Below are 72089 nucleotides of genomic sequence, written 5' to 3'. Positions count from 1 at the left end.
AGTAGCAGCTTTAACTATAGAATGCAAAGAAGTTTTGCATCAATTAATGGCGTAACATCGTGTTTGCAGTTAATATTCAACTTGATCATATTCTGGTTAGCAGTGTTTGGAATAACGGCGTTTAAAATAACGCCGTTAGGTAACGGCGTTTGTTTTTCAGTAACGGGGTAATCTAACTAATTACTTCTTATGCCGTTACAACGCCGTTATCATTACTGAACGTTAAATGCGGTGCGTTACATGTATTGATTGAATAAACTGTTATCCGAAAGCACCCCTGGCTTCTTACTCAGCTGTAGTGAGGAGGCGGCTTAAAAACAAGGTAAGCGATTATGATTGGCTAAGGCGGCGTCATATTCCATGGTAGCCAATCTAGTGTTTTTACTCATATGCCAGCACATGCGCCACACACACACACACGCACACACACACACAAACAACCACTAGAGATTTGATGAAGCAGCAGAGATGGTGAGCGTGGAGCAGTCCGATGAAAAGTTGTCATTTTTAAGGTGACGATACAAACACTACTTTAAATTAATTGCAGTCAAAGGCAAGAGCGTGCATGTGAAGTGTTCATTATATCAAGGAGTGAAGACTTTGTCGACATCTGTTATAAGCAACTCGAATTTAATGAAGCACCTCAAAACGACACGCATCTAGAAAATCTGAATTCTTTGACATATAGCAACTTTTTTTTTAACAGTAACGCAAATAGTTACTTTCCTTGGTAATGAGTTACTTTTATTATAGAGTAATTCAGTTACTAACGCAGTTACTTTTTGGATCAAGTAGTGAGTAACTATAACTAATTACTTTTTTAAAGAAACGTTCCCAACACTGCTGGTTAGCTATTAGAGGTAAGGTGAAAACTGTTTTAATCAAACTTGACCAGTGGCAAAACGTGTCCACTCACTACAAGCTGTTAAAGATCCTAATCGTCTGCCTTTGGGTTTTCCTCCTGTCGTCTGTGGGGGTTTAACAGTGCAAGCCTCCCTTGAATTGAGTTATCAGCTGTTTGGATGTTTTGGTGTTAAAGAGAACGGCTGTGCAGGCTGGAACACGTTTCCCTGTTGGGATCATCTGATCCCTGTAGCTGGACTCCCACTTTGCCTAATATCCCTTGTCAACAACTGCTTTGGGTTCAGTTCACGCCACTGGTATTCTAATCAGTCACTATTATGAGCTGAACAGCTACTGTGGCCAGCTGCTAGGCATGTTTGGATAGGTGCCATACATTACAGTGGTCTACCAGCATGAGGGTGGCACAGTTGAAATTACACATATATTTACAGACAGGACTGAGAGGAAAAAGGCCAGGAAGGAACGATTGAAAACGATCGAACTGATGAGTGATGACCAAAAAGAGTTTAGCTTTGGTCTTTGGTTACTCAAACAATCTTATGTTTGACTGAAAATCTCTGAGTCAGTGCCATGTGCAGTAGTCCTGATCCTGAATGTAAGAATTTGATCTCTTGAGTACTTTTGTGTATTTAAGTCTTGTTCAGGGTGAGTGATATTTCAACTCATTGTCGTTGTCAGCTCGTCTGGGCTTAGATCAGGTGTACTATTCGTCTGGCCGCCTTCCACTCGTTGGACTCTCGTCTGGAGAGAATCAGTGGCTGTGACTCTCATTCTTTCCAGGTGGTCTGCCCCATCGTCTTCACTTTAGGTATTAAGCAGTCTCATATCACTCTCCTCATTTGCCCCCTACAGCTAAATAAACCTCTGCCTGGCTCGGATCTGTTCTAAGGTGAGCTGTTTTGTATCATGCCAAAGCATGACACCCCCCCCCCCCCCCCCCCTTCCCCTCCTCTACTTTCCACTGGCCCACACTTTCCTCTGGCTGATCTAAACCCGACACACACGTCATCACGTTGACATACTGTATAATATATTCATGATGCAAGATCATCGTTAAGCAGATTTGCTGAAAACTTTCTAATTTTTATGTGTCTTGACCAGTTGTTGCAGGATACTGTTCTCTGTCCTAATGTGTAACAATTAACAATTTTCATCAGGTCAATGTGAACCTTTCAACGCTTCCATCGCTTTTGTTGTTGTGGAGTGATAATCCCACTGTGTTGATTTCATCACTCACTTTGGTTTTAGGACTACTATTTTACCACACATTTTTCTCAGGTTACACTAATACACTGCATAATAATAATAATACTTTATATTATTAATGCACATTACATTGAAAGAAATCTCAAAACAAAACAAAACCTCAACCTGAACTAAACTAAACTAAATCAAATTAAATAATGAAATTAAAAAGTAGAAGCCATTGAAGGAGAAAACACTAGGAAACTTTTCAGTCCTCTTATTATGACCTATGAGAGGCAGATAAAATGTCATAAACGTTGATCATGGAATCTCAAATGCGTCATTTTAAGATTTAAAAAAAAAGAAAAAGACAAGCATGTGGATTCTAGTGTTTTGAAAAGGTTTATACTATGATGGCTAAATGACTTCAGCTCCAGAACTTTAGCCCTTGTGAGGACTTTCAGTGAGCAGTCAACTTTTCCACTGAGTTTTTCCTTCTTTTTTGAGCTACTAGTACTAGTACTAACCTCTATGATCTGATCATCTGAACAAGACGTTGGTAGAATTACCAGTGGGAAAGATACTTTGTGGCGTAGATGAGCTGCATGAAGACAGTACGCTAAATGGGCGGGGCGTGTTACCAGGGCTCCTCCCGCTGGAGGAATTTGCAAGATGGCAGCCCCCCTAAGCACTGTATTTTGGCTTCAAGAAAGTTGAGTGGGAACAGCTACCGTTCACCCCCACTGGTATGAATTTGGACTTGACTTGGTTCAGATCCTAAACCAGTTGAGCATCTGTGCTGGACAGTCAGAATGATGGAGTATACTGCAGGTGGAGTCCAACTTTAATTTTTTACCCCCTCTTTCCTTTCTCTGCTCTATGTGATATTCTATATATATATATTATAAATATGTATATACTAATAATAATAATAATGAAATAACAAATAATCCATTATTTGGTACAAGTTTCTTTTCTTATTGAAAATGAAAACAGTTTAAGGCCAGATAAAAGTTACAAACACAAACCCATGCATCTTTTGGCCTTAGAAATAATAGCAAATAGAGTTTGATGGGTTGCAGGGAGTGTGCCTACCTCGGTGATAAGAGCTCCACTGCACAGCTACAAGTGTGGAGAATCCTGATAGTGGAATGGCACCACTCAGCATGTTAGAGGTGAGTGGCAAAGGAAAGGAGAGCAGAACATTGAGAACAGCAAAACCTCTAAGTGGACAACTTAAGGCTATTAACGCAAGACACTGTGTTGCCAGGTATGAACACATTAAGCTGACGTGCAGTACAAAACAGCAATAATGGAGTTCTCTGAATGCACATTTTATTTATTTTTAATTTTTTCTTCTGCTAAATGTTCATCAGGGCCTAATTCTCAAGCCTAAATGTAAATCTAATCTGAATATAACAGTTAAAAAAATGGAGAGAATTGTGGGATCTTTGTTGTGAGTGCAGCAGTAAGTCTGTACTTTCACGCCCCCATTCCTTGAAGACACTGATACTGCAGCGGGGTAATTAGAGCTATTGATCCAACTAAATGATAGCCTACGCCGAGTGCTGAAGGGGCATGTGCTCAGCAAGCCCTGTTGTTATCTGATGACCCATAAAATCAATGGCCTGGCTGCAATCATCTCCCAGGTGATTCAGCTCCTTCCATCTCCCATCCTAATGCTGAATGTTTACCATTAGCACACTGTTCCCCCACGGTATACACAAGAGCAAGCACCTGATCACGCCCGCGGCCTTGAGACTCTATAAATGCAGGGGCTTCTTGTTCCCTAGGAAACCACATTTGGCTCCATAATGAACCCGGTGCTTCGACAACTTGCTGCGCAGAAACTGATGTATAAAGATTATTACAAGGAACAGACATTTGAAATGTCACAATATGTCAGGCTGTCCTCCATACTTTGTTCACTTTCAGTGCATCGTTAATAGCAAAAACCTCCTCAGTACAGACATAAACTAATGAGGAACATTTTTCAATTTGCACAAGTAGAAATTAGTCTCATGTTTTTGTCAAAGATTAAAATCCATTTTAATACCAAACTCCTGCATTGTGGGGCATCACTACTGCACAGCAAGGAGGTTGTGGGTTCAAGTCTCAGTGTTGCTGGCAGAGGTGTATAAATGACCTGAAAAAAATAACAAACAGTGAATCAAGTGTCTGCCTGAGATATTGATATTGGCTGTAAAGAACAACTCCTTAGCTTTCAGAATTTGGTGTAATTTCTCCGATAGAGCAAATATTAGCAGTTACGGTTTGTTAGATTAACCTGTTCCCAAAATGCATTCAGTGTCCCTGATAATTTCCCGCCGTGACCTCCAATCCAATCAAATGGAGTCAAATTATGTTTTTTAATGAAAGTGCTGATTTAGTAAAGTACAAATCATCAAAAAAATTACTCAAGTATTGTAACAAAGTACATTTTATGATTATGTTTATGTTTTTTAAGAACCCAATTAGCATCAGTGGCTTACCACTTCGGCTACTCTTCTTGGGATTTTTTTTTTTTTTTTTTTACAACAAACTTTAGTACAAGCAATCGTTATCAATACATTTTGACATGCAAAAAACACAATCAAGCTTTTTGTTTAGTTACGACAGTAATTCAGAGAAAAATGTTTAGAATTCATCTAAATGCTCATGTTCCACTATCATAATATAATTTGACTTGCTTCTTAAAGCTATAACTCATTTTTTGTTCTTTAATATAGTGTGGTAAGTGATTTTATTCCTTCATGGCTTGAAACTTAACTGAACGTTGGCTTAGCTTAGACTTGCATATTGGCAGAGTGAAACACTCTATGTTACTATACACCTCTGGGTGCTGGTTTGCATTCTCTCCCAAGCATTAATGGGTTTTCTCTTGTTACTTAGTCTAAAAACATGAGAGTCGGCTTTTATGAATTGGCTGTAAGAGAGAATCTCTGTGTGTTTTTATCTTCTGTCCAACAAAACTGTACTGCAGAATCAATGGAACAAACCTTGCTTCAACAACAACATTGAGTCAGACTGAATATTGCGAGACATAAAGAAGTCAAAGACATATAAATTAGTATTAATAGAATGTACAAAAGATAATTGATAACATAGTATTTGACTTTTAAGTGATGCAAAATAAAAATAAAAATATGTCAACAACCAAGCATTCATTCAGCACCCAAAATAAATCTTTGGTTGAGAATAGTAGAACAAACCTTAGATGCTGAAAAAATAACATTAAGAATTAGAGATAACTTACGAAAAATTAGTAAATTATATCCTGAAAATAGCCCAAATAGACTACCCAATTATATAAATTCATCAAAAGATGTGTGACAAAAATAGTGGTGTGTGTATTATTTTTATTATTTAGTATATTGTTTTGTTTGTGTGTGTGTGTATTTTCTTTTTAAATTATTGCCTTATTTAATTAATATATTTAAATCATTTTATACTTTTTAAATGCAGTGTACTCTTGATGACAGAATTTTTTGTTAACTATTGCAATAACATATTTAATAAGGGTTAAGATAGATTGTAATTGTTAGTTTTGCATGGCAAAAATGACTAAATTAACATCCAATATGGTGGAATGTACTCTTTAAAGAATTTTGAAGGTGGTGGGGCTCTTCTGATGATAACAGTCATTGTAATAACTGATCAATCCTCACTACACTGGCAGCATTGTTACATTGTTATCTGATCTACCCACTGAACAAATATGAGGACCTATCCTGCTTTTCATGCCAAACACAGAGACGAGATGATTCAACCACCTGATTATGGTCCTTTTACTCGTAAATGCAAACAAACTGGTCGACCTCTTGGTCATTACGAGCATCTCATTCCCTCTTCAGCTGCTGGATGGGATAAGGTCACTTTGTTGACCTGTGTTTCACAGCAGCCACTTGGATGGTAATGACAAACAATAACATCAACCCACTAAAGAGCCTCACACTCATCTGCCCTGTGGACCTGGGCACAATGAGTGCTAGCTAAATTAGCTTATTAATAACACGGTTCAGCCATTCACTGCTAATTCAAGCTTTATATCATCCTGGCAAATGTGTTCAAGCCTGTTTTAGTCAAAAACTTTGAACTCATCAGATTGATATTAAGTGTGGCCTGCCTTCTGATTGCACCTGTTATTACACAAATGGGTTGAAGGCCCACTTAATACAACAGTAAAGCAACCTAGCATTAAAAAAAACTATAGTCTAACTCTGGCATGACATCCCAAACAAGACCCTGATTTGGTTTTATTAATCTCTAAAACGTGGGACAAAGGCACCATGTAAATCACAGGGTTCTCTTTCATAACATTCATTTCGATGTCTCACTATGGGGTATATGCCTCCGCGTCAAATCTCAGAAGCCCTTTCTCATAAAGCCAACCCTGATTGGCTGATGAAATGTATTCATATACGGCAGGTAGTCCCACCTACTATAAGTAGAGTGGGCGGAGAATACATTCAAAAACCTCTTCTCGCTCAAGAAGCTTCTCTCCACAGCAGCTGAACTGTCCACAGGTGGACCCTTCTTGGATTCCTTTCCGGTCACTGCTGTTGGTATCCTTTTTGTGTCGACCACCTCAGGTCAGCCAGTGTTTTTCCCTGCTCCCATGCTAGGAACTACACTGCTTCAACGCCCTCCACGGCTGTCGAAAGCCGACCGCTGACACCCCGTTTTCATCTTGGCTCACAGCTAATGCTCAACGCCACCCCACGGCTGTCGAGCACCGGACCCAACACCCCAGTTGGCGGCTCGGCTATGACACTGCCCTTGCCACCTGTTCTGCTCCGAACCTGCACCTGAGGGTCTCCCACGCACCCGCTTCCCCGCTACTACGGCTCTGCCCGAAGGCTACCGGGAGGAACGGACGTTTTCAAATAAAGTGTGCCCCACTGTCGCACCCAAGTCAAAAGCTGGGGGCGCAGCAAATGAACAAACCCTCGAGCAAGGGACAGTGGGGTCTCCGCAGTCCCGCTGCCCCCCGGGGAGAGCAGATGTAAAAAAAAGAAAAATTCTCCCCTCAGGAACGTTCGCACGATTTGAACCCTGTGCAGTTTGTGGTCACACCAGGGAACCTTGTGCAGGGAACCTTGTGCAGGGAACCTCGTGGGGATGTTGACCGCACCTGAGTACGCTGGGCTCTGGGCCTCTGGCGCGCCCCGCTTTTCCTGGCGCAAGGGGGGCCTATGTGCACCATTGTGTACAGGGTAGTGGTCACAACGGTTGCCAGCCTGATGGGCTGGGGCGTGGTGCACGGGAGGCGATCTGTGATGGGTCGCTGGGATGTGTGAAAAACCTCCAGCACTCCCGCATCAATTACTTGGAGCTCTCAGCAGTGTTTTTTTTGCTGGTGTTTCTTTCCGTTCCTCACTGGCCTCCATGTCCTGGTGAGAATGGACAATACAACCACGATAGCATTCATTAACAGACAGGGCAGATTGCGTCAGTTGCACCAGCTATCACGCAGGCTAATCCTGGGGGGTTGTGGTCGCCTCCGCCCGCTGAGGCGACGCACATCCCAGGGGACCTAAATGTCCACTACCCGAAAAAAATATATATGGTTGTGGATGCTCCCCCCGCAGTGTGCGCTGTTCTTCTCCCTCCACAATTTGGGGGCTCCCTTAGGGGTAGACGCATTAACGCACGCTTTCCCGCACGCACTGATCTATGCTTTCTTTCCGCTGGCCCTGGTTCCCCCCAACTACACCAAGGTGAGGGAGGACGGGCACACTCTGATCCTGGTGGCTCTGCATTGGCCTGACATGCACTGGCTGTCGGAGATTTACCGGCTGCTGTGCGCTCCCCCCTTGGCAACTCCTTTTGCGGAGGGACTTACTGTCACAGGTAAGGAGCTCAATCTTCTATCCTCGACCAGAGCGCCCCTGAGTGTTGCAATCTGTCAGCCATGGGACTCTCACAGCGTGTGATTTCCACCATACAGAGCGCTCGGGCTCCCTCCACTAGGCCTCTGTTTGATTGTAAGTGGAGGGTGTTTGAGGATTGGCGTCACCGGGCGGGACACACCCCCTTTTCAGTGTTCCGTGGGAGTGATCTTGTCATTTCTGCAGGAGCTGATCGACAAGTGGAGCTATCGCTGCCTGTCATGTGTGCTTCAGGGATAAAACTGAAAGTCAGCACTCGCTGATTGTTCGTTTTATGAAAGGAGCACTCAGACTCCTTCCTGTGTCCAGGCTGTTGTTGCCGTCATGGGATTTGGCTGTGGTTCTGGGGGGCTTAAACATCCTCCTTTTGAATCGATGGGGCAAGCAAACTTGAAGTTTGTGTCCCTAAAGGCGGTGTTGCTACTGGCTATTGTGTTGGCTAAGTGACATCTACGCACTCGTCGAGCGCTCAGTTCATTCCGAGCGCCGCTAGGACGGTACTGAAGCCTAACCCAGCGTTTGTGCCAAGGGTGTTGGGCTATTGACGTCACGGCCTTCCCTGTCTCACAGGGTGAGCAGCGGCCTTATTTGTTGTGTCCGGTAAGCGCTGTGCGCGCATACGTGGATTTGAGAGCTTCAGGAAGAGTGATCAGCTCTTTGTTTCTTGGGCTCCGCCCCATATGGGAAAGCCTGTTGCTAAGCAACGCTTGTCACACTGGGTGGTGAAGGCAATTGCTTTGGCTTATACGAGTCAGAGTCTGCAGCTGCCTGTTGGCTTGCGTGCTCATTCAACTCGAGGTCTAGCCACATCCTGGGCCTTGTTCAGGGGTGTGTCTGTTCAGGATATTTGTGCGACGGCGAGTTGATCCTTGCAGTTTCTTCTGTCCTGATCGGTACAGTGCTTGCCCTTCGGGCTGGTGTAGCGTACGATAAACTTGTCTGCAATACGGAAGCTACGATATCCCATAGTGAGACATCAAAACAAATGTTATGAAAGAGTAGACTGTCGTGAGACAGGTTAGTTTTACCCTACTGATGATGTGTTGTTGCAATACTAATCCGGTAATTTACATAACCCCGGTTCTCTGAGTAATATGAGAGAGATGTCTCATCAGACATCCCTTCTTGCTGATTGAGCAAATTTCATCATAGCTTTCGTCTACTACATACTTTGGTTGTGTTCGAAATCGCATGCTAACGTACTATGCAGTACGCACTCAATATATATAATGTCTACTATATACTATTAGTATGATTAGGATGGTGACCTTTCCCAATAAAGTATACTTCCAAATTTTCAAAGATGCATTTCAAACCTACAACGACAAAAACCTGAAGCACACTGAGACTAAATATCTCCATTGATTTGCCACCTTTGAAAGTTTTGAAAGCATGGGGCGGTTGAGTATGAGTAGTGTGCTACTCGTGCGTACTTAGAAAATGTCCCGACATAGTATACATGAGGGTATATCTCACATATTTAATCTTTGCATGCCATCTAATGTGAATGCACTAAATACTCATTTTGACTTCAGACTTAGTATAAGTAGTATGAGTAGTATGCAAGTATGCGATTTCGGACACACAGCCAATTACCAATTCAGAAATTACGTGTGGACAAAAACTATATGAAAATAAATTGATGTTTTCTTTTAACTAATAAAAATGAAACTCAAATGTCTGCATAGAAAGTAAACCAATCTGAACTACGTTTCCATTTTGGAAGGTGTCCAATCAAAAGTACTTTTGTTGCGTGGAAGGTCGGACAAGCCATTAAGTGATCCAATAGGAAGTAAGGTGACTGTGTTGGCAGACGTAAGACCTAATAATAAGCATAAACTCTTAAGGTGGGGACACACTGAGATTTTTTCAATTGTTGTACTCAGCTCCAGCTCTCAATTGCAGAGCCCGGATGTGCGCAACTCACGATTCATGTTCTCACACTATACGGACCGACACTCTGACACAATCTGATTGCTCACACTGTACGTCCATACACGTCACATCAGGGTCTTGTTTCCGGAAATGCAACGTACAAATTAGAAGGACAACTCTGAAACGTAGCAATTAAAACAGAAGAAGAAGAAGAAGAAGAAGAAGAAGAAGAAGAAGAAGAAGAAGAAGAAGAAGAAGAACCCGGAAGTGGAGAGACACTTGCAAATCTCAGAAAAAAGAGCTTTAAAAAAAGAAAAGGCGACAATGCGATGGACCAGGAACTGTGGCTGGACAGATGTGGGCAGTACGGTCCATCAGTTTTACAGTAGTCCTACGGTGTTCGCACAAGCGCAATGTGAGAGTTTCAGGCAAGCCGGTACGTGGCACTGCTTCAACAGTGCAATACCCTCACGAGGAGCAACCAGGATTTCACACGTTTGGTTATCTTACGACCATACGATTTCTGATCGGGAGCTGGTCGTGAGGTGTTAATCGCTTCTCGTGACCCCATATATACAGTACTACACAATGCACAACACATGATTGAGCCGAGACTCGGCCTGATCCCAAAAAATAGATGCACAAGTCAAAAATCACCTCAAAATGGGCCAAATATTGCACAGTGTATGCCTGCCTTTTTGCTTTATATCTATACCGGATTTAGTCGAATAAAATGTTAATGCCATTCAGTTGTTTAAAACAAGACTATTACTGAATTACTCCTGATGTTTACATTTTGATTTAAATCAAGTTGCATTTTAGTCAAAAGACAATGACTAAATCAGTGTTTGCTAGAAAGTAAACACCTGATACACTCGCTGTGACACACATACGTTAATGTACACGTACACACAAACACGTAACCATACTTATGTACGAACTTCAGCCAAGAAAAAGCCCTCCTCTTTGTTCAAGCGCTGCTTCATGTCTGTGTTTGTCCCTTTTGATAAGGCCCTTTCATCTTGTTTTCATTGATTACAGGCTGACGACTCACAGTCAAACTCTTTGGGGGCTCTATTCATGTCTGCAGCCCCCAGGACACACACTGGCTCTATTGTGACCAGGAATGTCTCTTTTCAGGGCCCTGAACTCGCCTTTGAAAGCATGTCACTAATCCTGAGTCAGTGGGTGCTTCATAGTGCTGCTGTGATGGTCCCGGTGTCCACGCTGATGGGGAAGTTGGCTCCAAATTTTGCACTCAAGGAAGAAGCTCTGAGGTGTTTTGAAAAGGAGACGCCTGAAAGGAGTAAGAAAGTAATCTGATGGGCACGGATAACCAAACAGTGAGGCCGCTCTCTGAAAAAGAAAAGCTCCATAAGGGTTTGAATGCTTTCTATTTGTACGAGAACAGCTTCCTTGGTTCACACTTCCACTCCTTGTTTTCACGACTAAACCGAGGTGTGTCCTTTCAGGAAGTATCAGGATTTGAGTGTAAAGCAGAAGCACACACTGAGCTTTGGTTTCCCGTAGACACTGTGGTTTTGTTACTGAGGGTTTGTTTGAGTAGAGAATGTGATCTCACAAGCACGAATGGGATTTGAACCTTTAGTGGCCACGGAAACCATTAAAAATATATATGGTTGTGTTTACTTTATGGCTGGTGTTAGTTGACTCAGAAGGTGGGCACACAGAGAAAAAGTGAAGGAATCCATTGGTGAAGCTTTTACAAAGATGGGAGCGGACGGAGCCAATCAGCGCTCGGTAAAGAATTAAAACCACCTCTGCAAATAGCCTCAGTGTTTGTGTAGCGCCTCAGAGTGGGAGTTTCACAGCGTCTGGGTTTCCAGTGCAAATAAATAGTGCAGAGGTCTACAAGGGTGACGTCCCCCCTCCACATCCCTGAGGTGAAGCCCCGCTCCTTTGTTGATGCTTAATCTAGGCCACTCTCTATTGAGTGGGATGAAAAGTGAAGCTTTGTGGGAGTGTTTCTCTGTGTGTGTGTGTGTGTGTGTGTGTGTGTGTGTGTGTGTGTGTGTGTGTGTGTGTGTGTGTGTGTGTGTGTGTGTGTGTGTGTGCGTGTGTGTGTCCATCAACGACTACGATTACATGATGTTTTTTAAATAATTTAATGAAATCATTCGGAATTAAAGTGTTCTGGTTCTTGTTTACATGGAAATAGTAATTCCGAATTGAGGTTTACATGGAAAGCAGGTTTATTCGGCTTTATTCAATTCCACTTTAGGTCTGGGGGTTGGGAAGTGTTCTGATTGGAAAGGCGGCGAACGTGACGTCACGTCTATCGGGTAAAAACACACAGCAAACCTTTTATTGTCTGCTATAACATAGAAGACCACATGAACTGTTTTCACCTTTATTTTGATTTAAGTTTTGACACGGCAAGTCGCGTATGCGCAAAAACCACGATAAAGTGTTTACGAATAAACCAGCCACCTAATTCAAATTTAAGTTTAATTTGGGATTAAATTTGGACTTGGAATGAAGTGTTTACAAGGTCAGTTTAAAGATGATTTAACTTTCATTCTGCTTTAAAGAGAAATTAAAGCTCCCATGTAAACGTGGCCAACGTGGCATGAGAAGCAGTAGGATCATTTTCGTTTGTATGTGGTTCCTCAATCAGTCTTGGGCCCCGTGGAGGTCACCGCTGTGTTTGCCCGTTCCCAGATAAACCACATCCTTACACTGGGTCCACACATTGCGCTCCCTGGACAGATTGGAGCAGAACATAGTGAAACAGATCTACACAGCTGACCAACAGTGCACTCTAAAAACCATATTTCAACAGTTGTTGAAGTAACTCAAAGTTCTGAGTGAGTTTCATTCACATTTCTGCTTCAGCGAAGGCAGTCTCCAACAAGCTGTTCTCAACTTAGTGAACCTGCATCAATCAGGTTTATCGTGATGCTGCGCACCTTTTTAAAAAAAATCTCCAGAAGAACAATCTGATTTTATAATTATTTAACTTAAAATTGTAATTTAAGTTTAAGTTAAGGGATGGTTGTGCTTATATTCGACCAATATCCAATATCGGATTGGAACACCTTTAATAAATGAGGGTAATGTTGATCAGTGTTAATTTTTTACAGAAAGATTTGATTTAGTTTTAGTCTAAATTTAATCATCAGGACTATTTCAGTTAAAGTTTTTTAGTCAACTACGTGAGTAAGATTTGAGTTGATTAAATCTGTTACAGTTATAGTCGACTAAAATAAAGATTTAATTATCATTGATCAACCTGATACTGGATGGTATTAATGTTTGACAGATGAATCAATGCGTATGACCACATGATCACATGAGTTATGATTGGATTTTATTCCATGTGACAAAATTATATTAAAGTTTTTATTAGTTGACAAAAAATATATAAATATAGATCAATATTAATAAATATTACATTAAAAATAATAATAATTGTCACGGTCTAGTTATTGATGTTCTAGCAGTTTTGCATGTCATTTATTTTCTTTTTTTAATGTCTGCAGAATGAAATAAATCAGTGTTTATCACAAGCAGCTTAGAATTAACAGAGTTTCTACAGGAAGTTGAACTTATGATTAATCAGCATGTTTATAACAATTGTTACTGTTCTGAGTTCCCAGACAAGACATAGAGAATTCCATCACTTGAAAAAGCTTCAGCAGGATAACGTTTGCATAGGTTTCCATGTGCTGTTCACTTACCTGCTCTTCCTTTATGGCTATTACTGACCGTCACCACATCTACAGGAGGCTGGTCTTTGTTACTAAGCAACAGCTAAAGTGTACAGCATCCTATAGCTGTCGTTTGAGGGTTTTTTTTGCGACTTAGACTTTAAGACCAAAAGTTGGAAAACAAATATTGTAAAATTAGTTTACAAGATTACAATAGTGGTTATGGAGCTACAGTACAACAGAAGTAGATGTTTTCACTGATTTCATTCTGAGAAATGAGAACAGTCATAGTTCCTGATATGCTTTTATTTGTACATTTTTTTTGGTAAGTTAAGCACCTTGCCTTTAGATTCAAATATATGACAAACGCTCTCTGAAGATTGTCCAATTTATTAATAATTCCCCTCCGCTAAGGAAGTATGCATGCTATTTTCACCTGCATTTATTCATTTATTTATTTGTTTGTCTATTAGCAGTTATGTCAAATACACCTAATAGAGGATACATAGTTAAAATGTGTGATAAAATGTTGAAAAATAATTCTTAGCTTAGCTTCTGAGCAGCAAACCTGATTCTGTGACGAGTATCATTTTTCCCAAATATTGTTGAGAGCGTTTTTAATGATATGTGTATGTAATGCACACAAGAGTTAGCTACTTAGCTAAACTTATTACTATCTTTGAAGAGAAATAGAGATAGAAAACATTATATTTCATGCATAGGATGTGAAAAGAAATGGTAGAAGGCCACTCATTTGAATATAGAATGTTACTTGGCACAGCCGTTTCTAGCTATGCGCGGGCCCAATGCAAGATGTTGTTTGGGGGCTTCAAGTTCGCTAAACTGGAGCGAGTTTTATTTCATTAAATGTCCACAAACTGCTACACTCTACTACAAGAAACGAGCTACATGTCAATAGATAGAATTAATAACATTTTTTAAAATGTTATTTTCAATTTTTGACAACAAGAATGCAACTCAAAAACACTAGTAACAGCTTATGATTGTGTTTGTAATATTATCATATCCTACATTTATTTTCAAGCATATCAGGTATATTTTAGGTCAAGGACTCAACCTTTGGGGCCCCCTAGTGGCTTACGAGGTCATATGCAATTGCATAGCCTGCATATAGCAAGAAACGGTAACACAGAGGCTACGTTCAGATTGCGGGCAAATCTGATTTTTACAGGCCACTTTCTTTTGTGCTCCTGAATCTGATACGTATTTGATATTTTGCAATGCGACTGCCTTCTGAACAGCCAGGTCACATTCATCTGACCTTTACATTATAGGAATGCAAAGGGAATAAATAACAGCCATAGTGGAGGACTGAGTGGAATGTGGACAATGGAGAGAGAGTGAGGCCTTACAATAATACATATTTACATATTATCAGTGCCACACACAAACTGCAACAAGGCGCCTCCATATTTACTTCCGTAAACATGTTAAAAAAAATCGAAGTAGTCCAAAAAATTGGAAGCGTGCATTAATACCTGCTGTCTGAACAGACACCAATTGCAACAAATGTATCAAATTGTAAAACATTGTTAATTTTTGCGAATATTTTAAACAAAATTGTTGCAGTACTACGGAAACGTATAGCATTCACTTTAAAAATAAATAAATAAATAAATAATCTGTTTTTCTGAATATTTTTTTTTTTTGGTTTGTTTTTTGGGCATTTTTTTTTTCTTCCTGTTTCTCAGAGTATTTTTTTTCCAGCTTTATGGAGTAATTTATCTGTTCTTCTTTTTCTAATTGCTTTCCCCGGAATTATCGAGATACTTCGGGAACATCCATCCTATGGCGACTCATTCTGTGTATTTTTCTGTATAGAACAGAATAGTTCACTTATTGTAGTCATTTACCATACTCATTTGAAATGCACACCATACATAAGTAGACATGTATGATGTGTGTGTGATGTACTCAGAAATGTGAGTCTAATAAAAATAGACCACATGGACACAGAATGAATGAATGAATGAAAGCACGTTTAAAGATGAAGCTAGATGAATAAAGGAGCTGATGTTTGATCAAGGTATAAAGCTTTGTTTGGTTGAAAATGATTTGGTGGAGGAGGGGAGAAGGAATAGCAGAGGAGGGGGGAAACAAACTGATATTTAGCCCCTACTGGCTTTTTTTCCCTCCTGCTTTTGTTTTATGCAGAGCTCTTTTTACCACATGGTAGTGACAGATTGTTTGAGCTGAAAGGAAAAGCCATTCGAAGCTAATTAAGCAGCCATTCCAGGCGCTGTTCGCAGGCGGGAGGGAGCGGAGCAGCCATTTGTCAGCGAGGAACCCAACGTGGGTTTAACTGACAACCCGGACTGCTGACTGACAGCTCCTCCCCGCCTCAGCCAATGGCGAGCGGCGCGGGGCGACAGCCGCGCGCCCATTGGCTGGAGGGCGGTGGAGTAGGGCGTGACGAGCCCACGTGGGGCCGGGCTGGGGGAGCGACACGTGATAGGCTGAGGCGCAGACGTGTTGCAGCGTCCGCCTCAGAAGCTGCTGATAGGAAAGCTTGTAGATGCTTGAGGTCTCGTTAGAAATAGGTCGATCAATTCCAGTCACTCAAAGGACACTCTACTGCAGATGAAGCGGTATTCACATCTCTGTGCTGCTCTCCGAGTCCTGGATAAGTCCCTGTGAAGCCATTATCCCTGCACAACACATCCACATTAAAACACACCAAATCAGAAGGAACTTTATAATATTTAGGGACGGTGGACCATTTACCTGTTATTTCAATACAACTTGTGTACAGAGGTGTAAAAAGTACCGATATTTCCTACTCAAGTAGAAGTATTGTCACTTGATTAAAATTGTACTCAAGTCTTTATCGAGCACATTTAAAAACAACAGACATTGACCAAAGTACAAGTAAGTCATACATGAAATACTAAATAGTACTCAAAGTAAAAGTTACTAGTTACTTTCACCCCACACGTTTATTTTTTGGTCATAAATCATGCCATGGTTCCCTTGCATACAGTAAACATCTCATGTATAAACTTAAAATAGTAAGAGACCAAATCTTGCACAATTGGAACTTAATTTTGTTTTTCACAAACGCACCTGTGTAAAATAAAAGGTTTGTCAAATTTTGGCGTCGTACATTACATTTAGTCTGGTTGGTCGGCTATGATGTGATGTGTTTGATTGTTGTCTGGTTATTTCACAATGTCCGTTGATCATTTTAAAACAAAAATGATCATTTAATCAGTACCGCTTGGGTGTGGAAATGTAATGAATTACTTTACTTCTTTTAAAAAGTACTTAAGTACAAGTAAAATTACTGATTTAGAAATATACTCAAAATAGTACAAGTACCCATAATCCATTACTTTCACCTGCTTGTGTATAGTTGCCATTACATTTGCTGATATGCCACAGTCAGGTTTAGACTGGTCTAGATTCAGTATATTTACCAGATATCCATGGAAATATCGTATTTTCATAAGGGGTGGGAAAAATTTCAGTTTATGATACATCACGAGTTTTGTGACAATATTAAAAATCTATATTTCTCCCCAGGATCAATTGTTTTTGTTGTTGTTGTTTTTTGCTAGATTGAAGCTGTGTTTCCATTATAGATTTTCACAAAAAAGTGATAATTCTAAATGTCGACAAAGTATAATTGTGCTTCCATTGAACGTTGTTTTGGGCAGAAGCTTCACAACTATCGTGAAATCTCATCGCGCGAGACTTCACTGCAGGAAGACGTTCTCTCCAAATGTCCTTATAAAGCTTCATTATCCTTTGTTGTTTCACGTCTAATGTGGCAAAAATATTTTTGAAGTATAATGCCAAGAAATGTCTATATCTTCTCTTCTATCTATGCGTACCGCTTCATTTTTTCTCGGAAAGCAGTGGTCATGTGACCAGGTACAGGTATGTCATGTCATAAGGCTATGTACTTCATTTTCTGGATTTGCGGGAAAAAAATGTTTTAATAGCACTTTTACGACACATTTCAATATCGAAACGTCTGAAATACCTCCTCATTAAAACGTAAAAACGTTTTAGCGATATTTCAGTGTTTTTTCCAAATTCAGGTGTTTCCATCCATTGGAAATACTGTATTTTCATTGGGGGGTGGGAAAAATATCGATTTACAATATATATAATGATTTTTTTTGTGACAATATTAAAAATTGATATTACTCCCCAGAATTGATTGTTTTTGTTTTTATAACCATCTCTACATATGTCGTCAAAGGTTAACATAGTGCATGGTTCTCAAAGTTTTTCTGTTGCGCCCCCCCTTTGAAATATGAAAAACTTTCAGCCCCCTTATTGCAACAGAATTTTGACAAAATGGATAAGAAAATGTAACATTTATTGAAAAATGTTAAATTTTTACACATTTTCTATAAAACTCTAAAAGTTTAGGACAGTAATAATAACATTCTTTGAGTGAAGAGAAAAGCATGTTTTTCTATTATTCAGGGTCAATGTTTAGCAAGGGTTTCATTATGTCAGCCACGGATTTCAGTATGGGAATCGCTGGGTGTTAAAATAAGCAAAAATTAAAAAGAAATAATCATTACTATTGAATTGCAATACTTAATAAATCAGTATAAATCAAATTGGCATTTTGTCCCAGCCCTAATTTCTATGGAAACACATGGTTTCAGAGGTTTCTATTTGTTGCTTCTCTAAATTATAGGCAAATCTCATTTAAACACAACTATAGTGTATGTATATAAGTTGTGTATGCATGTGTGTATGTATCAGTATATGAATGTATGTAGTGATAGCTGTTTCCAATGCTGATGAGTTAAAAGTAAATATTGATAAATAAAAAAATAAATAGTTTTTGTGACACTTTGGGTTTTACAAATAACATATAGATGAATTGTTAAATCTTTTCAAGCTATCCTTAGTTTTAATAGCTCACACATTACAAGCTAAAGCACATTTTATCAATATTACACATGAAACAATCAGTGTTTAGCTTGTTTATCTTTGAGTTATTCCAGTTTATATACCGCGCAACTTGATTTAAAATGATAAAACTGATGCATGCAACTAAACAATAACACATTTTGAATCTCAGGACGATTAAATGATTACTTTTGAACAAGTTGTTGATCGCACTAAAATGTCACTCCAGATCCAAAATGGCGACCTTGTGACGTCACATCGCGGAGCCCAATCAGGATACAGCTGTTTCACCCTTCCCCACGTGGGGAAAACGCGCTGTAATTGGCCTTCACTGCTGAAGCTTTCCGAGCGCTCTGATTGGTCAGTGAGGAGTCTCTCTCTCGGCAGTTTGGTCCTCGTGTCAGTGCACAGTCTGTGTGTGGTACCTCGCGCCCTGCGAATCTCTATCGAGGACGGTTTTAACACAAAACAACGGCTTTTACTCGACGAAATAGTTGCAATATCACCCCGTGATTTACATGAAGATTGGTGTACTGCTTCCGGAGGCACGGTTGATTTCTTTTTTTAAAGTTCTACACGTCTTTTTGGAAGGTTTCGGAGAGTCTGTCCGGGCTGAACGACGACGCTCTCCGGCTGTGGATCACCCGGTTTAAAACCAACACTGAAAGGGACCGACAGCAAGAAAAAGGTCGATTTTAAAGGAGGAAGTGTGGGAAAATAATCACGACAGCGGTCGCTTTCTTCTCCTCACGCACTGACTGACCTGGGGGATATTACTCTGTGGATTTTAAACCCTTTCAAAGGAAGAACTGGTGGAGAGAAAGGTAAAGAAAATGGTCACATAAAACAAGACGTCCGTCCGCCCCTGTTGCTGATGGTGGAGGTGATGGTAGTAGTGGTGGTGGTGTGGCTTTATTAGAAGCATTCAGCTCCATGTTCTCTGCTCTTCCAGGACCAACCACCAAAACAAGCGTTGCGTGTGTTCATTTCCCTTCTTTGTGATTGAAACTCGTTATTAGTTTCAATCTAAACAACAACAACATGATGGCTGCTGTGCTATCAAAGCCCAAACTTCGGGATTACACACACTGCCTTCTTTTCATTTCTCAAAATTAAATTGTTGGAAACGATTTTGATGTTTGACTTCATGTGGGTTTATTAAGACACTAAAAACGAAGCTATTACTTTTAGTTAATGACTGTGTATTAAAAATGAATGAGGGCCAGTCTTCATTCTTTATTTGAGCGTGTCTTGTTGTGATCGTGACCCAGCTTGTGTGTGTGTTTTTGTGTAGGTGTTGAGAAGGTGAGAGCACCATCCAAACATCGGGCTCTGGGTGTGCGCCTCACAGCCGAGAAGGAGGCTTTGTCCGCCGCCATCCTGTGCGCACAGCAGGGGAGGGGGTGTCGGTGGTAGAGCGGGATCACCGAGAGGAGGAAGGAAACGAGAGAAACCCCTCCAGTGTGAACGACTCGTCATGTATCCACAAGGCCGGCATCCGGTGTGTATAGTTTGTTTTAAATTCTAGCTTGCATCTGTGGTTTTCAACCAGGGGTGCGCGTACCCCTGAAGCGCATGTGTCAACCTCTCGGTGCAGGGTCCAACCATGGCCCATTTAGAACAGGAGTGTCAAACTCATTTTAGTTCAGGGGCCAAATACCGACTAGTTTGAGCTAATGTTGGCTACAGTTTTTTTTTTGGGAAAAGGAGCAAATTCAACATTAATGTGCCCTGGTTTGCACTTCCACTTATAAATTATATATAAATAGGGCTGGGCGATATCTCAATATTTTTTTTTTTCATAATGACTAAATACGATGTGATACAATCTCGATAAATTTAATTCAAATGAAGTTCGACAATAAAGACAGTTCTATGGCTGATGAAAAAATGCCACACAGGCACATTTATTAACAAACGGCTGCACAATATGTGCAACTTTTGCCTTTTTCTTCTATCGATGGGTTTTCTATGACATCACAAACCACTCACAAATCCGTAGTCCGCCATCTTGTGTGTCAGCTTTTATTGTTTACATCCTGACACGATACATTTTTGCCCCCCGAAGCTTTCAAAATGACGACAAAACTGGATAAAAATAGCCAAAAGGAACTAACAATCTACAGAGATAGTTTGAATGCAACTTGCAAAGCGAGGCACAGAAGTTGAGTGAAATCAACAACAAAGAGCTGTACGATATCGGCAAAAGAGAATGGGTGTCCAACGAAGATATGTTCCTGGCCATTTTGTATCCAGACATTGTAAACTATCTGGTGAACAGTGTAAGTGCCTACACATTGGATGAATTGAAAGCATGCAAGTTTTTGGAGGCGTATAGTGACGTGTGTGGACCTTTGACAAGCTAACGAGATCGTTTTTGTTGGAATATTTTTTTTTACCTGGTCATTATGAGGCTTCAAAGATTGATCTGACAGAAGCATTGATAACTTCGGCTGTGGTTGTTGGATCGTTAAATGGTTTATATGGCTTCAATCACAACAATTGTAGCTTTCCACTGACGTGCAGCCTGAATAACAACGTAAACATATGAGTTGTGTTTTCATATGAAAAAATCATAATATCTCAGTGGGCCAATAAGACATGCATTGATAATATATACACTTGCCTGTGATTAAATGATCGCTACAGACTTTAGTGTTGCTTTTCTGTGTCAGGTCGGAAACCTTTCCCGTTGATGATGGCTAGCCATTTGTTTCTCTGTTCTGTGGACAGACGTTCTGTTTATTCTCCTTGACTAGTTATTATTTTAGGAATGCAATAAAACTGTCTTATTTTCCCCTGGCTTTGCTCTGTTTGAGCAACCCCACACAATGCATGTTTGTGGCATGACATGGCTAAAATCGGTGACTTGGGTTACCAGTAAAGGTTACAATGACACACAAGATGGCGACGCATACAGGGGATCAGAAGTAACAATGGCACCAACTCCTAAAACAAGTATTTTGATACAAAACAAGCTATTGAATATGTACAATATTATAATTTTCAATATTGCCAATATAGAATGTGAGTATATCAGTCCCTGCAAGAACTTCATTTAAATTTCCCTGATTTTTGGGAATTCGGGGAAATTTCGTGGAATAATTTGAGGAAAATTTGCCAGATTTTGGGAAAAATTTAGTTTTTTCAACAATTTGAGATTAAAAATGACTGCCGTCATGTGATATAAGAACTGGAAAACTGAGCTCTGCAAATATGGCTGAGATATTTCATAAGTGAAAGTGCAAACCAGGGCACATTATTGTTGAAATTACTAAGTTTTTTGCCTATAATCTGGGGACCACTTGGGATCAAACTGCTCTGTATTTGTCCCCTGAACTAAAATGAGTTTGACACCTCTGCCCTAGAGGAACGTGAGCACATTGCAGGAGGTAAACGTAAATATTTGTCAATACACTTACAACATATTAGAAAAAAATCTTATTGGAAGCACATATGCTTCCTAAAAATTCCCACAAAATGTTTGTAAAGGAGATTTCTGATATTCAAACAGCCAAAACATCAGAAGTACACTAATAAACAACATTGATTTCTGATTATTATAGCACATTTTATGTGTAGTTTGGTGTAGTTGCAATTTAAGGTTCTATTAAAGGTTGAAGACGCACAAACTGAACATGTTAAGTCATCACACAGTCATGTAGCCATGTGACGTCACCATGCAGCCAGATTGAGTGAGCCACCTTTCAGATCGTACATGTGATTTCCCGCGGGAGTGATGGAGCGAGGAAAATGAGGAAGAAGGTGGCGAGGAAGATGTGACCTGTGATGATGGAATTATTTACACTTGGTGTTTTTTTTCCAACCCTTGCAGGCACCTCACCAGCCAGGCCAGCCTGGCTTCAAGTTCACAGTGGCCGAGTCGTGCGACAGAATCAAAGATGAATTTCAGTTCCTGCAGGCGCAGTACCACAGGTAACGCAGCTCCTCCAGAAGCTGCTGCTATGCACTTCTTCTTCTATACTCTGTTATGACACAGGATGTCAGTTATTTATTTATGAAACACTCTGTAGTAGAGCTGGGTGATGTGGACCAAATCTCATATCTTAATATTTTTTATACAAAATAAATCTCAATAATTTTATTTCAAATACAGTGTGATCAGATAGACAATTCTGGGTTAAATTAGCTGATGCAAAATGCCACACAGGCACATATATTAACAGTTTCACATAAATGTGCCACTTTTGGCTTTTTCTCCTTTAAAGGACAGCACGTGTGAGTGAGTTCTCTAGTGTGGCTTGTTTGGGGGAAGGTCTGGGTTAGGACACACTCATTAATCCATCTAACTGAGCTTTTAATGCTGTTCTGAGAAGTAATGAAAGCAGCAAAAACTAAAACAGGTGTTTTAAACAAAATAAGGTATTAAAAAAATATATCGATATAAGCAATATTGTAAGTTTTTATATCACCAAAATATCTTAATCCTCAATATATTGCCCTGCCCTACTCTGTAGTCAAGGTTTGCCATACTTTTTGAATCTGTGCAGCAGTTCTTTGTTAATCTTGTGTTTTGTTCTCCTCTCCCTGAAGCTTGAAAGTGGAATACGACAAACTGGCCAATGAGAAGACAGAAATGCAGCGTCACTACGTCATGGTAAGAGGAGCCATTGTTACGACTCTTGATTTAAAGCCTTTGGCCCCAGGTGAAGTGTCACAGGTGATGCAGCTGCAGCGCTGTTGTTGTGCTTGTGTCCCACTGTTGACTCACGCTTGTGTTTTTGTTGAATTGCTCTGGTTGGGGGGTCGTCGCAACTCCAGCAAGGGGTCAAATGTCCTGCTATTGATTGTAGGGCGTGACAACCCCCTCTCTGCCTCTGGGGGTCATCTTTATGACCCCCCCCCCCACCTCCCCATCCGTTCCTCTGTGACATTGCCCTGTGTGACCCACTGGGGTTAATGACTGCTCTGCCTGCTTTGTGCATGAATCAGAGGGGTTTCCTGTGAGCTTTTTTTAGCTTTTCAACACCCCCCCCAAAAAAAAAGAACTGTGGGGGTCTCACACAGAGGATCCTTGTATATCTTTAACCACAATAGGAATTGACTACTTAATTCTCCTTTAAAAGAAAAGAATTCAACACATATTTTAATAAGGGTGTCTCGAACAGATATTGAAATCGAATATCAGTAAAAAACTAGGTATCTGATTATATCAGCCTGTGTCTAAAAAAGAGTATTTTTCAGGGTTTTCTTTTTTAGTTTTATTTATTGTTAATGGTTATTTTGCATTATGAAATATTTTTTTTGGTTTTATTTGATTTTTTTTGGGTTATTTTTCAGTTTTCTAATTTATTTTATATTTATCTTATTCAATTGTTGAATATTTTTCAGGTTCAAATTTGTAATGTAATCCATTGGTTAATAATAAATGGGTCAGTTTTTTCTCATAAGTACAGTTGCTGACTATTGTTCTCACAGTAATATCACTTGATCAAGCCTTTTCTGACATTCCACACAACAAAATAATTTATAAAAGTATGTATGATTCGTGCTGAGATTTTATCAGATCAATATAGGCACTCAAGGCTGCAATATTGGTATCGTATAGGATTTAAAAGAGTTGTATTGGGACGTCCTTATATTTGACATTAAAACACAACTTTGAGTCTAATTACAAAATAATACAATGTTTTGCAAAGTTAGAATATGAGACAAGTCAGGAAAACAATGTGTTTTTAAAGAATAAGTTTTTTTTTTTTTTTTCTGCCAACAACTTTGTTTAATGCTGATCTTGCTGTTTTTCTATAATTCAAAAGCACATTTTATGTGATTGCATGATACAACTTCCAGTTATTTATTGGGTGTTTAACCTGCTTTTAAAATGATCTATGAAATAGTTTTCCTCTTCTAAAAATGGTGGTTGTTAATGCTGAGTTGTTCTGTTAAATGTTGGTAAGTTATGTTTAATGTTGTACAGTGACTGAAGCGCTGGTGCAGCCAGTCCTGCAATTTCTGCTTCTTACTGTACAGCTTGTGCTTTTAACTTTTTATGGGTCCCAGACCTGAGTGCTGAGATAAGAGCTGTAAAGGCTAAAACTGTTTCAACACTGACATTAAACTCCATTTGCTCAGAGCATCTGATCAAATAAAGACAGATTTTAAGGGAAGGTTTGTGTTAATACAGGAAAGAACTTTGTTATACACATGGACAGAGGAAAAAAAAGCATACAGTTTTCATCTGACAAGTGATGTAACTTAGGCTTGTGTCTGGGCTTTTTATCTACAGGAGCTTATCATGTTTGTACATGAAATGAATGACAACCAGCAGCAGTTTGTTACATATTATTTTCCCTGTGAGATCTTAGAGGAAAGTGGGAGTAGATTGAAACATTTGAAGCTGCTGCTGTAGCCGTTGGTGGGCTCAGGTCTTTGGCAGACAGAGCTGGTCGGTCGTGGAATGGCCTTTCTTCTCGGGTTTTGAAGGCGTTGTTTGTGCTCGACAGAAGAATAAAAGTAACCACAGCCATGTCTTCCGCTGTAGCTGGACAAATGACATGAAAAGTTGTCAACCTTCTTAATGCTGCAGTTTTTAATGGGTTTGCCAATGCAACATGTATTAACCTTCTTTAGCTGGGTGGGGGCGCTTTTGAGGATGTCACCACGCCAGTGTTTACAACCGCGTTGCGCAATATGTTTTCTGTTCCTCAGATGGAAAGAATTCATGTGAAACTCGGTTTTCACTGTTTTAAAAAAACTGTCACTTTATCTTTCAGGATTAGTCACTAACCACAGATCTGATTTGACTTTCATTCTCTCGTGTTTTGTCTTCTGTGTTTTTGCAGTACTACGAAATGTCCTATGGACTCAACATTGAGATGCACAAACAGGTATGTGGCCATATCACAGAAGCCATAACACACACACACACACACACACACACACACACACACAAATGGATACCCAATCTCTACCCTCATTCTGAAAATGCCTGGAGGAGCCGAGCTCATAGCGGATTCCTGTAGTGAAAATGCTGACTGTCCAAACAAGATGAAGGGCACGCTGCCTGATGGAGACTGTTTGATAAGATTAAAGAGAAGTATTTGGCAGACAGTCTGAGCGGATGTGTTTTTGTGGGTTAGTCCTTGTGTGTGTGTGCGTGTGTGTGTGTAAATATGCATACCTGCAATGCTTTGTGCTGGCCTCCTGCAATTCAAGGTGAGGTAGAGATGACATTTTTTCAGCTATGATTCATTAATTGATTGAAAAGTGATAAAGTTCACATTAAACAGATCACAACATTTTCCCAGAGGAGGTCAATGAGCTGCACGATATATAAGCTCCTGCCTTAGACATTGACTCAAGTACTAAAACTTTATATATCTGTACTCGGGTGGGGCCTTTTATAAGTGTACAGTGCATCGTCTGTAGTTGGGATTGGTTTTACCACCTAGCTACCTTAGCATAGATAAAACAGCTACAGTATAACAGTATATAGTACGACAGAAGCATTTCAAAAAATTAAAAAAAAAAGACATTGCTGCTTAAACGACACAAACTAGTTGAAGCTAAAGGTGGGACCTCTTTATCACCATATTGTTTTTTTTAACCAGTCTGCTAAGATAAGCATCTTCTCCTGCTGATCTTATCTTTGTACGCTCATGTTTCCATGTTCTCTAAATCAGACTTGTGTTTCCTGAAGTCACCTTTGCCTCCTCCTCCTGTTTGGTTTTCGCCTCCTCCTCCTCTTCCCCCTCTTCTTTGTTGCCCTCCTGCTTTTCATTGCCTTCCCCCGCCCCAACAATGTGCTGTGAATGATGGCCCTGTGTCATTAGCTGTGCGATATGATGTATGGGAGCGGGAGACCGTCAGAGAGAGAACGAGGGACGGAGAGAGGTGGGGCCCCCACATCCACAAGGTTAATGGTATCAGTGGGAGGGGAGCTCAGCTGGAACAGCAGCACTGAGTGCAATTCATCAGGCAGTGCTTTCTTTCTTTTTCATAGAAGGCTGTGTGCGTGCATGTGTGTGCGCGTGCATGTTAACTAGGTGTTTTTTCTGATTATCAGGGAACTAAACTCACCCCACCTCCTCCACACTCCTCCTTTTTTATCCGTCCGACACTTATCACCAATAAGAAGGTTTAGGCCCAGCCGAGTGGGGGGGTGGAGCTTCTCTTTGTAGTTGGATGCTGGTGGAAGTGGACAAAACAAGTGGCAGGGGGAAGGGTGGGGGAGTGACGTTGGAGACAGGAAGAGAGCGAGAGGCTTTGGGCTAAATGGGTTAATCGACTTGTCCTCTCCTGTGCATCTCTTTTGTTTATCAAAAAGCTTGACGGAGTCGTCAGCGCTCCATGAATAATTTATGATTCCCACCACCCTCCGCCTCCCTGCAGCGTCTGCGGAGCCTGTGTTTGTGATGACATCAGTGAGAGGTAAACAGACCCAGGCCCTGTGCTGTCTCTGTTAATATAAGGCGGACATACACGTTGTGATTTTTGGCCCATTTTGAGTCGATTTTTCACTCTTGTGCGACTGTTTTTGGGATCGGGCCGAGTCTCGGCCAAATCTTGTCGTGCATCGTGTGTATACAGACCGCTGTAAAATTGACAGACCGTACTGCCCACACCGGCTGAGCCAATTCCTGATCCACATACGTCGCCGGTATTTCTTTTTTGATGCTTCTCCGCAGAGAATGGCATAAATTACCAAGGCGCGAGTGTCTATCCACTTCCGGGTTCTTCTTCTTCTTCTGCTTTAATGGCGATGCTTCAGAGTTCTTTTTTTTCTTCTAATTTTTATGATACATTTCTGGCTACAAGACCCCGACGTGTCGTGTATGGACGTACAGTGTGAGCAGTCGGGTCGCGTCAGCGTATTGGTCCGTATAGTGTGAGAACATGAATCGTAACCTGCGAATATTCAGACTGCAATTAAGTCACACAATTTTCTGCTGGAGCGGAGTACAACGATTGAAAAAACCATGCAGTGTATGTCTGCCTTTACTGGTGAGTAAGGAAGAAGACTGGGATGCTAAAGGCAATGGAGCATTAATCTGACCTCCCAATTGTTGTATAGAAAGTCATGGTAAACTCTGGTAATTCTTGCTAAAAAATAGAGAGCTCAGGCACGTCTGTGTGTATAAATAAAAACAACGTACACGTGCTAACAACTATTACACACACTGTAGCTCAGCTTTCAGCAGCCTGGGTAGAACTTTGCCACAGATAAGCTGAGTGGTTGCTGTGAAAGAAATCCATGTGGGGGTAATTTGTTTTGACAGTGTCTCTTATGATGGCAGAGAGTTCAGGGTGGAGGTAATCATCCCTGCTTGCTGTCAATAAGTGATTTTAATTAGCACAGCTCATTAGACTGCCTCAGCAATGTGCCCTGCTGTCTTGTGGCGTAGATGTGGAGGAGATGTTATTTTCAACCGACCCAGTCCTCAGTTTGTTGTTTCTGTTCACCTTTCATGTTAAGTGGGATACACACAGTATAGACTCCATACATGAAGATGCAAAATCAGGCCTAGAACAGTTTTGATTGAACTGTCTGTGTGTGTATGTGTGTTAGCTCCTAATGTTGCATTCAAAGCAACTGTGGATTTTCCAAACCTCTACTTGAAAAATTTACTTCAAACGCCACCTGCAGTTGGAGCTCCTACTCTGTAAAGTTGGAGAAAAAAAACAACTCAATATTACAGCAGCCATCAATGTTTGAGATATTTTGACCTGTTGTCACTAATTTGGAGCTTGAAATTTTAAAATTCTAAACTGCTGAATTATAGGATAATTTTATAAAACATTATTTGGCGTTTTCCGTCCTTGGTTGGGAAAGGTAGAAAATTGGGAAGAAAGCATCCTGATTGTCTTCATGTATGTACCCTACTTTAGTATCTTGCCCTGGATTTGGATTCATTCTTAAAATTTCTTTGATAATTTGAAGCCCTCACTTGTTGAGTAGATGAACGAAACAGGGAGAGGGTCTTATCAAAGAAAGTCGTTTGTTTCCTGAAGGGAAATGGCGAAGAGGAGAAAGTCATGTGAGGGAGAAGGGGGCGGGTTGTTGCAAATGAATAATTTATACAGGATTCCTGGAATTGTTTGCTAAGGTGATGATGGTCGATCTGTCTCAGAGCCAAAGCAAACTGGCTCAAAAACACACACGCCGCCTCTGGAGAGATGCTGACGAGGTTACCGGAGGTTGCGAGAGGGGCTTAGTTTGATGGCTTGGATCTGAAGCAGTGTTTTACAACCTTGGTCGGCTGGAATTCAAAAGGGTTTGCCTGAAATGTCTAGGAATTGAAAAAAAAACAACACACATTTTAAGTTATTTTTTAAATTAAAACACAATCTTAAACAAGAAAACAAAGACATCAAAGAAAAACTGAAAACTAAATGGGAGGGTTTACATAGACTCCTGGCCCCGTAAAGACCATTACCAGATGAACAGAAACATCGACAATACATGTCTTCTTGCAAAACTGTGCACCAAAGTTGTCTCTGGGGTTGCCAGAAATGTGTAATATAAAAATGGGGTGAGGACCCATGAAAAGCATTGGAAACTAGCAGTACACTACCTTTGTATAAGGCGCTATACCCACACACTGTATAATATTAAACAGACTGTCCCCACGCTGGAGAAAAAGGATGTAACATTTTTGTACGTGAGAGCTCAAAATAGAAAGACATGCAAAATATTCTTCATGCATTTGTAATGAACAAGATACCTCTAAGTGCCTCTCTCTTCCTCTGCCCTGGCTGAAAAAATAATTCCCAAACAGCCATCTCTGCCCTCCTCTATTCCCCCTACACATCATATGCCACTTGTTTTCCCCACCAATTTAATCCCCGTCAGAGACTGCTCTCCACTTGGGTTCTAATGCATGCAGCGACAAACAGCCAAATGGCTTTCAACGCACCATTGACGGAAGGATGTGAGGGAGAGAGAGAGCCTCTCCAAGCTCCGGTGCTGCTAGACAACCCTGAGTATCTGTAATTGTGGTGCTGTAGTGAAAAGCTTCTGCTGGTTCAAAGGCTTCTGTTTTCAGTGGTTTAAAGTGACAATAAACTCTTTCCACCGCCTGCCTCGGCCTGCCACTAAAAGCACTGTGGAAAATGGGGCCTCCGAAGTAAAATGGGAGCCGTTACAAGTGACGCAAGTCATTGGTTGCGTTATTAAAGCATCTTTCTTCATCCAAATGGATGCCAGAAAGTCTCAATTCGTGAAGAACGTGTGATGTGATTTTATTTACATATACATACTTTTGTAGTGTGGAATGCTACAGATATTTAAACAAAGAACACTAGTCAGCAAAACTGATCCATTTGTTATTAACCAATGGGTTAGATACATTTTTACCCTAAACATAAGAAATATACTACAATAGAAAAAAATTGAAAAAGCCTGAAAAATAACCTCAATGAATCCAATCAAAACAGTTTATCAGAGATTTTGGATGGGCATGCTGGCCAATATAATCCTATATTCAATATCTGATATCATGATCTGATCGGGACACCCTAATATTTTTAGACAGTGTCTGAATTTCCTGAATGTTTGTGCCTTCGGTCACGGTGACTGTAATGTTATGATTTATTATAAACCAGTGGTTCTTAAACTTTTTCTGTTGTCTCCCTTTTGAAGAATGAAAAATGTTCAGGGATGATCATCTCAACAAAATGGATTACATTTTTTGCCTTTATTGAAAAAAGTAAAACATTTAGACTATTCTTCTACAAAATTCGTAAAAATAACTTAAATTGTCCAATAACAGTAATGATAACAGTTCTTTGAGTGCAAAGAAAAGACATTTTACTTGCTCAATGTTCAGTAAGGCCAGTGTCAACCCCTCTTGTGCCTACCCCCTTTCATGATGTCACGTCCCGTAGTTTGGGAACCGATTGCATGCCTTTGGTCTTAGTGAGTGACATTTGATAGCCAATTGTATCTCCACCCTGCTATTCATACAAGGCGCACACTTCTCTCCTTGCGGTGTGTTTCAAAATGCTATCACCCACTGTGTGTCACTGTATCCGGCCCCTGCTAATGATGATGCTTTATGCGTCTCCAAAGAGCTGCCCCCCCCCCTCTCTTTAGTGTAGGCTCATCCTCTCCCCACCTCCCCAGTTATCCCTCATTAATTTCTTGTGCCAATCAGATCGACAGGCCGAAAATTCAATTTAATGACCCACCTTGGTGCTGCGGTTAATATGATTTTACAGAATGCTTTGGTCAGAGCAGCCCAAGCCCAATTTACATAACGATCAGCAGTACCAGATATCGTTGCCCCAGCAACGGAAGAGGAGGAGAACAGAGGAAGAGGCTTGAGGCAGGCAGGAGAGATTAGCATTGAGGGGCGTGAAGAGGTATTTGGAGGGGGGGGAGACATAGTGCCTCTGAGGTCAGAGGGGGGGGGTTGGGGGATCATTCCTGACAGACTAGCAAAGGTCCATCCGTCCCATGGCTCCTTATTTTCCCACCTTCACTCTTCTGGAATAACAAAGTAACAGAGAGGAGGCGCAGAAAGCCACCTGTCCCTCTCCTCCCTCCTGCTCCATTCACGGTCAAACGAGGTTAAGGGAGAAAATGAATGGAATGCAGGAGCGTGTAAAAAGGATGGAAAGACTTCTTCAACCGCTGACACCTGCATGGCCTCCACCCCTAATCTCTCACAATCAATTAGTTCACCTCCCCTGGTTCAGTCAAACCACATTACCTTAGTGTCAAATCAGAGGGCTTAAGATCGGCATCCTTCCCCCACCTGCTTTTTCCTATCCTGCTTTCCACGTTCTCGCTCCTCGCCTCCCCCTTGCCTTTTCTGTCTCCTTTTCTGTGAGGTTATATAAAAAAAAACAGTTTGGCCCAAATGTCTTGAGACCTGGGAGTGCAGCCGACACATCCATTTGTCCAAATGCATTGTCGATAAGTGCTCAGCGCATGCCGAGCGCTGCAGTATCATTCTCCTCTGCCGGCTAATATTTAGTGGTCGATACCCGAGATGCCTTTGATAGATCGGCTCTAAGAGTTCACCTGTCTGCCTCGGCCTGCACTCCCTCTACAGCTGTGTGCTCTGTAATTATGAAGTATGGACCTCTATTAGGCTTCATCCAGCCAGATGGTATTAGCATATTTCAGCCTCCTAATGAAATCAGGTCTGGGCCTAATGGAGGCAGGACCGTGGGGGAGCTAAATTTGTTCTAAGGCAATCCTAGTTACGTTAAGAAAGACATAATTCAAGCTGACTGACGCAGCACACATTAGAGTTGCTTTAAAGGAAATTTGACTCCAGAGCTTGTTTCCTTTATTGTTTGCTCCACTCTCTGTCCTAACACTCTTTCTTTTTTTCTTTCTTACAGACAGAAATTGCCAAACGCCTCAATGCCATTCTGGCTCAGATCATGCCTTTCTTGTCACAAGAGGTAAGTTTAAGACAAGCAACACAAATGAGTGTAAAAGCACAAAATATGCTACAACTGTACAGGAAATCCTAAAGGTGGCTGGTGGACAAAGCGCCTGTCACTGAAGGATTAGGCTGGAATTTAAACTTTTAGACTGGAACCTCAATCTGTAAAAACACGGAAAAGATAAAACAGGAAAATGTACCACTGTGTCATTGCCAAACACCTCAATGTGATTCTGGAGAGAGAACTGACATAATATTGATAATAAACTCAAGGTACGCCAAAGGACTCCGCAGTCGAGCTCCAATACTTTTCTTTTGCATGAAGCGTAGAAACCGCTGCGATTATACTTTGTCTACAGGGCCACCACAGATTATTAGCTCATGCTTCTCTTTATGAATGTTTTTCTCATATAGTACCTACGATTTTCCATGATTGTGGAAAAGGAATGGAAACTTTCTCTTTATTCAATATCGCCCCAAGATGCTTGTTTTGGGACAATATTACGCATTTACACGCTGCTTTTCACTGGAAATCGCATGACTGAAAGTGCAGAAAGTGTGACAAACGGGCAAATACGTCCAATTCCACCAATAATCCTGTTCAATATCTCACTATGTGTAACTGATCGAGTCGTGTTCATGTTATTCTGTGACTGAAAATGAATGCGGAGTTTAATCTGAAGTGTGTTTTCAATTTTTTGTGACAAGTGGTTCAGATTATTATGACTGCATTCAAATCTGAAAAGGCTCTGGTACAAAGACTGGGTTAGCTGTTGGTGTATTAGTTTAAATGGTGGTCATTTTATCTGGTGACGCGTCATGGCAGAAGCATCTCCGCGCAGGGGGTTTCGTGCAAAATGTGAGGGTGATTCACTGGCTGGTGATATTTAAAAGTTTCACACACAACCTTTTGGGACCATGTCACACATTTTAATGGTATTTTTACTGCTAAACGAGAGCCTAGTGTGGCTAGTGTGATGTTAATGTAACGTCTCAATTTTGTAAATTTTCTGAAACAAATAGATATAAAATGAATAGCAGTAGTTGACTCTATTATCTAGGAGTGTGCATTGCCATGAATCTGATGATACAATACACGATTTGCATGTCACGATACAAAATTTCCCAATACTAAACAATACGATGCACATTGCGATAACGATATTTACAAATTTCACCTTTACTGTTCCAAAACTGTACTTCAAGTACCAATATCAGAAACAAGTGGTATGTTTATCAAACTATCGAATTACAAGTAAAAAAAAACGAAAAACAAACTTTTGCTTCTACAAAAGACTCAATAAAGTAACCACATACATCTATAAAAGTGCCCAGTATGTTTTATAAAAAATAATCAACTTGAGGAGTGCGGTAGTTTAACAAGGTCTGATGAGATTCACGGACACCTAGTGACCGGGCTTTTACGTGCTATGCATACGTTAGCGCAATTAAATGTTGTTTTTATTTTATTTATTTTTTTTTATTAAAAACATGATTAAATAAGAGTTGGACATTTTTTGGATCGATAAGATAATCATGCTGTGAAATATTGCAGAATCGATTTTTTTTTTTACACTCGTTCTATTAACCCTATTCTATTTAGCATGTTTGGTACGATTTTGGGAGGTTTAATACGCTGTAAAGTCATCTAAGTTTTTTTTTAACTGCTGCAACTTGTTAGTCAGTTTGTCTGAGAGATTGAATCTTTTTCTACAGCCTCTAACATGTTTTTAGATCAACAAGCATTTGTGTACCGCTAGTAAAATCTGTGTTTGTGTGTACAGCATCAACAGCAGGTGGCTCAGGCTGTTGAACGTGCCAAGCAGGTGACAATGACCGAGCTGAATGCTATCATCGGGGTACGTGGACTTCCCAATCTGCCTCTGACTGTGTGTATATACCCTTTTTTACTATCTCTATTTAACTGGAGGCCAGGGGCAAAGCTGCACATACCGAAGAGGGGCACCAACCACTTTATTACACAGTTACAGGCTTGTCGGAGCATGCTGCACATCACCTGCAGACTTATTTCACCTTAAGTGCTTCAGCTGAAGAGTTGCATGTGAAGGATACGCTGAGAAAGGGAACAGATTCAGGGGGAAACTGAGGATAAAATGGGGATAAAAGTAGCTTAGTGTGTCCGTCTCTAACCATGTTTACATTGACGGTAACCCAGTAATGACGGCTCCTCCTCACGTGTGCAGACTTGCTCTGGTCTCCTGTGCGTTATTATGTTTTGTGTTCACAATGTTTAAAAGCGGTGTTGGTGTTCACTGTGTAATTTCAATTGTTGGCTAACAATCACCTGTCAGCACACTGGCGGATATGTTATGTTTTTGTTTTTCTTTCTTTTCGGGTCGAGTTAAAGAACACCTGATACATAGAAGGCTCAGCCAGGTGGAGATCAGATGAAGGTTTATCTCGAGTTTCACTTTGGCTGCACTTTAATTAGATAAAAGGTTGGAGCCAACAGGCTTAGCTTTACCTTTGACCCGACAGCGGGGAGAGTGAACAGTGGTCAGGCCAGCAAAAGTGCTATGATTTCAACACAGATTAGGCCAGTGTGTAGCCAGCAGGTACTACACATGTGTCAACTGGAGTGGACAAAAGATGTATGTGGAGTTCAAGCTGTGATGGAACTTGGATTTAAAAAAGAAAAAAAAAACAATTTTCTTGAAAAAAGCTCCAGCGTCTACAGTCTAGCTTTTGAGTTAACGCATGCAGATTGCTATTTTCTGTCACTGTGCTAGACTTTTTGTTGTTGTTTCTCATTTTGACTGACAGGGTCTTAATAATCCCGTCATAGTCAATTTTTGGCAATCACTTTAATTTGGATTTTAATTATAATATTGCACGCTGACAGAAATCACTGACCATTGCCTTTATCACTTCATGTTAACAATGCAAAGAAAAGATTCAACTTAAGATATGAATAGTTTGCCTACTGTGACCTGAATGCACAGTTTGTCCAAACTGGTCATACACATTAATGCTTTTTGAATATAGAAAAAGGGATGGATAGTGATAGTGAGTCACTAGATGCAGACACGATGCCCTACATTGATTACATAAAGATTTGGTGATGACTTTTGGGAGCTTTAAAACAGGACTCTGTGATTTAGCCTGTTTCATCTGATTTCCTCCTGTTGAGTCTTTTTTTTTTTTTTTTTTTTTTGGTATGCTAAGGCTTTGTAAATGTTATTTACCAACACAATATCATTCAACTATTAATATTTACATTGATGCTATAGATCACGTACGCAATAAAATGTAGATGAGCAATGTCCACATCTTGATAGTCCTTTAAATGAACTACTGGACTCTTTTACAGCTTTCAGCAATGGAGCAGCAACAATTTGCCATGTTTTGTTTTGTGCCGTAACTGGTTCTCCTCACAATGCCATGCGTCCTACGTCATCTTCGATACTTCCTTTGTTCACTTCGAGCCAAGAGCGTTTGTGTCCACAGTGCACCCAAATTTCTCTAGATTTTGAATTGAAGCACTCCAAGAAAAATGCTCTCAAATTCACCTGATGTATTTGTTCTAGACTTTGTTTATGCGTTTATACCGGTCCAAACGAGGCCGTCAACCTGGAAATAAATCTGTTCTCTAGGATTTTGTGTGAACGCATTCTTAGAATCTTAGGTATTGGCATATCATGCCATGATCATCCCAGACATATTTGTTGTTATTTAGTAGGGCTGGGTGATATGGCTTTTATTTTCAAGCTATATCACGATATATATCTCGATATTTTGCCCTTGCCTTGAGATGACGCTTTGATGCATAAAAGGGGAGGAGAAAAAGGCGTACTGGTGACTCTATGGGAGAAACTTTTAATGTTACGTGAATTATATCGATATTACGATATGGTCCTATGCTATATCTCCTAGATAAGTATATCAATATTTATTAAAATATATCGCCCAGCCTTATTATTTAGCGTGAAGAACATTGTGTTCCGTGCAGAGAAAGGTGACAGAAGGAAATTCAAAGCTTCAGTGATATTCAACAGTTAATGCTGTGCATCTCTCTAAAACAGTGTGTAGATGGATTGATGATAAAAAAAAAAATGAGCATCCAGTGCAACATGTGTGTGTGTTGTCATCAGCAGCAGCTGCCTCGTACTCAGTGATGAAGGAAAGAGTTAAAATATGTATTGTGTTACAGTCTTACTCTTGATTTTGAAGATATTTGAATGACACATCTTTGGGTGGATTGGATTCTTGGTTTTGGCCTTTGGTCCAGTGTCTTGCTCGCTGAGGTCATTATGGATTTGACGTTTGAAGTCCAACAACCTCAGAGACGCCCCGCTGTGTGTCAGAACTGTTAGGCGTCTGTTTGCTTCTCTGTGGGTTGTGGTCTGGTCTTTGTTCCTCAGGAAAGTCTGATGAGGAAGTGCTGGAAGCTGAGAATAAGCGGGTAATGTGGTAATCATTGCCAGACTTATTAGGGCAGTGAGCTGACTGGTTTTTGCTGCTGCTGTTGATGCTTGTTCCACCTGACAGTACGGTTCTGCAGGGAGCCAGTTTCGCCTAGTTAACTTTAATTGCCTGTTTCCTGTAGAAGTTGCCCGAGCTGCTGCAGCATTTACACATAATGAAAAAAGATAAGTGCAAGAGGAAGCCAGCTCCTTATCCATGAATATTGAATTGGAAGCAATTTATTTTCTGGAGTTTTTTTTCCTTCTTTTTCTCCTTTCTCCTCCCCCTCACACCTCGCTCCCCTCATCTTTCCTCTCCTCAGCCATAGCTCGCTAATGAGGCTTCTTGATAATGATCCCCGCACGCTTTTCCTCATTAGGCACACTGAATAGGGACCCCTCCCCCCCCAGTCCCTCGCTCACTCGCTTTCATTCTCTTGTTATTTTCTGATCCTGCCACAGCCTCTTTTTCTCCCACAGCACCAGTAGCAGATCGATTAACGATGCCAACGCTCAACTGCTTTTTTTCCTATTGTGCACTTTCAGGTATGGCTGGATTTAGCCCAGTCCACTTTCTACGTTTAATGTAATGAATGTATGGATGAGGTTATTGCTGCGAGCAGAATAGCAATCATGTTTTTTTTTCCCTTTTTGGAGAGGCAGCTGATGGATTCGCTAAGTGTTATTTAACCTTGTTTTAAAGCACTGGCTTCCCTCTGCCTGAGTGGCCATTTAACTCCTGTCTATCTCCCCGCTTCGTATCCGGCTGCCTCTGTCTCTCTCACAGACGGCCTCTTGGGAGGTGTGCGTCTGTGCTGGTGTGCCCACTCCTGTCTGTGCTTAACAGCTTTCTGCTGAAGGAGGGCATGCTCGCTTGGTTATCCGGAGTGTTGAAAGGTTTTCAGGCTTTCAAGTGTAGAACTATTGATTGTTTTGTTTTATTTCAAACTGTCCCGGCTTTGAGCGAGGCACGGCAAAGGCAGGAACGGGCCAGAAAAACAATTGTGAGTGAATCAGAAGTGACGTGTTGTGGAGTCCAACACAAATGTCAGATAAAGGTCATGTAGCTCATCAGAGAGCTAAAATCACTTTGTAAAGCAGCCATGATCAGTGTCAAGTGGCCACAATTACAAGCCTTCACTGATTCAGGCATCAATTCACCGCTATCTTAAAACAATCAGAGGTGAACTCTTTAAACTGTGCATGTGAAAAGATTTTTAAACCATTTGTACCATTTTTTGTGAACACATTTAATACAGCAAAGTTTATTGTAAAATCTGCTAAAGTTGTCCCAGTCTGATATTGCTATCATAAGATATCAGTCTGATAGCAGCAAAAAATAAAAACATTGGATTATCTTGACCTGCAACTAAAATCTTTGATATAGTAGATATTTTATTTATTATTTTTATTTTTTGCTCATATCGGACTGATATCTTATGATATCAATATCAGACAACTTTCACAGATTTTACAATAAGCTTGGGATTTCTTTCAGGGTTTTTTTTTTTTAAAATTTTAAAATATTCCTATATTTACGGTTAAAATATATCCAACCCATTGTATAATAATGAATGGTACCTACTGTTGCTTTTGCTACTATTGTTTTCTGTTTGAGTAATGACACATGATGAAACCTTTTCGAACCTTCCACTCTAAATAAGTAATAAAAGTATGTATGAGTCATGCTGATATCGTCTCATCGATATTTGTAGCGGCAAATATGCAAGGATGCAATATTGGTATCGTATCGGTAGTTGAAAAGTTTTATCAAGACACCCCTACGACCTGCTGTGAATCTGTCTTTTAAAATTGTTTTTACTGAATCTTTTAGCATACTGTATATAGTATTAATTTTCGAAACGTTTAGGAAATATTAAGAAGTACCATACTTCTCTCTCCTTCAAATGCATCTTAAATGTCTGTTTTTGACTACTGCTGTTTTAATGTCTTCAAAGGCGGATGGAAACTGATTGAATTTACTAGCAGCTGCTGCAGTAATTGAGTACTTCTGGAAAGATTTATCAATCTGTTATTGAGCCTCTGATTATGATTTCTAATTAATAAGATCATCCAACATGATCACAAAAGGAAACGAGACACTGTTCACCTTTCGTGCGTGCTACCATGATTTCCGCATTCTTTTCCTCCTTTGCAACACGACGTTCAAACTCAATGTGTTTTGATTGAAAGATATTTAATGCAACTGTATTTTATTAGAACATTTCAGCCATGGTTTTGGTTATGATTAAGCTTATAAATTAGGGCTGGGTATCGCCAGCTACTTCGCGATACGATATATCTCGAAATGTAATGCCCAAGATAACGATATTCACATGACACAGTGATTTTGTGATAATCGATTGTATTGTATTGTGTATTGTATGTAACGTACCGCAAGACGAAATATCACGATGTATCATTGTATCGATAGTGTGGCTCACCACTATTTTAAATCTTATTGAAATGCATTGCTTTTCAATCTGCACCAGGCAGCGCTGCAACATTTTGTGCTGCTTAACATACAGTACATACATATTGTTCTGTGCATTGCCACAAACAAAAAAAGAATCAAAGTCCTTTTTGTGTCAGTGTCAGGAACTTTGTGAGACTAGGTTGGATTATCTCGGTGTATTTTAAAAAAGAAAAAACAACCCATTCTCAATACATTGAACATGAGTTGGTTTGGGAATGAAAGCAGTTTTCTGTTTGACTCTCCAGCACTGACTGATCCAGACATGGCGTAAATCTGCTTTTGCAGCTGCTGTGTGAACAGTTTGTTTTCCATCCGACTCTGAATTAGCTGGATCTGCATGTTGGCAGGGAGTGTCACTCTGCAAATCTGTATAAATGCTTTTGGCCCTAAACGGAACATGTTCAGAGCCAGCTGTAATGCTCCATTCATGGATTCACTTCCCAGCCGACCCACTTGTCCTCTGTCCCGTCTTTTGTCTCCTGCATTTTCTCACAGCAGCAGCAGCTCCAGGCGCAGCACCTCTCTCATGCCGCACACGGCCCCCCAGTGCAGCTGCCCCCACACCCCTCGGGGCTGCAGCCGCCCGGCCTCCCCTCTGTGACGGGCGCTGGCTCTGGCCTTCTGGCCCTGGGCGCTTTGGGCAGCCAGGCTCACCTGCCTGTGAAGGATGAGAAGAACCACCATGACTTGGAGCACCGAGGTGAGGAACACAGCCTGTCAAACACTTTAAAACCCACAGTGCTTTAGTGAGGGTGAACTGCACCTGCCAGAGCACATGCCAGGCCACGTCTCAAGTGTTTATGTACTGAGGCAACATTTATTTAGGCTTCAGTTTGATTGGGTTGGCCACACCCGTCACACATTTCAACATGAAAATCTTGTTCCTGCTGACATCAGATGGGAAGTCAGACACTGTGCGGCTGCTTTGGAAACCAAACATGTCAGTGCTTGGATTTATTAGTCTAGAATATTATATAACACTTTTTTTTTTTTTTACGGAGAAAAGGTGACATACATAAGTTATTTGATAATGTTATTGTAACGTGGCCAGTGTAAATTTTGATAGCAAAATTTGGTTTAGTTTTAGTCACTGCAATGCAACTTAGTTTTTGTCAAAATTTACTCATCAGGACTATTTTAGTTATAATCTAGTTTTAAGTCAACTAAATGACACTAAGATATTAGTTGATTAAATCTGTTATATACTGTATGTAGAATAATAAAATATAAAGCATAAGATGAGTTGATGCATTTTTTTTTTAAAGATTCAATGCTCATTTACTAACCTGATATGGAACAGTATTATTGCTAATAAATACAGACATGATTGCATGGGTCCCATGCGACGAAATTAGTTTCATTGTTATTAATTTATGTATATATTAATCTATTTTTATATAGTTTTCATTCACATGTATGTTTTTAATTAGCTATACTTAATTGTGACTGTGATGAGAATGAATAAAGCAATTTTAATGAATGTTCCCACGCTGTCATTACTGCTCATTCTTTCAAAAGTTGCTTGACTTTTGGACTAATTTGTGTTTTGTTTTCTTCTGCTGGACCCTCATCGTTTCACTCGCCTCTGGCCATTCCTCTGAAAGAACGCGAGTCAAGCACGGTATGTGTACTGTCTCAGGCTCCATCTGCTGTGTGTTTGTTTTTGTGTGCGTTTGTGTCCCAACGCACCTACGCCTTTTACCTTATGTCATTGCTCGTCTGTGTGACCTGTAATTATTTGGCTCAGTGGGAGACCGTGACTCGTTGTGTGGGTTTGCGTTTGTCTTGGTGTGACGAAGGACTTTGTGAATCAGATTCTTTTGTATCACCTTAAGCCAGTTGTTCTCCACAGGTTTGTGTTGTTGGTGTAGAAACGTGTGCACACACACACACACACACACACACACACACACACACACACACACACACACACACACACACACACACACACACACACACACACACACACACCTCTAGTCAGGGGAATCTAAGCTGACTGAAATCAAATGAAACCAGTGCTATCTAATCCAAGTGGAAAATGACTCCAGTCACTGCCTGAGGATTAGTACTCTGCTCCCTCTTTAAATTTCAGGACAATTAAAAGTGAGTCTGACTCTTCTTCTCTTCTTACTGAACCACTCACTTTTGCATGTGTTCAGTCACGACTCTTTCTGTTCACCTTTTATTAGTTTCTTTGCTTTTCTTTGGCGTTTACTCATCTTTTCTGCTCAGACGGCCTCTTATCTCAGTCGTTGATTCATTTCCACCACTTCTCTCCTCTCTTTATTGCTCTCTGTGTTCCTTCTCATGTTAAAGTCCTTGTTTATTGGACTGGCTTAAGGCTCTCAGGTAACCGAAGCAAAACGCTGTGTCAGGCCCCCTCAGCCAGATTGAGTTCTCACTGGCTGGCCATAGTGAATGAGCCCACTCATGTCTGAAAGGAACCCAAACTCCAACCCCTTCTCATGTGATGATGAGCGGCTGCCAATACCACCTTACCTGATCCCCCGCCACCCTCGACGCCTCCTTTTTCTAGTGCGCGCACACACACACACACACACACACACACACACACACACACACACACACACACACACACACACACACACACACACACACACACACACACACACACACACACATACACAGACAATGTCTGCTTGTCCTGTGGTCTCATGTCATCTGATACTGAACCTGTAGGCCATTCCAGGGTCAGTGAGACTGAGGAAGTCTTTCAGAGTTCTGCTGTAATGATGCAGCAGTCTGTTTGTCCAACTAACTGTACCATAGCTAAGAGCCAGGCCACATGTCTTACATTTGAGTGATATAATATAGGCCTCAGAGATCAAAAAATAAAAACTATGCAAAAGGCTGAAATTGGCACTCGAAAGTTTGTTTCTATCTCCATTTATTGACTTTTTTGGGAAAGTTTTGCGTATTGCATTGTGGGACGTGGAGTCCCGTAGACGTATGCATGGAAGTGTTTTTCCTTCATTCCAACCATGATTTTCTTGCGTTTGCCTCCCAAAACTCTGCCAAAGTGACTTCCCAACACATTTCTGGTGTTTTCATTGAAAGTTGTACTTAAAAAAATAGCAGATTTTTATTTCAGGGCTTACACAAACATCTGAATCAGGACGAAATTGAATGTCTTGTGGATCAAGGTGATGTCACAAGGAATAACGAGAACAAAAATGGAGTGGAACCAATCACTGTCTGCCTTGTCTGGTGAAGAAACACAAGAAATCACAGTAAGAATGAAGTAAAAACACTTCCTTCCATTTGTCTACGGGCTCCACATCCCACAATGCAACATTCAAAACTGTTTCGAAAATGTTAATAAACTCATTGTTTATGATGGAGATTAAAACAAACTTTCGAGTGCCAATTTTAACATTTGACATCTTTTTTTCGACCACATAAATTTTGATTGATTGTCTTTATCTGATTGAAAAATGAGCTGCAGGTTGAACCGAAAAACACGTTTTTGGATCATCAGTCATTTCAGGGTTATTGCATCAATAAAAGCCCAAATGTCCAACTTTTTCTGTGGCTGTGTCATTACTATGAGGCAGTCATCTGTTTGGATCTTTGATGGTGTGAGATGGTCCAAAGTTTTTCTCCTTAACTTCCTTGGTTGCTCCCCCCTCCCACCCGCCTCTTGACCTGTTTGGCAGCAGCACATCCACACCAGCTCTCAGACTACAAAAGCCCAGTTTGCAGCTTCTCAGAGCGTGCCAGTCTGCCCGGGCATTCCCACTGGTGGGGAGAACTCATTGCCACACAGCTATGCTCTCATTGCTCGCCAACTTTCTTTCCTGTTTTGCTCTCTTGTCCTTCTTCCTCATTTTCTCACTCTGCCTGTTTCATGGCTCTCTTCTCTTCTGTGCTGGCACCTCAGCTCAGGCTCTCACTGAGGTTCCCTTCAGGGGCCTCATTCTCTTTCTTTTTCGTTCTGTAATCTGGTTGATTTGGATGAACTATGGTGTCAGTCGTGTTTTGGCTTTGACGTGACACACAGGCAGGGGGAGTCAGGATGTAGCCGGTGTTTGATTTCAGTACCTGTGTGTGTATGTGTGTGTTGTCTCTTTTCGCTCAGTCTGCACATCAACTTATTTGGCAGCTCAGGCTTTTTGTCTTCCGCTGGTGTTTTTGCTGTTTGCTCAGCTGTGTCACCCGTTTCCTTTGCGCACTGATGCCTTTGTGGTGCCCCAAAAAAAATATCTGTCGACTCAGCCACGAATTTCAACAAGGTGAATCCTCCTTTAGTGATGCAGTCGGTTGAATCATCTGCAGTCAGATGCTTTTTAAAAGCCTGACCAGACAAGGTTCATCACATTTTTTCTTTCACATTCACTAAAATAAAGGGCTGCATGTTTTTGTAATATTTTGATTTGGAAAAAGCTCAGAACTATTGTGGGTGTATAAATTGTTATACACTTTGCTTTGTGAAACAAAGTTTGATCTTCTGCTGTCCATGTGTGTGGGGGTGTGTTCACTTTAATTTTTTAAAATGTATTTTGTTCAAAGGGATTTTACTTTCAGTAATATGTAGTTTAATCCCGTTTAGATGGAAGAAAAAAAAAGAAAGCGAATGTTTGTTTTTTTAACTAATAATTTATTTATCAATAATAGATGCACCAGAAATTTCTATATGGGTATCAAGGACCTGTCTCGGGGTATCATAGTATTTCTTCCAGCTAAGAGGACCGATGGAGAAAACATTTTGTAGTTCTTTTAATACTCAAGACAGTACATAAAAACTTCCAATATAAGAAACACAATCTAACATAACACAGAACTGTACATTGAAGCTAATTATTAACTACTACTGTTGTTAATACTGTTACAAGACAAATCACATGCATTCCAAATCTGCCTAAACGGACTGGACAGCGCTCAGTTGTTGTCCTGCAGCCTGAGTTTCTCTCTTTCTGAAGCTCACTGATGTTCACACAGCTGCAGTTCATCTCCACATGGGTCAGAGTGTTTCACAATGATTGACACTCTGTATATGGTCGTTGGCAGAATAACTCGGTGTCTCCATCCGACAGCCTTCGGGCAGCGAGCGAGAAGCACCGAAGCTCCTCCGACTACAGCCTCGACTCCAAGAAACGCAAAGTGGACGACAAGGACAACATGACTCGATACGTGAGTGTTTCTCACTGTTACACAGTGGTTTGACTTCTGGCCAAATAGTAAAGGAGCAGCAAAATATAAGTAAAAAGTCTGATAATTTTTTAGTCACCATTAGGGGTGTACATTGCCATGAATGTGATGATACGATTCACGATTTGCATGTCACAATACGATATAGCCCACTACTAAACAATATGATGCACATTGCGATTTATTATAATATCAATAATTACAAATTTTCCTTTTACAAGTACAAAGTGGTATGAAATACAATTTATTTCATTTTTTAAACTTGCAAGAACAAATATCTAAAACAAGTGGTAAGTTTATCACAATGTCAAATTCCATTATTCAAAAAGTTTTACTTTTGCTTCAACAACATATTCTGATTCTGTTAAGTAAACACATACATCTATAAAAATACCCAGTATATTTTATGAAAATAAAGTGCAATCAACTTCTGACCTAATATGCATTAAGGAGAGAGGTAGTTTAACAAGGTCTGATGTGCTTCACTGACATCCAGTGCTATGCATATCTTAGTCCAATTAAATAGTTTTTCATTAAAAAAACACAATTAAAAAAAAAATCTATTTGGACATTTTTTGGATCGATACGATAAAATCGCACGAAGAAATATCGCCAGATCGATTTTTTCTGACACCTCTAGTCACCGTGCCATATTTATTGAGTTGGATCAACCAGAACTTACAGAGAAAGTATCACTCATTATCATGTTATATTGGGTTTTGATTGTGTAATTTTTGCACTTGTTTGCCAAAAATCTGTACATTGATGCACAGATTAATATGTTCAATTAAGACCTTCATTCATTTTATATTTATTGCTTTTTATACATGAAGTTGTATTATTACTCTCTGAAGTATTGATTGCAAGGGTTTCCCAGTAATCTTTGGAAAAAACTGACTTATTTTAGGAATTATCTTTATTTCCTTTTTCACAAACCAATGGCTGAATTGGACACCAAAGCTCTGCTGCACTGATAATCCCCACAGGTTACACTCTGACTTTGGTTGCCTGTTGTTGGAAGTTCAACAGTTCATTTTAGTTTTTGTCATTCCTTTCAGGACAGTGATGGCGACAAAAGCGACGACCTGGTGGTGGATGTTTCCAACGAGGTATAGGCGGCGTTTTGAGTTTTTCTGGCACATTCCTCCTGCCACACACACACACACACACACGCGTACGTACGTATACACGTTGCTTTTGTCTGGAAGCCTCAACACCTTTCCCAGTAATTCCAGCAAGTTTTTTTGTCTTCTTTTTTTAAATATGTTATGGTTTCATTTATTCAGACAAAAGTTTTCAGGAAATTTATTTTGACCTCCTAACATGTTTCGACTGCCAACTGTCAGTCTTCCTCAGAGGCATCTGCGGATTCCCCCCATGAGTTCTTTCTGGGCGTGGCCAAAATTAAGAGTTCAATCAGGCTGGCCACGCCCCCTGTCGACCGATGGTCTCTGGAGAATAGAGTCCTGGGTGTGAGAGTTTCCTGAAAAAAGTTGTCTAAATAAATAAAACCTTAACATGCCTTCCCCAGTGTTGCCAAATGTCTGTCATAATATCAGCTGTGTGTGTTTTAAGTGTGTGTTCTTTTTTGCTGTGTTGCTTTTGCCATTCATGCAGAAAGTAAGAGATAGTGTGTGACAGGTGAATAAAGAGTGTGTGTGTGTGTGAGAAAGAGAGAGAGCGCACACGGGCGTACGAGTGTGTTTATCAGTATTTGCTCATGAGGCCCAGGTTTGTTTGACCTACATGTCCATGGCAGTGGCTTCTCTTCACTGTGTTTGCTCAGTCCAGCTCTCCGTGTGCTTCGTTTACCTCTACAGGACCCGGCCACCCCGCGAGTCAGCCCTGTTCACTCACCTCCGGAGAACGGCCTGGACAAGTCCCGGGTCCTTAAGAAGGATGCCGTCCCCAACAGCCCAGCTTCCGTCGCCTCCTCGGGCAGCACGCCGTCCAGCAAAGCCAAAGACCACGCCCACGTGAGTACAGTTAGGAGGAGATGAAATAAGGAGGCGGCAGTGAAGGCAGAGCATTTGTCAAACGGAGTGGGTGTGTGAAAGGCTAATACGCAGGCTTAGCAGCTGGCTGCTTTGCAGGGCTTGAGGGGGCAGAGGGTGGACGCACTCTCAGGAAATCAAACCCTGTGACTCAGTCCTCTCAATCTCTTTTATGGCTTACCCAATAAACGCTCATTTCTCCCTCGGCCTCTGGCTGTAAATATCCCAGCAACTCCTCAGCAGGGGAGCTGCTTCATCCTCTCCTCTTCCTCCGTCATTTGCTCTGACACTGAGCAGCTCACGGATCAGCCTGCTGCCACAGTCTAACACCAGGCCATTTAAAGAATATGGACTCATCTACGATACAAATTTTCTATTTTTTTAAATCACAATTAACAATCTGAGTCACCTGCTAAAGCTCCACACCTCACTTTGTGCTCTCCAGGCTGTGATGGGCCTGGAGTTTTATTGACTGATGAGTTTCATCTGATTTAATTGACAAATAAAGCTGTGTATCATCCGCATAGCAATGGAAATTTTATTTGTCTTTCTCTGATAATGAGTTTGTTTCTGTTTCAGAATGACAAGTCATCCACGCCCAGCCTTAAGTCCAACACGCCCACACCAAGGAATGAGGCACCGACACCAGGAACCAGCACCACCCCAGGTCTGCGACCTCTGACCATGGGCAAACCCCCCGGCATGGAGGCTTTAGGTGATCCGAAGCAGCTTTTTTTTCAAAAAAGAAAATACTCTCTGCCTTTTCTTTTGTCTAAGTCCAAACAGGCTTGTGAAAAACAAAATCCTTGGTTAATGCTGTTATTAGAGAAGCTACTGCTGATGTGCAAATACAAAAGCAGACCTATCACATCAAACATAACTCAGACTGATCTACATTTGTCGGGATTGGGACAAAAGAAAATCATTCTTACTTTCTTCTTTATCATTCATACATTATTAAATTCCACCAAAGCAAATTACACTATTCAGCAAACATGTGTAAACATACTAATACATTGTGTATTCTTGTCCAGTTTCTTGTTTTTTCTTTTAGAAAACACTTGAGGCAAATTTGAAAGAGTTAAATTTCAAGAAATTAATGTTCATTATTATTACACTTTAATAAATATAACAAACAAAAACAATAAAATAGACCCTGTCTCTTAAGAAAAAACCCACCTCAAATGCAAAACCTACCGAGCCCTACGAGGGTCTGCTGGTACGAGGCTCCACTGCTTCACAGGCCACTGAGTGTAGCCGGCGTAGCAATCCGAAGCTACGTAGCAGGTCCAGAGTTGCCGCATCTACCAGACTATAATGATTTGATTTACCTAAATCTAAGATTTCCTGGCAGTGGTATACTATTTTAGAGTAATTACACTGCAGGTTCACTGATAAATTATAAGAACTGACTGAGTTATATGCTGTTTAATATTCGTTGCTAAAAATAGCCTCTGCAGCTGACAGGTACATATGATAGATATGAATATGGCGATATACCGAGGCCCGAAAACTTACAGAGTTCATTTTATTTATTGTCCAGTCAATTGATTTATCGATTATCGGCCCAGATCTATCCTAAACATAGGATACAAATGTCGCATTCCTCGTGTCAAGCCACTCTGGAACAAGAGACAACGTCAGAAGCGTCTTACCTGGGCTGTGGACTGTTGCTCAATGGTCCAAAGTCCTTTTTTTAGACGAAAGTATAAATGTTGCATATCATTTGGAAATCAAGGTACCAGAGTCTGGAGGAAGAGTGGAGGCTCAGAATCCACATTGCTTGAAGTCCAGTGTGTTTCCCCAGTCAGCGATTATTTGGGCTGCCATGTCATCTGCTGGTGTTGGTCCACTGAGTTTTCTGAGTTCCACAGTCAACGCAATCGATTTATTGACATTGTATTGCATTGTGGGAAATTGGAGTCCCGTAGATAGATGCATTGAAGTGTTTATACTTCATTATAACCATGATTTCCACCTTTACCAAACATGTATTACTGTGACATTCTCATGTTAAGGTTATATTGATGGATATTTTCTTCTCTTTAGCCGCCCCAGCCCTGAGGACACCACTGTCCATCGCGGGCTCTTACGCCAGCCCGTTCGCCATGATGGGTCATCATGAAATGAACGGATCCCTGACCAGCCCCGGCGTCTATCCGGGTCTCATATCTCCACAAATGAGCGTTGCTGCTGCTGCTGTTGCGTACGGACGATCACCGATTGTAAGTATTAGGGCTTCAATACAAAGTCTGAGCCTTAAAATGCGGATTTATCACACACACATCAGAGGAATTCCTCAAATAGTCATTCTGATTAAACACAGTTCCTAACTCTAGCCTCTTCCGGCATTGCTGTAGGTTATGTTGTTTGCAAAGTGACTTTGAGAAACGTAAGCATTCTCCGTGTATTTCCGTAACTCATTGCAAATGTTTCTACTCGGCTAGCTGCAGCTTGTTGTGTGTACGTAATGAGGGAGTACAAAGAAGGCTCGACTCCTGTACTTTGATGTTAGCTCGTTAGCATTCTAAAGGCTCGAAGAAGAAGAAAAAATGCATCTCTGTGTTTGAAAATCTCCAAGGCTTTCATTAGCATTAGCAAGTGGGATGTTGTAGTCTTGTGTAAAGCTTTTTTATATGCACCAAAGCTCTGCGCGCCTTTCAAGGTAATCGCCTGGAAACAATAGAAGTTTTCATCCTAAAGCGTGGCTTCGTCACAAACTTGAATATTAGCTTAGGCTAATTCCTCTTTGTGGGTTAATGGCTGAGCTTTGCTTTTTTTTCTTTTGCTAAAACAGGCCGGGTTTGATCCTCACCCTCACATGAGAGCCCCGGGTCTGCCAGCAAGCCTTACATCCATCTCTGGAGGGAAACCGTATGTATCATCTCTGAATTGTTTAGTGTTTACTTTGATTCCAATGCACGCTATTTACCATCTCATTCTTTTATTCTGCAGAGCGTACTCGTTTCACGTCAGTGCAGACGGTCAGATGCAGCCTGTGCCCTTCCCTCCAGATGCACTGATTGGCCCGGGCATCCCACGCCATGCCCGCCAGATCAACACGCTGAGTCATGGCGAAGTGGTGTGTGCCGTCACTATCAGCAACCCAACACGTCACGTTTACACCGGCGGCAAAGGCTGCGTGAAGATCTGGGATATCAGCCAGCCTGGCAGCAAGAGCCCCGTATCCCAACTGGACTGCCTGGTAAACAAAGCATGAATGACTTGTTTGTTGTTATTGTGAGACTTCCTCAGCTCCTGATCGTAGCACGTGCACTGGTGGTGCGTCTGGGATCCGTCACTTTCATTAAGTGCGTCTGATTGTGGTCTGACTTCCCACCCCCTTCTTATCCCCACAAAGACCAAAGTAATTGAGCCAAGTATGTGTGGCGCTCTGCAACAATCCTCAGTGAGAAATAAGGCTGCTGAGTAATGATGTTCTGATTGGCTGAACCTGTCTGCCATTACCCAGCTCATTACTTCCTCCCAGCTGCCTCTTGTTTCTCATTTTGATAGCATGGCTTCATGCCGTTTGACTCAAACTGCCTGAAGGTGCGTCCAGAGTGCAGTCTGCTCTTATAAAGTCATCAACAGGGCGTTTTAAATTGGCGCGTGCTTCTTTACTCCTATTGATCCGTCTGTCTGCTCTCCTGGAGGGCGGCCAGCCGCAGCCTCTGTTCCACCCCACATCCAAAACTTAACCAGAGAGAGACATAGACTGAGAAACTATTCAATGTTGTGTCGTCCAACAGTAATTTGTGCTGGTTTCCTCCTGAAAACTTGATATTTACACGTAACGTTCACACAGTCCAAATAAATGAGCTCGTCTAACCTGGTCACCGTCCATGTTTCCGCCTCAGAACAGAGACAATTACATCCGATCCTGCAAGCTGCTGCCTGACGGACGCACCCTGATAGTGGGTGGCGAGGCCAGCACACTGACCATCTGGGACCTAGCCTCTCAGACGCCCCGCATCAAGGCTGAGCTTACCTCCTCCGCCCCAGCCTGCTACGCCCTGGCCATCAGCCCTGATGCCAAGGTCTGCTTTTCTTGCTGCTCTGACGGGAACATCGCTGTCTGGGACCTGCACAACCAGACCCTCGTCAGGTCAGTGCAGCAGCCTCAGAGGCAGAGACTCAGGCCCTACTCGTCTGGTTCTCACATCATGCGTTTGGCTTTGGTGTTTTCAGGCAGTTCCAGGGTCACACTGACGGTGCCAGCTGCATCGATATCTCCCATGATGGGACCAAACTGTGGACGGGAGGGCTGGACAACACCGTCCGCTCCTGGGACCTGAGGGAGGGCCGACAGTTGCAGCAGCATGACTTCACCTCACAGGTACATATACACAGTTCATCTCGTACACTATCATTCAAATCAACAAACTAAAAAAGCCTCCAGAGGGAAAAACTGACATTTATTTTGAAATATTTCACACAATTCAGCTCAAGTGGTTTATATCAGTGTTTTGCACATGTTTCTATAGGTTGAACATTGTGATTTAAAGTTACTGATGACAAATGATTGGACATTACTGTATAAAATGCATGTTTTTTTTAACATGCACCTTTCCACTTCGCCATCACATAAAATACTTTGACATGGCTGGTGTAGCTGAAGAAATGTGTTTATCCATGCAATAAAATACATAGAATGACTCAAAAATTGGGCTGGACGATATGGAACAAAATTAATTTTGATATTTTTTTTCAACAATTGCAATAAGTGATATAAATCTCGATATTTTTAACTCAATAAAATCACACCTGAAAGACAATTCTGGGTTAAGTTTGCCGACAAAAGCCCCACCGGCACATTTATTTAAAAACAGCTGCACAATATGTGCCCCTTTTGGGTTTTTCTCCTATAAGGGACAGCACATGTGAGTGAGTTCTGTTGTGTGGATTGTTTAGTGGAAGGTCTGAGTCAGTATGCACTAAAAGATCCATCTAGCTGTGCTTTTGCTGTGATAAAAGACGCCCACCCCCTCTGTTGTGAGCTGAGCTGTAACCGTTCCCTCTTGGGCTGGTGCTGACCTCTGTGTGTCCCTGCTACAGATCTTCTCTCTGGGCTACTGTCCCACTGGGGAGTGGCTCGCCGTGGGAATGGAAAGCAGCAACGTGGAAGTGCTGCATCACACCAAGCCCGACAAATACCAGCTGCATCTGCACGAGAGCTGCGTCCTCTCACTGAAATTCGCCTACTGTGGTAAGCAACAGGATCAGCCTGGATAGGAACGTTTTAGTGATGGAGTAATGGATAAAAATGTGGAAATGATAAAAGTTCAATTCAGGCATAAAGTGAAGAGTTCAAACTGACTGTGCTGGAACTGAAACATACGTTATCATGATTATAATTAAAAGCCCATTTACTAGCTCTTCTGTCACACCAAATCACAAGTGTCTCTCTTTTGAGCACCTAATTTGGCCCGCAGAAAAAAGTAAAAATGACAAGAAATGTAAACTTATTCCATTGCAGCACTGAATGTGTGTATTTGGGCACACATTCAGTGAAGCTTCACAATTTTTCTTATATCACCTGATAGTAGTAATTTTGTAACTCCACCAAGGAGGTAATAAATGACTTCACAGGTGTTTATTTATTTAATTGTCTGTCTGTTAGCAGAATTAGGTCACATGCAGTGAACAGATTTTGACAACATTTTAATCAAAGATAGAAGATTCTCTTACATTTTGGAACTGGATCAATATGCTGATTCTGGATCTGTTTCAAGAATCGAAAAATCCTTCTTGATCTCGAAATATATATATATATATTAAAAAATCATATCTTGGTTTGTAATTTACTGATCTTTATGAAATGTTGCATAATTATGTCAGGCTAGTTTCTCAATTACCCAGTGCTCTCAATTTTCTCCAAATTAAATAGAAATCAAGGAAGTCTAAAGTGAAGATCGTGCAGGGACTGACATCTGTCACTTATTGCTGGATATTGTAGCTATTCTTGCATACTTTACAAACCAGGGCACATTAATGTGTAAATCTCTCATTTTCCCACTGTATAATCTCAAACTGGTCCAGATGTGATTCCTGAACTAAAATGTCTAACACTCCTGTACAAGAGGATGTCTATAAAACACACTCAACTACGGTGTACATTTTAGAACATCCTCTGGTCTCAGTCAGGTATCAGGAGAAACTCCGTCAAACGAATCACCGTCACTTGTCAAACCAAACATCATCAGATGAAACAGAGTTTATAACATCAAAACTGCCTCATGCCATAAAGCATGACATGACGTTGTATTTTGAAGAAACCGGAAATAAACATGACGTCATCAATATGTGCTGCTTTGGATACGAGCGTAAGCTGAAAGCTGTTTTTTTCTTTTTTTAAAAAAAAAAATTAAGATATATCAACGTTTCATTTAACTATGTATTTATTAATCAAACGATACGTTGGTATATCTTAACTTTTTGAAAATAAAAAGGAAAGACTGGCTTTTCAACCTAATTTGTCATGTGTACTTCCTGTTCCTTCAAAATAAACCATCAGGTTGTTTTTTACAGCCTGAATCCGTCAAGTCTGATGACTCTTATTTTGAAGCCTGAGGCCATTTCATTTGTGTTGGTTTGACAAGTGACACCGTTTCATCAGGCGGAGGTTTTGCTGAGTCATGAGTCAGTTTGGTCTGATAAAATGTCCTAAAATGTACACTGTAGTCGACAGTAAAACCAGTTTATTCACACAGAACATAAGCTTATAGGTAAAGGAGGTGGTTGGTGTGTTATCTGACTGTTAGGAGATGCTTGTGTGTCCTTTACAACCATCAATCTTCTTTAACTATCACACACAAGCATTTCAGAAAGCTGAAAGAAGGAAAGTCGACTGACTCCCCCGCTCAGCCCTCCACATATCTCGCAGCTCGCTCTGTCACTAATTAAATCATTAGGCAGCCATTCGGAGGGCTAATTAATCAGAGGATGATTTCAATAATTATCTGTGAGGAAGTGCTGCGAGTCTCCTTCATTATGAGCCTTTTATGATTGTTGATGTTACACTGCTTCCCCTGAGCGGCTCTTAATGGCCGTCCGTGAGGTTATTACATGTCAGCTGCTGTTAGCTCCTCACCGTTTCTCTGTGCGTGTGTATTTGCAGGTAAATGGTTCGTAAGCACAGGGAAGGACAACCTGCTGAACGCCTGGAGGACCCCGTATGGAGCCAGCATCTTCCAGGTGATAAACACATCCAAACAAACTCACTTTAACAGCACCTGGTCTTTATCATACCAGGTAACGACAAGGTAGGCAGGATCAGGAAACACCGTCTGATTGGTTGGATGGATGGATTGATTGGAATGTTTTGGGGAAGACGAGTATTATAAGCAATGTAGCGCTGGTTGGATTTATTCCAATGTTTAAACAGAAAACATGAATTTTTGCATTTGGAAGGAAATTATTGATTTGATAGCAGTGTATCTCACAATGAGGGAAAAAAAAACTTTTCAGAATGTCATGTGTTCAGCTACTGCATAGTAGATTGCCTACTCTTCCACTCCCTCACAGTAACAAGGATGCGTTTAGGAACCGAAACATGGTACCGTTTGATTTTATGTGAATCACCACCAGGTAGTACCGAATTAATTTGGTCAGTACCTAAAAAAAAGTACAGAATTTGGTGTCCATCCCTATACCATACGTTCTAACATTAGCAGCTCATTCTTCACTCTGTAACTCACTGTCACTCAGCAGTGGTTACAGTGAACTACAAGCTGTAATAAATGCCTAAAGACACGTGTGTGTTTCAGTTAGTTACTGTCAACACAAACCATCACAGCCACTACCATCCGTGTCAGACATGACTGTGTGTTTTTCTTCCTCAGTCGAAGGAGTCTTCCTCAGTCCTGAGCTGCGACATCTCAGCAGACGACAAATACATTGTCACGGGATCAGGAGACAAAAAGGCCACGGTCTACGAGGTGATCTACTGAGGAGGATCTGCTCTGCTTCAGCACTTCTACTGAGATTCTCTACCTGCAGCTCCTCAAACGTCACCAATGGGAACCTGAGGCTCTGTCAGCCTGAGGAGGAGGAGGATTTACTGGGAGGAAAATCGCTTTCCATGGACTTTATTTTTGGAGGTTTGCACATTTTTGTGCCCTTCGATTTTTTTTTTTTTTAAAGAAGACTTGGATGTAACTTGGAGAAGCAGCGCTTCATATTTCTCAAACTCTGTGCAAAGTGTACATATCGGATTAAATACGAGACATTTTATATATATTATACAAATATATATATTTTCATGTTCTGGGTGTACACGTACTGTGATTTTTTTTTTTTTTTGGGGGGGGGGCTTGCTCTGTGCTGTTTGGAAAGATGACCCGATCTTTTTAATCGATTTCTTTTCCTAAAGCGCACTTTGGAGCTTTGGAGGAATCTGGGAATGTTTTGTGGATATTTTACATCAGCCTTTTGTCACAGTGCTTTTACCAGACCATGAAACGTTGGACCCAAGTCAAGCTTCATCTGGAGGCGGAAACGGAACATAGATGGATGTAAATTTAATTCCTATATACTGTATATATAAAAGTGTACTAGATGTGCAGGTCTGTCTGTGAGTGTCTGTGTCCCTGTTTGTTTGGACTCGTTGGATGAAGGGAGACACGGAGCCTGTTCTGATCCTCATTGGCTGCAGAGACACGTGTAGCTACCACGTGCTTTCTGCTCTCTGACGTCACCTCCATGTGACTCTGGTGCAGCTGCAGACTGAACAGCTACTGGAAACATTCTCCGTCATTATTCCTGGTACGTGCTTGGTTCGTTGGGTCGAGAGCTTCACCGCTACTAGTTGGTCTTCACATTGCCTCGGAGGTCACATGAAGAAGCTTGGAAACGGTTTAGGCGCCTGTCAGCCAATTCCATGAACAGGCAGTAACCGCGGCGACAAGCTGGCATCCCCTCTGACTCACACCAAAGTATGTAGCAAACGCTGTCAGCACTGAAAACAAATGTACAGACGACAATAAATCAATAAAACTGATTTTCTAGAACCAACGCTTTTCTCCTGAATTAGCAGGACCACATTATGACCTCACAAGGACTCACTCAGCCTATCAGAATACAGGAGACGAGGAAATTACAGTGACATGGTGTAAGGCTTTTTTTTTTTTTTTTTAAACCACGTTTTAATGTGATTTTTTTTTTTTTAATATTACTTTTGACCAGATTTACAGCAATATTTGTGAAATGTGATTTTTTTTATTGTAAAATTGTCAATGTGAAATCTAAATCTGAATTTTAAATCTAAATGTTAAATATTAAATGTAACTGTTACATCTAAATGTCATGGCTGAAACTAGATATTTAGCTATTACGCAAATTAACCGGAAGTACCAAAATAAAACCTAAAAGTTTTAGATTTAACATTTATATTTAAATGTAACATTTAGATTTAAAATGACATTTAGATTTAACATTGACATTTTTACGAGAATTAAAATTTTAAAAAAAAATCACAAATATTGCTGTAAATCAGGTCAAAAGTAACAAAACAATTCAATTGTTTAAAAGTTTGTTTTAGCATGTGCAAGATTACAATTGGCGCCCCTTATAAAAGCAACTCAATTACAGTGACATGAGTACTTGTAATTTGTTACTTTGAACTCTGGTGACTATAGCCAGTAGAGAAGCCTTTACCTGACCCTCTGGTCATCTGCAGCCAAGTGTGGAGAAACAAACCATGGCTTAGCACAGCTGCTGCTAATCAGATAATCAGGAGCTGCTAAGGAAAAAAAAAAACCTAACGAGAAGCAAAGATAGAGCTTCATCATCATCTGTGAACATGAGCCAGTTACATTCACTGAATATTCTAAAGCTGAAATCTGAGATTGTGTCACTTCTAAACGGAGCCACACACACACTCTGTCACTTGTCTTGAATGTCACAGGCACCAAAGACACATTCAGTCATATTTCACACAATCCCACACACACACCTCAGAAAAAGATGAGCTACTCCGGGACTTCTTTGTGGTTTTGACCAAAAAAAATCATCTTTGTGGATGAAATGTCTCACAAATTTAAATTACATGACACCAACCAGCTCACACGGCACTATTTCTCTCTCTCTCTGTGTGTGTGTGTGTGTGTTTTGTCGGGTACACTCTTGTTTCTTCTGATGAAGGAGTGTGAATCAAGCTGCTCTGACTCACCGTCGTGTCTTTTCCTTCAGCGCCACAACAGGTGGTGAGCACATTCATTTTCACTGGTGTGGGGGTTCTGGCTGGAAATGTGTGATGTTGTCTCACTGTGTGTGTGAGGCACAGGAGGGCAGAGATGGAGGCAATATGTAGGCAATCCAAGCTGAGTGAGTGGGAGACGGCAGCGTGCATATGGACATGTTTCCTCTTCATAGCTTTGTATCTTATTCCAGGGTTGGGGTCAATTATACATTTTTCAATTACAATTATGTCTTTAATTACCCATGTTCAATTACAACTCAATAACGATTAGGGTGACTGGCAATTTTTCCAATTACAATTAATATTTTTCCCCTGAAAGTCAACTTTAATTACATTCACAATTACTAAAGTTCAATGTCTTAAACCAGCTGTAAAATACACAAAAAACTATTATCCATCATCCAATTTGTATCTCTCCTCTTGGTTTCCTTATCCATGAAAATATTGGTATTAATATTTTGGTGTGGGCAAATGAGCCTTTTTTCTGTCGGTATACCCATCAATTTAATTTTTTTAATGATAAAATAATTCTCAATAGAACTGACAGGTAAACTTGTTATGAAACATATTTTAATAATTGTTAACTACGTATATGTAAGCCATAGAACTGTAAAATGGTTTCCCCAGTTTAAAATTTAATTCAGTTGTAAATTACAGTTTTTATAGAATTTTCATGAAAGTCAATTATCTGAACTCAACAATTCAATTACAATTACAACAGCAATATGATTTTCTCCAATTATAATTACATCATAATTGTAATTCTTTATGAAATATGCAATTACAATTATAATTGACCCTAACCCTGATGTCGTCCTTAGACAAGGTTGTATCCTATAGAAGTAAAACTAAGATTTCATCATATTTCTTTTACTTTTATATTTTATTTTGTTTTATTCTGTATTCCTCATTATTCTGTGTTTGTCAAAGATGTTGGGTTCTCCAAAGGATCGACCGTAGCGTCAGAAATACATCAGCAATAAAGTTAGAATGCAGAAAAAAATAGTACACTTAAAGTTTAGCTTTATATTTAGCAGCATTTCACCATCAAGGGTAAATTGTCAATAAAATAGCAGCATTTATTTTTTCCGGTGGTTTATAATCCTCTGAATGAACACAAGTTGAAAGATTGTTTTTTTCTATTATTAATTTATTAAGCCCAATGAACTCTTCTAGCCTCATCATCAAAACTATCTGAGCTGTTTGTTTTCATGTTTGTTGGGCTTTTATTTCTCTGTTTTCTTTTCAGTCACAATTTTAGCTTCCATTGGGTAAACAGCTTCAAACAGCATGAATGGTGCCTGAGCTGTAAAAACTAGCATGATTGCTAACTTAATCTGAGATAAGGCTATAGTAAGACCCTAAAACTAGTTCAAACATGATGAGCACACTTAAAGTAGGGTTAAAAAGAGAAAAATGTGAAAAACACCCGCAATTCAGCGGTAAGGCCAGATGTGTCCATACCTGCACCTGTACCGGGAAACACCAGTGGATTTCGCCTAGAAACGAAGGTAAGGCTATAGTAAGGCACAAAAACGGCGAAAAAATTTCAAACACCTCAAACCGGAGGTAAGGCATAAAGAAGGCGAAACATTTTCAAACACCTCAAAACGGAGGTAAGGCTATAGTAAGGCACAAAAACGGCGAAAAAATTTCAAACACCTCAAACCGGAGGTAAGGCATAAAAACGGCGAAAAATTTTCAAACACCTCAAAACGGAAGTAAGGTTATAGTAAGGCATAAAAAAGGCGAAACATTTTCAAACCCTCAAAACGGAGGTAAGGCTTTAATAAGGCATAAAAACGGCAAAAAATTTTCAAACACCTCAAAACGGAAGTAAGGCTATAGTAGGGCATAAAAATGGTGAAAAATTTTCAAACACCTCAAAACGGAAGAAAGGCTATAGTAAGGCATAAAGAAGGCGAAACATTTTCAAACACCTCAAAACGGAGGTAAGGCTATAGTAAGGCATAAAGAAGGTGAAACATTTTCAAACACCTCAAAACAGAAGTAAGGCTACAGTAAGGCATAAAAATAGGGAAAAAATTTCAAACACCTCAAAACAGAGGTAAGGCTATAGTAAGGCATAAAAATGGGAAAAAAATTTCAAACACCTCAAAACGAAGGTAAGGCTATAGTAAGGCATAAAAACAAGCGAAAATTTTTCAAAACCCTCCAAACGAAGGTAAGGCTATAGTAAGGCATAAAAATGACGAAAAATTTTCAAACACCTCAAAACGGAGTTAAGGCTATAGTAAGGCATAAAGAAGGCGAAACATTTTCAAACACCTCAAAATGGAGGTAGGGCTATAGTAAGGCATAAAAATAGGGAAAAAATTTCAAACACCTCAAACCGGAGGTAAGGCTATAGTAAGGCATAAAAACGGCGAAAAATTTTCAAACACCTCAAAACGGAAGTAAGGCTATAGTAAGGCATAACAACTACTAAAAATTTTCAAATACCTCAAAACGGAGGTAAGGCTATAGTAAGGCATAAAAACGGCGAAAAATTTTCAAACACCTCAAAACGGAAGTAAGGCTATAGTAAGGCATAAAAACAGGCGAAAAATTTTCAAACGCCTCCAAACAGAGGTAAGGCTCTAGTAAGGCATAAAAACTGGCCAAAAATTTTTAAACCCCTCAAAACAGAGGTAAGGCATCAAAAAAGGCAAACTATTTTCAAACACCTCAAAACGGAGGTAAGGCATAAAAAAGGCAAAAAATTTTCAAACACCGCAAAACGGAGGTAAGGCTATAGTAAGGCATAAAAACTGGCCAAAAATTTTTAAACCCCTCAAAACAGAGGTAAGGCATCAAAAAAGGCAAACTATTTTCAAACGCCTCAAAACGGAGGTAAGGCTATAGTAAGGCATAAAAAAAGGCGAAAAAATTTTAAACACCTCAAAACGGAAGTAAGGTTATAGTAAGGCATAAAAAAGGCGAAACATTTTCAAACACCTAAAAACGGAAGTGAGGCTATAGTAAGGCATAAAAACGGCGAAAAATTTTCAAACACCTCAAAACGCAAGTAAGGCTACAGTAAGGCACAAAAACGGCGAAAAAATTTCAAACACCTCAATACGGTGGTAAGGCTATAGTAAGGCATAAAATTGGCGAAAAAGTTTCAAACACCTCAAACTGGAGGTAAGGCTATAGTAAGGCATAAAAAAAGGCGAAAAAATTTTAAACACCTCAAAACGGAAGTAAGGTTATAGTAAGGCATAAAAAAGGCGAAACATTTTCAAACACCTAAAAACGGAAGTGAGGCTATAGTAAGGCATAAAAACGGCGAAAAATTTTCAAACACCTCAAAACAGAGGTAAGGCTATAGTAAGGCATAAAAATAGGGAAAAAATTTCAAACACCTCAAAACGAAGGTAAGGCTATAGTAAGGCATAAAAACAAGCGAAAATTTTTCAAAACCCTCCAAACGAAGGTAAGGCTATAGTAAGGCATAAAAATGACGAAAAATTTTCAAACACCTCAAAACGGAGTTAAGGCTATAGTAAGGCATAAAGAAGGCGAAACATTTTCAAACACCTCAAAATGGAGGTAGGGCTATAGTAAGGCATAAAAATAGGGAAAAAATTTCAAACACCTCAAAACAGATGTAAGGCTATAGTAAGGCATAAAAATGGGAAAAAAAATTCAAACACCTCAAAAGGGAAGTAAGGCTATAGTAAGGCATAAAGAAGGCGAAACATTTTCAAACACCTCAAAACGGAGGTAAGGCTATAGTAAGGCATAAAAACAGGCGAAAAATTTTCAAACGCATCCAAACGGAGGTAAGGCTATAGTTAGGCATAAAAACGGCAAAAAATTTTCAAACACCGCAAAACGGAAGTAAGGCTATAGTAGGGCATAAAAACGGTGAAAAAATTTCAAACACCTCAAAACGGAAGTAAGGCTATAGTAAGGCAAAAAAACGGCGAAAAATTTTCAAACACCTCAAAACGGAAGAAAGGCTATAGTAAGGCATAAAGAAGGCAAAAATTTTTCAAACACCTCAAAACGGAGGTAAGGCTATAGTAAGGCATAAAACAGGCGAAAAATTTTCAAACACCTCAAAACAGAAGTAAGGCTACAGTAAGGCACAAAAACGGCGAAAAAATTTCAAACACCTCAATACGGTGGTAAGGCTATAGTAAGGCATAAAATAGGGAAAAGATTTCAAACACCTCAAAACAGAGGTAAGGCTATAGTAAGGCATAAAAACGATGAAAATTTTTCAAACACCTCAAAACGGAGGTAAGGCTATAGTAAGACATAAAGAAGGCGAAACATTTTCAAACACCTCAAAACGGAGGTAGGGCTATAGTAAGGCATAAAAATAGGGAAAAAATTTCAAACACCTCAAAACAGAGGTAAGGCTATAAGTAAGGCATAAAAATGGGAAAAAAATTTCAAACACCTCAAAACGAAGGTAAGGCTATAGTAAGGCATAAAAATGGGAAAAAAATTTCAAACACCTCAAAACGAAGGTAAGGCTATAGTAAGGCATAAAAACGGGCGAAAATTTTTCAAAACCCTCCAAACGAAGGTAAGGCTATAGTAAGGCATAAAAAAGGCGAAACATTTTCAAACACCTAAAAACGGAAGTGAGGCTATAGTAAGGCATAAAAACGGCGAAACATTTTCAAACACCTCAAAACAGAGGTAAGGCTATAGTAAGGCATAAAAATAGGGAAAAAATTTCAAACACCTCAAAACAGAGGTAAGGCTATAAGTAAGGCATAAAAATGGGAAAACAATTTCAAACACCTCAAAACGAAGGTAAGGCTATAGTAAGGCATAAAAATGGGAAAAAAATTTCAAACACCTCAAAACGAAGGTAAGGCTATAGTAAGGCATAAAAAACGGGCGAAAATTTTTCAAAACCCTCCAAACGAAGGTAAGGCTATAGTAAGGCATAAAAAAGGCGAAACATTTTCAAACACCTAAAAACGGAAGTGAGGCTATAGTAAGGCATAAAAACGGCGAAACATTTTCAAACACCTCAAAACAGAGGTAAGGCTATAGTAAGGCATAAAAATAGGGAAAAAATTTCAAACACCTCAAAACAGACGTAAGGCTATAGTAAGGCATAAAAATGGGAATTTTTTTTTAAAATGCCCCAAAACGGAAGTAAGGCTACAGTAAGGCATTAAAACGGCGAAAGATTTTCAAACGTCTCAAAACGGAGGTAAGGCTATAGTAAGGCATAAAACGTGCAAAACATTTTCAAGCACCTTAAAACGGAGGTAAGGCTATAGTAAGGCATAAAAACGGCAAAAAATTTTCAAACACCTCAAAACGAAGGTAAGGCTATAGTAAGGCATGAAATCGGGCGAAAATTTTTCAAAACCCTCCAAACGAAGGTAAGGCTATATATAGTAAGGCATAAAAACGACGAAAAATTTTCAAACACCTCAAACCGGAGGTAAGGCTATAGTAAGGCATAAAAACAGGCGAAAAAATTTCAAACACCTCAAAACGGAAGTAAGGTTATAGTAAGGCATAAAGAAGGCGAAACGTTTTCAAACACCTCAAAACGGAGGTAAGGCATAAAAAAGGCAAAAAATTTTCAAACACCGCAAAACGGAGGTAAGGCTATAGTAAGGCATAAAAACTGGCCAAAAATTTTTAAACCCCTCAAAACAGAGGTAAGGCATCAAAAAAGGCAAACTATTTTCAAACGCCTCAAAACGGAGGTAAGGCTATAGTAAGGCATAAAATTGGCGAAAAAGTTTCAAACACCTCAAACCGGAGGTAAGGCTATAGTAAGGCATAAAAACAGGCGAAAAAATTTCAAACACCTCAAAATGGAAGTAAGGTTATAGTAAGGCATAAAAAAGGCGAAACATTTTCAAACACCTAAAAACGGAAGTGAGGCTATAGTAAGGCATAAAAACGGCGAAAAATTTTCAAACACCTCAAAACGAAGGTAAGGCTATAGTAAGACATAAAAACGGTGAAAAATTTTAAAACGCCTCAAAACGGAAGTAAGGCTACAGTAAGGCATTAAAACGGCAAAAAATTTTGAAACGCCTCCAAACGAAGGTAAGGCTATAGTAAGGCATAAAAACGGCGAAACATTTTTAAACACCTGAAAACGGAAGTAAGGCTACAGTAAGGCACAAAAACGGCGAAAAAATTTCAAACACCTCAATACGGTGGTAAGGCTATAGTAAGGCATAAAATTGGCGAAAAAGTTTCAAACACCTCAAACCGGAGGTAAGGCTATAGTAAGGCATAAAAACAGGCGAAAAAATTTCAAACACCTCAAAACGGAAGTAAGGTTATAGTAAGGCATAAAAAAGGCGAAACATTTTCAAACACCTAAAAACGGAAGTGAGGCTATAGTAAGGCATAAAAATGGCGAAAAATTTTCAAACACCTCAAAACGAAGGTAAGGCTATAGTAAGGCATAAAATCGGGCGAAAATTTTTCAAAACCCTCCAAACGAAGGTAAGGCTATAGTAAGGCATAAAAACGACGAAAAATTTTCAAACACCTCAAAACGGAAGTAAGGCTATAGTAGGGCATAAAAACGGCGAAAAAATTTCAAACACCTCAAAACGGAGGTAAGGCTATAGTAAGGCATAAAGAAGGCGAAACATTTTCAAACACCTCAAAACGGAGGTAAGGCTATAGTAAGGCAAAAAATTGGCGAAAAAGTTTCAAACACCTCAAACCAGAGGTAAGGCTATAGTAAGGCATAAAAACGGCGAAAAATTTTCAAACACCTCAAAACGGAAGTAAGGCTATAGTAAGGCATAAAAACGACGAAAAATTTTCAAACACCTCAAAACGGAGGTAAGGCTATAATAAGGCATAAAAACGGCGAAAAATTTTCAAACACCTCAAAACGGAAGTAAGGCTATAGTAAGGCATAAAAACGACGAAAAAGTTTCAAACTCCTCAAACCGGAGATAAGGCTATAGTAAGGCATAAAAACAGGCGAAAAATTTTCAAACGCCTCCAAACAGAGGTAAGGCTCTAGTAAGGCATAAAAACGGCGAAAAATTTTAAAACGCCTCAAAACGGAAGTAAGGCTACAGTAAGGCATTAAAACGGCGAAAGATTTTCAAACGTCTCAAAACGGAGGTAAGGCTATAGTAAGGCATAAAACGTGCAAAACATTTTCAAGCACCTCAAAACGGAGGTAAGGCTATAGTAAGGCATAAAAACGGCAAAAAATTTTCAAACACCTCAATACGGTGGTAAGGCTATAGTAAGGCATAAAATTGGCGAAAAAGTTTCAAACACCTCAAACCGGAGGTAAGGCTATAAGTAAGGCATAAAAACAGGCGAAACATTTTCAAACACCTAAAAACGGAAGTGAGGCTATAGTAAGGCATAAAAACGGCGAAAAATTTTCAAACACCTCAAAACAGAGGTAAGGCTATAGTAAGGCATAAAAATAGGGAAAAAATTTAAAAAACCTCAAAACAGAGGTAAGGCTATAGTAAGGCATAAAAATGGGAAAAAAATTTCAAACACCTCAAAATGAAGGTAAGGCTATAGTAATGCATAAAAACGGGCGAAAATTTTTCAAAACCCTCCAAACGAAGGTAAGGCTATAGTAAGGCATAAAAACGACGAAAAATTTTCAAACACCTCAAAACGGAGGTAAGGCTATAGTAAGGCATAAAGAAGGCGAAACATTTTCAAACACCTCAAAACGGAGGTAGGGCTATAGTAAGGCATAAAAATGGGAAAAAAATTTCAAACACCTCAAAACGAAGGTAAGGCTATAGTAAGGCATAAAAACGGGCGAAAATTTTTCAAAACCCTCCAAACGAAGGTAAGGCTATAGTAAGGCATAAAAACGGCGAAAAATTTTCAAACACCTCAAAACGGAGGTAAGGCTATAGTTAGGCATAAAAACGGCAAAAAATTTTCAAACACCTCAAAACGGAGGTAAGGCTATAGGAGGCATAAAGAAGGCGAAACATTTTCAAACACCTCAAAACGGAGGTAAGGCTATAGTAAGGCATAAAATTGGCGAAAAAGTTTCAAACACCTCAAACCGGAAGTAAGGCTATAGTAAGGCATAAAGAAGGCGAAACATTTTCAAACACCTCAAAACGGAGGTAAGGCTATAGTAAGGCATAAAAAAGGCAAAAATTTTTCAAACACCTCAAAACGGAGGTAAGGCTATAGTAAGGCATAAAACAGGTGAAAAATTTTCAAACACCTCAAAACAGAAGTAAGGCTACAGTAAGGCACAAAAACGGCGAAAAAATTTCAAACACCTCAATACGGTGGTAAGGCTATAGTAAGGCATAAAATAGGGAAAAGATTTCAAACACCTCAAAACAGAGGTAAGGCTATAGTAAGGCATAAAACGATGAAAATTTTTCAAAACCTCAAACGGAGGTAAGGCTATAGTAAGGCATAAAGAAGGCGAAACATTTTCAAACACCTCAAAACGGAGGTAGGGCTATAGTAAGGCATAAAAATAGGGAAAAAATTTCAAACACCTCAAAACAGAGGTAAGGCTATAGTAAGGCATAAAAATGGGAAAAAAATTTCAAACACCCTCAAACGAAGGTAAGGCTATAGTAAGGCATAAAAACAAGCGAAAATTTTTCAAAAACCCTCCAAACGAAGGTAAGGCTATAGTAAGGCATTAAAAATGACGAAAAATTTTCAAACACCTCAAAACGGAGTTAAGGCTATAGTAAGGCATAAAGAAGGCGAAACATTTTCAAACACCTCAAAATGGAGGACAGGGCTATAGTAAGGCATAAAAATAGGGAAAAAATTTCAAACACCTCAAAACAGAGGTAAGGCTATAGTAAGGCATAAAAATGGGAAAAAAATTTCAAACACCTCAAAACGGAAGTAAGGCTATAGTAGGGCATAATAACGGCGAAAAAATTTCAAACACCTCAAAACGGAGTTAAGGCTATAGTAAGGCATAAAGAAGGCGAAACATTTTCAAACACCTCTAAACGGAGGTAAGGCTATAGTAAGGCATAAAATTGGCGAAAAAGTTTCAAACCCCTCAAACCGGAGGTAAGGCTATAGTAAGGCATAAAAACGGCAAAAAATTTTCAAACGCCTCAAAACGGAGGTAAGGCTATAGTAAGGCATAAAAACGATGAAAATTTTTCAAACACCTCAAAACGGAGGTAAGGCTATAGTAGGGCATAAAAACGGCGAAAAAATTTCAAACACCTCAAAACGGAGGTAAGGCTATAGTAAGGCATAAAGAAGGCGAAACATTTTCAAACACCTCAAAACGGAGGTAAGGCTATAGTAAGGCAAAAAATTGGCGAAAAAGTTTCAAACACCTCAAACCGGAGGTAAGGCTATAGTAAGGCATAAAAACGGCGAAAAATTTTCAAACACCTCAAAACGGAAGTAAGGCTATAGTAAGGCATAACAACTACTAAAAATTTTCAAATACCTCAAAACGGAGGTAAGGCTATAGTAAGGCATAAAAACGGCGAAAAATTTTCAAACACCTCAAAACGGAAGTAAGGCTATAGTAAGGCATAAAAACGACGAAAAAGTTTCAAACACCTCAAACCGGAGATAAGGCTATAGTAAGGCATAAAAACAGGCGAAAAATTTTCAAACGCCTCCAAACAGAGGTAAGGCTCTAGTAAGGCATAAAAACTGGCCAAAAATTTTTAAACCCCTCAAAACAGAGGTAAGGCATCAAAAAAGGCAAACTATTTTCAAACGCCTCAAAACGGAGGTAAGGCTATAGTAAGGCATAAAAACGGCGAAAAATTTTCAAACACCTAGAAACGGAGGTAAGGCTATAGTAAGGCATAAAACAGGGAAAAAATTTTGAAACGCCTCCAAACGAAGGTAAGGCTATAGTAAGGCATAAAAACGGCGAAAAATTTTCAAACACCTCAAAACGGAAGTAAGGCTACAGTAAGGCACAAAAACGGCGAAAAAATTTCAAACACCTCAATACGGTGGTAAGGCTATAGTAAGGCATAAAATTGGCGAAAAAGTTTCAAACACCTCAAACTGGAGGTAAGGCTATAGTAAGGCATAAAAAAAGGCGAAAAAATTTTAAACACCTCAAAACGGAAGTAAGGTTATAGTAAGGCATAAAAAAGGCGAAACATTTTCAAACACCTAAAAACGGAAGTGAGGCTATAGTAAGGCATAAAAACGGCGAAAAATTTTCAAACACCTCAAAACAGAGGTAAGGCTATAGTAAGGCATAAAAATAGGGAAAAAATTTCAAACACCTCAAAACGAAGGTAAGGCTATAGTAAGGCATAAAAACAAGCGAAAATTTTTCAAAACCCTCCAAACGAAGGTAAGGCTATAGTAAGGCATAAAAATGACGAAAAATTTTCAAACACCTCAAAACGGAGTTAAGGCTATAGTAAGGCATAAAGAAGGCGAAACATTTTCAAACACCTCAAAATGGAGGTAGGGCTATAGTAAGGCATAAAAATAGGGAAAAAATTTCAAACACCTCAAAACAGATGTAAGGCTATAGTAAGGCATAAAAATGGGAAAAAAAATTCAAACACCTCAAAAGGGAAGTAAGGCTATAGTAGGGCATATTAACGGCGAAAAAATTTCAAACACCTCAAAACAGAGGTAAGGCTATAGTAAGGCATAAAGAAGGCGAAACATTTTCAAACACCTCAAAACGGAGGTAAGGCTATAGTAAGGCATAAAAACAGGCGAAAAATTTTCAAACGCATCCAAACGGAGGTAAGGCTATAGTTAGGCATAAAACGGCAAAAAATTTTCAAACACCGCAAAACGGAAGTAAGGCTATAGTAGGGCATAAAAACGGTGAAAAAATTTCAAACACCTCAAAACGGAAGTAAGGCTATAGTAAGGCAAAAAAACGGCGAAAAATTTTCAAACACCTCAAAACGGAAGAAAGGCTATAGTAAGGCATAAAGAAGGCAAAAATTTTTCAAACACCTCAAAACGGAGGTAACGCTATAGTAAGGCATAAAACAGGCGAAAAATTTTCAAACACCTCAAAACAGAAGTAAGGCTACAGTAAGGCACAAAAAAAAGAAGACACATTTCAAACACCTCAATACGGTGGTAAGGCTATAGTAAGGCATAAAAATGGGAAAAAGATTTCAAACACCTCAAAACAGAGGTAAGGCTATAGTAAGGCATAAAAACGATGAAAATTTTTCAAACACCTCAAAACGGAGGTAAGGCTATAGTAAGGCATAAAGAAGGCGAAACATTTTCAAACACCTCAAAACAGAGGTAAGGCTATAGTAAGGCATAAAAATAGGGAAAAAATTTCAAACACCTCAAAACAGAGGTAAGGCTATAAGTAAGGCATAAAAATGGGAAAAAAATTTCAAACACCTCAAAACGAAGGTAAGGCTATAGTAAGGCATAAAAAAGGCGAAAAAATTTCAAACACCTCAAAACGAAGGTAAGGCTATAGTAAGGCTTAAAAAAGGGCGAAAATTTTTCAAAACCCTCCAAACGAAGGTAAGGCTATAGTAAGGCATAAAAAAGGCGAAACATTTTCAAACACCTAAAAACGGAAGTGAGGCTATAGTAAGGCATAAAAACGGCGAAACATTTTCAAACACCTCAAAACAGAGGTAAGGCTATAGTAAGGCATAAAAATAGGGAAAACATTTCAAACACCTCAAAACAGAGGTAAGGCTATAAGTAAGGCATAAAAATGGGAAAAAAAATTTCAAACACCTCAAAACGAAGGTAAGGCTATAGAAAGGCATAAAAATGGGAAAAAAATTTCAAACACCTCAAAACGAAGGTAAGGCTATAGTAAGGCATAAAAACGGGCGAAAATTTTTCAAAACCCTCCAAACGAAGGTAAGGCTATAGTAAGGCATAAAAAAGGCGAAACATTTTCAAACACCTAAAAACGGAAGTGAGGCTATAGTAAGGCATAAAAACGGAGAAACATTTTCAAACACCTCAAAACAGAGGTAAGGCTATAGTAAGGCATACAAATAGGGAAAAAATTTCAAACACCTCAAAACAGACGTAAGGCTATAGTAAGGCATAAAAATGGGAATTTTTTTTTAAAATGCCCCAAAACGGAAGTAAGGCTACAGTAAGGCATTAAAACGGCGAAAGATTTTCAAACGTCTCAAAACGGAGGTAAGGCTATAGTAAGGCATAAAACGTGCAAAACATTTTCAAGCACCTCAAAACGGAGGTAAGGCTATAGTAAGGCATAAAAACGGCAAAAAATTTTCAAACACCTCAAAACGAAGGTAAGGCTATAGTAAGGCATGAAATCGGGCGAAAATTTTTCAAAACCCTCCAAACGAAGGTAAGGCTATATATAGTAAGGCATAAAAACGACGAAAAAATTTCAAACACCTCAATACGGTGGTAAGGCTATAGTAAGGCATAAAATTGGCGAAAAAATTTCAAACACCTCAAAACGGAAGTAAGGTTATAGTAAGGCATAAAAACGGCGAAAATTTTTAAAACGCCTCAAAACGGAAGTAAGGCTACAGTAAGGCATTAAAACGGCGAAAACTTTTCAAACGTCTCAAAACGGAGGTAAGGCTATAGTAAGGCATAAAACGTGCAAAACATTTTCAAACACCTAAAAACGGAAAAGAGGCTATAGTAAGGCATAAAAATGGGAAAAAAATTTCAAACACCTCAAAACGAAGGTAAGGCTATAGTAAGGCATAAAGAAAGCGAAACATTTTCAAACACCTCAAAACGGAGGTAAGGCTATAGTAAGGCATAAAAAAGGCAAAAACTTTTCAAACACCTCAAAACGGAGGTAAGGCTATAGTAAGGCATAAAATTGGCGAAAAAGTTTCAAACACCTCAAACCGGAGGTAAGGCTATAGTAAGGCACAAAAACAGGCGAAAAATTTTTAAACCCCTCAAAACAGAGGTAAGGCTCAAAAAAGGCAAACTATTTTCAAACGCCTCAAAACGGAGGTAAGGCTATAGTAAGGCATAAAAACGGCGAAAAATTTTCAAACACCTATAAACGGAGGTAAGGCTATAGTAAGGCATAAAAACGGCGAAAAATTTTAAAACGCCTCAAAACGGAAGTAAGGCTACAGTAAGGCATTAAAACGGCGAAAGATTTTCAAACGTCTCAAAACGGAGGTAAGGCTATAGTAAGGCATTAAAACGTGCAAAACATTTTCAAGCACCTCAAAACAGAGGTAAGGCTATAGTAAGGCATAAAAACGGCAAAAAATTTTCAAACACCTCAAAACGGAAGTAAGGCTATAGTAGGGCATAAAAACGGCGAAAAAATTCAAACACCTCAAAACGAAGGTAAGGCTATATATAGTAAGGCATAAAAACGACGAAAAATTTTCAAACACCTCAAAACGGAGGTAAGGCTATAGTAAGGCATAAAACAGGCGAAAAATTTTCAAACACCTCAAAACGGAAGTAAGGCTACAGTAAGGCACAAAAAACGGCGAAAAAATTTCAAACACCTCAATACGGTGGTAAGGCTATAGTAAGGCATAAAATTGGCGAAAAAGTTTCAAACACCTCAAACCGGAGGTAAGGCTATAGTAAGGCATAAAATTGGCGAAAAAGTTTCAAACACCTAAAACCGGAGGTAAGGCTATAGTAAGGCATAAAAACAGGCGAAAAAATTTCAAACACCTCAAAACGGAAGTAAGGTTATAGTAAGGCATAAAAAAGGCGAAACATTTTCAAACACCTAAAAACGGAAGTGAGGCTATAGTAAGGCATAAAAACAGGCGAAAAATTTTCAAACGCCTCCAAACGGAAGTAAGGCTATAGTAGGGCATAAAAACGGCGAAAAAATTTCAAACACCTCAAAATGGAGGTAAGGCTATAGTAAGGCATAAAGAAGGCGAAACATTTTCAAACACCTCAAAACGGAGGTAAGGCTATAGTAAGGCATAAAAAAGGCAAAAAATTTTCAAACACCTCAAAACGGAGGTAAGGCTATAGTAAGGCATAAAAACAGGCGAAAAATTTTCAAACGCCTCCAAACGGAGGTAAGGCTATAGTTAGGCATAAAAATGACAAATAATTTTCAACCACCTCAAAACGGAAGTAAGGCTATAGTAGGGCATAAAAACGGCGAAAAAATTTAAAACACCTCAAAACGGAAGTAAGGCTATAGTAGGGCATAAAAACGGCGAAAAAATTTCAAACACCTCAAAACGGAGGTAAGGTTATAGTAAGGCATAAAAACGGCGAAAATTTTTAAAACGCCTCAAAACGGAAGTAAGGCTACAGTAAGGCATTAAAACGGCGAAAACTTTTCAAACGTCTCAAAACGGAGGTAAGGCTATAGTAAGGCATAAAACGTGCAAAACATTTTCAAACACCTAAAAACGGAAAAGAGGCTATAGTAAGGCATAAAAATGGGAAAAAAATTTCAAACACCTCAAAACGAAGGTAAGGCTATAGTAAGGCATAAAGAAAGCGAAACATTTTCAAACACCTCAAAACGGAGGTAAGGCTATAGTAAGGCATAAAAAAGGCAAAAACTTTTCAAACACCTCAAAACGGAGGTAAGGCTATAGTAAGGCATAAAAACGGCGAAAAATTTTCAAACACCTATAAACGGAGGTAAGGCTATAGTAAGGCATAAAAACGGCGAAAAATTTTAAAACGCCTCAAAACGGAAGTAAGGCTACAGTAAGGCATTAAAACGGCGAAAGATTTTCAAACGTCTCAAAACGGAGGTAAGGCTATAGTAAGGCATAAAACGTGCAAAACATTTTCAAGCACCTCAAAACAGAGGTAAGGCTATAGTAAGGCATAAAAACGGCAAAAAATTTTCAAACACCTCAAAACGGAAGTAAGGCTATAGTAGGGCATAAAAACGGCGAAAAAATTCAAACACCTCAAAACGAAGGTAAGGCTATATATAGTAAGGCATAAAAACGACGAAAAATTTTCAAACACCTCAAAACGGAGGTAAGGCTATAGTAAGGCATAAAACAGGCGAAAAATTTTCAAACACCTCAAAACGGAAGTAAGGCTACAGTAAGGCACAAAAACGGCGAAAAAATTTCAAACACCTCAATACGGTGGTAAGGCTATAGTAAGGCATAAAATTGGCGAAAAAGTTTCAAACACCTCAAACCGGAGGTAAGGCTATAGTAAGGCATAAAATTGGCGAAAAAGTTTCAAACACCTAAAACCGGAGGTAAGGCTATAGTAAGGCATAAAAACAGGCGAAAAAATTTCAAACACCTCAAAACGGAAGTAAGGTTATAGTAAGGCATAAAAAAGGCGAAACATTTTCAAACACCTAAAAACGGAAGTGAGGCTATAGTAAGGCATAAAAACGGCGAAAAATTTTCAAACACCTCAAAACAGAGGTAAGGCTATAGTAAGGCATAAAAATAGGGAAAAAATTTCAAACACCTCAAAACAGAGGTAAGGCTATAGTAAGGCATAAAAATGGGAAAAAAATTTCAAACACCTCAAAATGAAGGTAAGGCTATAGTAAGGCATAAAAACGGGCGAAAATTTTTCAAAACCCTCCAAACGAAGGTAAGGCTATAGTAAGGCATAAAAACGACGAAAAATTTTCAAACACCTCAAAACGGAGGAAAGGCTATAGTAAGGCATAAAGAAGGCGAAACATTTTCAAACACCTCAAAACGGAGGTAGGGCTATAGTAAGGCATAAAAATGGGAAAAAAATTTCAAACACCTCAAAACGAAGGTAAGGCTATAGTAAGGCATAAAAACGGGCGAAAATTTTTCAAAACCCTCCAAACGAAGGTAAGGCTATAGTAAGGCATAAAAACGGCGAAAAATTTTCAAACACCTCAAAACGGAAGTAAGGCTATAGTAGGGCATAAAAACGGCGAAAAAATTTCAAACACTTCAAAACGGAGGTAAGGCTATAGTAAGGCATAAAGAAGGCGAAACATTTTCAAACACCTCAAAACGGAGGTAAGGCTATAGTAAGGCAAAAAATTGGCGAAAAAGTTTCAAACACCTCAAACCGGAGGTAAGGCTATAGTTAGACATAAAAACGGCAAAAAATTTTCAAACACCTCAAAACGGAGGTAAGGCTATAGGAGGCATAAAGAAGGCGAAACATTTTCAAACACCTCAAAACGGAGGTAAGGCTATAGTAAGGCATAAAATTGGCGAAAAAGTTTCAAACACCTCAAA

The 72089-nt window shown here is 39.9% G+C and overlaps 1 protein-coding gene across 6 annotated transcripts; it reads left to right on the top strand.

The window, feature by feature from the left end:
- Window positions 1-18759: 18759 nt before the first annotated feature.
- On the top strand, window positions 18760-54817 carry tle3b (TLE family member 3, transcriptional corepressor b). Of its 6 annotated transcripts, none has more exons than XM_028476208.1 (21): window positions 18760-19206; window positions 19677-19883; window positions 22218-22318; window positions 22937-23000; window positions 25186-25230; window positions 31697-31759; window positions 33528-33602; window positions 39142-39343; window positions 40206-40264; window positions 43672-43794; window positions 44871-44921; window positions 45633-45788; window positions 46386-46521; window positions 47856-48031; window positions 48604-48680; window positions 48762-49011; window positions 49667-49914; window positions 49998-50145; window positions 50865-51015; window positions 52927-53003; window positions 53651-54817. In XM_028476208.1, the coding sequence occupies exons 2-21, from the start codon at window positions 19860-19862 to the stop codon at window positions 53756-53758; spliced, it is 2334 nt and encodes a 777-aa protein (XP_028332009.1). In that variant the 5' UTR covers window positions 18760-19206; window positions 19677-19859; the 3' UTR covers window positions 53759-54817. The 6 variants fall into 6 exon arrangements, with proteins under 6 accessions (XP_028332009.1, XP_028332026.1, XP_028332000.1 ...); XM_028476225.1 differs by having other exon boundaries at window positions 39139-39343; window positions 40248-40264; XM_028476199.1 differs by having other exon boundaries at window positions 39139-39343.
- The last annotated feature ends 17272 nt before the right edge of the window (window positions 54818-72089 follow it).

The sequence above is a fragment of the Gouania willdenowi genome, chromosome 3, assembly GCF_900634775.1.
Source record: "Gouania willdenowi chromosome 3, fGouWil2.1, whole genome shotgun sequence".
Lineage (NCBI taxonomy): Eukaryota > Metazoa > Chordata > Actinopteri > Blenniiformes > Gobiesocidae > Gouania > Gouania willdenowi.
The sequence above is the reverse complement of the archived record's forward strand: the minus strand, read 5'-3'. Positions and strand labels throughout refer to the sequence as shown.

Coding starts and splice junctions, on each gene's coding strand:
- tle3b (XM_028476182.1), top strand. CDS start 19,860: ATGTATCCACAAGGCCGGCATCCG. Junction 43,795..44,870: donor AGGACAACATGACTCGATAC/GTGAGTGTTTCT, acceptor CATTCCTTTCAG/GACAGTGATGGCGACAAAAG. Junction 49,012..49,666: donor TATCCCAACTGGACTGCCTG/GTAAACAAAGCA, acceptor TTTCCGCCTCAG/AACAGAGACAATTACATCCG.